This window comes from Malania oleifera, chromosome 4 (genome assembly GCF_029873635.1).
Source record: "Malania oleifera isolate guangnan ecotype guangnan chromosome 4, ASM2987363v1, whole genome shotgun sequence".
Classification (NCBI taxonomy): domain Eukaryota; kingdom Viridiplantae; phylum Streptophyta; class Magnoliopsida; order Santalales; family Ximeniaceae; genus Malania; species Malania oleifera.
Window position 1 is genome coordinate 2,793,154 of NC_080420.1, and position 72,089 is coordinate 2,865,242.

Consider the following 72,089-nt stretch of genomic DNA (forward strand, 5'->3'; position numbering starts at 1 on the left):
ATTAGTCCTAGTGTGCCAGGAGGCTGGGAGTAGTTTTTGTTAGTTTTTTTGTAAGTGTGGCAAGATACTGGATTTTGTTATGTTTGTTTTATTTGGGATGTAATATATATAACATGGAGGTACAAATGTGTAACTAGGATGGTTTAGAACTCTGATAATGTGATTGAGGTTATTTAATTTCCGCTGCATGTTTTAAATAAGCTTATGGACAAGGACGTCTGGGACCGCGTTTGGGTTTGGGTCGTCATGTTTATGGTATCAGAGATGTATGCATAGTAAATAGGAGCACTCTGAGCCCATTGAGTTTGGGGCGCGACAAGGAATCTATTTTACATCCTTATAATTGACATGCATATAAGTAATGAGACTAAAATTATGACTACAATTAAAACATAGTAATCACAGTTTTTTTTTGGAAGTTCATGCCACACTTACATTCAACAAATATGCATGTGTGTATATGTGTGTGTTAGTGTCCATTTTTATAAAGGGTAAAATCGAGCAATGCGCTCTGAGTTTTCATAAAAAGACAGTTCATCCCCTATGTTTTTAAAAACTATCAAAGAACCCCCTAAGTTTAATTTTATTAACAAAATGAACCTTCCATTAGGTGACCTAGTCAACCATTATGTATATATAAAAAAATAATTAATTTTAGCCAAATAATGATAATTTAAAATGATACCTGTTCAAAAAATTAAATTGAAAAAATTTATCAATATAATGTCTAAACTCTAAATAAACGATTCAAAGAGCTAATTATTTTTCAGATTAACTAGTCTATCCGGTCTAATCGCTTTAGATCAACTAATTGGCATCAGCATAACAAAAAATATTTATTACTATTTTAATTTTTTAAACATATAAAATAAAAATTACGAATAATTTTTAAAAAAATATCTAGTAGCTATAATACTATAAAATATTTGTTACATGTAATTTTCCTAGATATTTAATGACTAAACACATCATAAAACAAATAATACATAATTCAATATTTTTAAAATCAAGTAACTTGTCAAACATAGCGTAACAAAAAGATAAAATGAAATTTTAAATTTTATTTTTATAAATAAAAATTATAAAACTAGATGTTAGTTTTTCTGTTTGTAAAATATGAATGCTAAATGAATAAGGAAAACTCAAATTTATATTAATTGGTTAACCATTGTTCATAACAATTTACCAATTTTTCCTGATTTTATTCAAGTTGCGATGTTATGAAATATGATATTCAGCTAGACCTAGAAAATCTCATAGACATTGATTGCAAAATTGTCAATACTAGCCAATTAAAACGCTAAAAAATTGTTGGGCAAATGATACTGATCTCTCCTGAAATTTCACAAAAAGACAATTAACTATTCGAATATTTCAAAATTTTCAGAAATCTCCCCCTAAGGTTTCAACAATTTTAAAGGTCTCTCATAAAGTTTGCCAAGTAGATACAAATCTCCCTTATATTTTTAAAAAAACAAATTTTTCGAAAGGAAATTTATGTCTTTTTAATAAATTTCAGGAAAGATTTGTGACATTTTTGAAATTTCAGGAAAGTCTTTGACTTTTTGCTAATCTTCGAGGGAGTCAACTATCTTTTACTCAAAATTATACTAATACTAAAACATTAGAAACTGTTGAATTTTTGAGTTCGATCTTTGGTTTTGATAATGACAAACCACATGTTACTAATATCTATGCCTAAGTACTTGAACAGGTTAATCATTTAGAACACACAAATGTAAGTGAAGTGGAAGCCAGAAAGGACTCAAAACACATAATCTTGGTTGATTCCATGAAAAGTCAAGAGGAAAAGAAGAAGACATTTGTTTTTAATTGAAAATGCATTTGTTTCATTATTTGGTCTACAATATTGTGGTCTGTAATAACTGCATCTCATGGATGATAGGCTTGTATGCTCAAGACCATAGATTGATCTTAGGGTTCACCTTGGGTCGATCGAAGGTCGACCAATGCTAAGTTTTTTGGCTAAATTAAAAAGCCTTGGCCGTAGAGTGACCCTAAGTCCCTACATAATCACTTGCACAAATTCCTTCTGTCTTACAAATCATACCATATGTATTAGGGGTAACTTCTAGCAAAAATCTGGACCTAAAATTAAATTTGAAAGGGTTCCGGTCGACCGAACCCAACTGTGTATATTCAGCTTAGTCGACTGAATCTCTCAGGGATTAACAGTTTGACTAGAGTTCAACTGACCGAACGATTTTTGAACATACCTTCCTCAGTCAACTGAACAGACTTATGTTTGACACCCAGTTGTTCAGTTGACCAAATCTCTAGTTCATTTTTGATTGGGTCGACCAAATTATATGTTCAGCAGACCGAACTTAAATACAGTTGATCGAACCTCAAAGGGCTCCAAAATCGCCTTGATTCAGCTGACTATATTTATAGTTCAAAAGTGCCTCGGTCGATCGAACTTGGTAATTGGGTCGATCGAACTTAAAATATAGTAGATAGAAACCTCTTGGGTTGAACATTTTTAACCGCAGTGAATCAAGGTTAATTTGCATTAAACATAATTAAACAATTTTCAAAATACCCTCGATGTCTCCAACGATTATACTTTTGCCCAACTCTATATATACCCCCTCATTTGTCATAATTAGTGGATGATTAGCATATAGATTACCAAATTTTCTCTGAAAATTTTATTGAACTAAATCTTTTATACTCCTACCCTTTTCACAAGTATATTGTCAAAAACTCTTTCTTATACTCATTTAATTATATATCTTTAGAAAGAACATATTTTCCTCATCTTCTTCATTTGCATATTGATTGCATTTCGAAACTAGGTTGAGTGTGTTATTTTGTTGTGAGAATATTTCGTACTACTCAAAAGCTTATCTCTCTCCCATACTTACATTTGTTGTGTAAGTGATTTTTTGGAGAGTAGCTTAAAGTTTTTTCCATTATATTTTATTTATAAATATTGAATTGAGAAAAACTCTTCATTTGCTTAAAAACTTGCATCCTTATTGCAAGCTTCATAAGGTTGTTTTGTGTTTTGATAAAATCATTTTTAGTAAACTTAAACCCTAATATTCATTGTGCGAGATACTTGAAAAATATTTTTGAGATATTTGATTAGGGTTCAGGAGATGCTTTGAATATTCATATTGCAAATACATTATCTTGAACTCAAAGGTCTCACTCTCTCATACACATATTGACACACATATTGTTGAGAGTTAACACATTGGTCAACGAAATCTTACTTGAGCATTAATTCCTTATCATTTGTGAGTGCATTGGTTGTATTGTTCACAGTGGTACAAATCTTCTTGTGTAAAAGCATTTGAATTGTACGCAAAAATTCTTATCATCTATTGTATTCCATACGAGGCCTAAGAGGTTGTTGATCTAACCCGTCAGGATCAAGTTGTAGATGTAGTAATCCGGAATATATATATATATATATATATATATATATATATATATATTATTCATCAATTACTTAGTTAGACATTATTAAATTAATGAATGAAATAAACAAATAAAAGGAATAGTAAAAAAAAAAATTAAGATTATTTGTTAATTAATTAAATATTTTTAAATTGAATTAACTAAATAAATAATATGTTAGTTATATATGTATTGATATATACATGATAAGTGATATATATATATATATATATATATATATATATATATATACATATAAGTAATGATATTATAACAGAATATATATAGGAATATATACTCTCAGGAAGTTTCAAAACTTCTTGAGAAAGCAAACTACATAGAGGTGTGGCTACCCCTCCCTTGAGATTTCTCTCGTTGCCTCTCTTCTTCCCTATCTCTCTCTCTCTTCATTTTTCGGGAATATTCGGCCGATCGTAAAATGGAAGGTACCGTTGGGTTCCTAATTCTGCCATTGACATTCCTACTGGAGCGGATTTGTCATAGGAGTGGCATAAGCACCATTCGTGGGGTAAGGTAATTTTTTCTTATTTTTTCAATTTCTCCTTAGATCTTCAATTAAATCAATGATCGAGCACCACCAGGGGGCCCTAATCGCAATCGTTGACATTTTGGTTGGAGTAAATTTTCAATTTGGGTATCCTAGGCACCACTCTAAAGTGAGAATAAGATTTGGGGAATTAAGTAAATTGGTTATATTTGAAAATATAATTATTTATTTTAAATTTAAGGGCCTAGAAAATATTAAAATAGTATTTTTAATATTAATGGATTTAGGATTTTTAATTCCGGGGTCCGGGTGAGCGCCGCAAGTATCGTTTCGGGGTTCTTGTTGGCATAATTTAAGAAACCAGGTAAGGGAAAAAATATATATTAAACCAAAATTTTTATGAATTTAATAAAAAATGAATTGTGTTATATATACGTGTATATGTTTTGGTATGAATTTAAAATGTTAATCGTTTAAATTATGTTTTCTGAGCCTAGGGTTGTTTATTAGATACGTATATGTGCAATTGAACTGATGAAAGTGAAATATATTTTCAAGATAGTTATGTGAAAATGAAAGATATACCAAATACGACTGAAAAGATGTTAACCACGACTGAAAAGATGTCGAGATTAATTAACAACGGCTGAAAAGATGTTGGTTATGAAATGGAAAGAAATAAAAAATGAGTATGAAATGTGAAATGTGAACGATGTAAAATAGGAAAGAGTCACGTAAAGTGAAACGCTACGAAATGTCAAGTTGAGAACATGAACAGATGAGAATTACAGAACAATGATCGACAAAATAATGTATTATGATATTATCAGTATTTATGCCAGTAGAACTTGTTATGTTTGGGTGGGACAAACTCTTTGCCCGAAGGCTTGCTGAGAAAGGCGAGTGCACTGGTAAATATCAGGTGTAGCAATAGGCTGCATAACGTACTAGGGCAGAGGGAAACTATTTATATAAGCGGGTAGATTTTCCTATTCTCGGGGCTTTCGTTAGTAAACTTTTGTATAAACTATGTAAGTACGTGATTAATCTATCACTTGAGGGCTTACTGAATAAGATGAGTGCCCTTGTATGCTTCATTTGTGACCTTTGGGTTGCCTAATGTATCAGAGCAGATGGGTGCTACTTGTATGGATGGGTAATCACCCTTATCCTTAAGTAATCTCGTGGGTAAAATACCTTACATGTGTTTGGTTAGGTTCAGAAAATGATTTTAGAAATTATGTTAATGATTTGCAAATGATAAATAATATATTATTTACAAACCTCATGTTGCCACATGCTACTTTAATATATTGTTTTTTCTCTTATTGAAATGTATCTTACCCGAATACGAATTTGTCTTTTTAGGACTTCCACAAGATCGAGCTTAGAGAGCTCAACGTATTTGTAGCATTTTTGGGATACAGAAAAGAAAAGGTATATACTTAACTGATATTTTGAGTTGTATATAAATTATGTTTTATGTTTTATGTTTTAAGTTTTATGAAATTTGGATGGTTGTGAAACATACTAGTATTTGTGAATACTGAGTGTTTTTGGAGATATGTGTATATATGAGAATACAGGTAATGAATAGTTATTTTGGGTTATAGATGGAAATAGTAAACTTTGGTATTATATTGATTGAGAATTGTAACTATGTTTTCCACCGCGTACATGATATTAGAATGTAGATAATCAGGTAAATGAATGGATTAAAAGCACTCTGGTCCCACTTAGAGGGTCGGGGCGTTACAGTAAAGATTGAGGTCAGTCTTGGTAATTTGACCTAATATTGTAAACGGTGCCGCTCCACTTGTTAAGTGAGCATTAATGGTAATTCTTGGACTTGCGAGCTGAGGCGGGGATCTAAGCATAGTTGGTCGAATCCTTATAACATATCCTATGTCATTCTCTTTCCCTACACTATTTAATTTTTCATATTTATTTGTTTATATTTCATTTTCTATAAATGCTTAGGAAATACTGAGATTGTTGTAATAGCGTGATTGGGATTGCATACATAGACCCTAGATTGTGTAATACTGTTTGTGAAATCTGAATTGACCTAAGAAAATTTTTTTACTCAATTCATCCCCTCTTGAAAGTACACCAATTCCAACATAAACTAAAATGCGAAGTGCAAACATTTAAAAATGAATTTCACCATTTATATTTTTCTACAAAGAAGATGTTGACAATAACATGAAACAAAGAAAAAAGAGACTTTCCATCTAACCTTAAATACCATAAATTCCACAACTTACTTTTCATTATTGACAATCAATTACAAGAATCCCTAAATTCAATCAATTCAACTTTTCACATGAATTACTTCTTTTAAAGCCGACATTAAATAATATATCCAACCAGTTTAAAACCTATTTACTTAGAATTAGTCATAAAATATATATATATATATATATATATATATATATATATATAAATTTCTATCTACATTAATACACTATTTTCAAAAAAAAAAAATAATTCACACAAAAAGTGACTTAATTATCAATTTAACAATTTTAAAAAATAAATTATTTCCAAAAAATAAAATTATTTTGAATTAAACAATTAACAAATATAAATTATTTTTAAAGACTATTTTTTAAATGAAAATAGAGACATTATGAGGAATTTATTAGCTCCAAAGAAATAGTAGAGGAAGCACAAAAGCCAACAAGTCCAAAAGAGATGATAAAGTGGGGGAGGCCGGAGGGGCTCACAAGTCGTAACTGCAAGTCTTTTGCTTCATTGGGTAAAGGAAGTTGCTCGGAAAAGACCTTTAGTTGAGAGACAGAGAGCCCCTCGATTTGCTTACCCACCACTTCATCTTCCCTCTTTTTCTCTCTCTATAGGTTCATCGGAGTTTGGGAGGGAGTGAGCGAGCTTGGATACTGTGGAAATGGCGGGAGCGGTGAAGATCCAGGGGTACTTGATGGGTCTGGTAATGGTGTTAGTGAGCCTGGTGGGTCTGGGAGGGAAGTGGGTAGGAGCGCAGCACTTGCACCATGTCGTCGGAGACGACCGCGGCTGGGATCCCGTTTCCGACGTCGCGTCCTGGGCCTCCCGCAGAACCTTCAGGGTCGGCGACAAAATCTGTAAGCCCACCCTCTCTCTCTCTTTCTCTCTCCCCCCATCTCTCTTTGTTTTTCTGCTCTGCATTCGGCGCTGCACGGTTATCTAGAAAAAAAAAACAAAATCTCAGAGCGATGTTTGGCATTCGAGAAAACAGGGGAAGTCTGGAAAACAGAGGAAATGAAGAGACAGGGGAGGTCTGGAAAACAGAGGAAATGAAGAGTTTGAGCCTTTTAGGGCCGCTAGTTTTTGTTAGTCGGTGCCCAATCAGCGGAAGGTTTTCCTTCACGAATTAAAAGCGGCACGAACCCAATAGGAATTTGGCGCCTTTTGCTATTTTACATATTTTTCTTAATAATACGCCTGGTTGATTGGAGAGAAACCGGTAGAAGAAAAAAAAAATTCAAGAAAAATCTACTTGCTTCTTTTGGTTAGAGAATATTAGAATTTTTTTTTTAAAAAAGCAGAGAAAAATAAAGAAAATAAAATTTCGGATTTTGGGTTCTCTCTCTCGTTTCATTTTTTCCCTCTCTGTTATTTTCTCTTTTCATTTTCTCCGCTTATTTCCACACAAACGCACAGCAAGTTTCTCGGCAATGAAACAGGGGCACAATCCCCATTTATCCTTTCACATCACATAACAAAACATGGCTTCGTGGGATCTATGTGGGTGTGCAGGGTTCGCCTACTCTGCGGCACAGGGCAGCGTCGCAGAGTTGCAGAGCAGGGAGGAATACGAGGCGTGCGATCTAAGCAACCCCATCAGAATGTACACGGACGGCCTGGATAGCGTCTCGCTCGAGGGGGAAGGGCCTCGCTTCTTCGCCAGCAGCAAGCCGGAGAACTGCAGGGGCGGCCTGAAGCTGCACGTCGAGGTGCTTCCTACCTCGCCCAAAAACGAAACCCAGATCCCAGGCGTGGCGTCGTCGGAGGCCGCCGCCGTGGCGAAGTCGGAGGTCCGCGCCACCGCACCCACAACCCCTTCTGGCTCCACACGTCTCGCCGGAATGGCTTATCTCGTCGTCGTTGGGATCGTGCTCTGCTTTGTTTGATTTTTGGAAAAGGCAGAGTGGGATGTCATATCCTGGAATTTAAATTAGACTATTCTGGGATTGATTTTGCTCTTTTTTTTTTTTTTTTGGAAGGCTTTGTTTGTTTGTTTGTTTGAATATATGTTCAGTTGTGTGGGCTTTTCCCCGTTTTGTTTGGTTGTTAGCTTAAATGGTAATTACTAGGAGTTACTATTGCATACTGTTTTTCCCATTTTTCCAAGTTGTTGAACCTTGTAACTTGTTACGGAGTTTGTACTTCTTTAAATAACCAAATGTGTGATATCAAATTTTGCTTCCAAACATGGTTTGACTGCTTTGCGCAAACTCAAATCTTCTTGAATATGCAGGTGTGAGATAGGGTTATCTAAGGTAGGGCAAGGAATTAATTTCTATGTTTGGTGTTTTGGAAGAATGGATTTTAGATTTTAGATTGATGTGTTTTGAGAGTATTTAATTTTGGATCTTGAATTTTAATTTGTAAGTAAATTTGGACAAATTTTAATATAATTTTATATTATATTTTGTCTAATTTTAATACAAATTCAAATTTAAATTCAAGGTGTTTCTAACTATAGAATGAGCTTTTTAAGTTCATGAATCTTTATTCAAGTTTCAAAATTAAACACCACCTTAATTAATTTAAATGGTATTACTGCTTTACCTGATTAGCAAGACCTAGGGGAGAACGCTGATCCGTACGTTTGATGTCGCATCAGGGGGTCTGAAGGGCTTATTGGTGGCTGAAATTCCTATGTAATAATAATAAAAAAATGATATTAGTGCTAAGCAAAACAAAGAAAAAAGAATTGGACATATTTTTTTTTCTTTTTTCATATCCTTTTATTTGAGAATTAGAATCTAAATTTTAGATTTAGAATTGTATGATTTAGACAAAAACATGTATATTGAGTTGTGCTCAAATGGCATTCAAATCTAGGATTTGAAATTTGAGTTCTCAAGATGATATCATGTTGAGTGAGGTGATTAAATTTAATATAAATTTATATTATATTTTATTTAAAATTATTGTTGGAATTTGAATTTCTACAATATAGGTTAAGAGTACTTTGATTTTTGAAATAGTTACCTTTCTTTTTAGATGGAACCTCACATAAGATTTAGACAATTCAATTAAGTATATTTGGAGTTGACAAATCTTACCAACTATTATAAGCACCTAATGCAGTAATTATTATGTGATGTTGGGGGGGGGGGGGGGGGGGGGGGGGGGGGGGGGGGGGAGGAGGAGTATAACATTTCTCTTTCTGATTAAACACAAAACCTAAAACCATTGAATTAAAGCTGCTGGCTGGACTTGGTAAAGAAATATCACTTCGTGATCTTTTCTCATTTTGCCCTCTATTTTCTCGCATGCCAACCAGCCAACAGAACACTTCCTGGTTTCCAATATTCCCATTTGTTGGCCTTTAACAGGTGGGGACATGATCCTCCAATAATTTTGCTGCCTAAAACAAAGTGGCATTTGGGCCTCAAATGAAAAATATATGCAGATTTTGACATAATGTAAAATAAAAAAAAAAGGGTAATTCAGGCTCATATAATTTTTAATTTGAAATTTAAAATTCATACTATCAAAGACAATGAACTTTTTGTAATAAATAAATAAATTAGAACAGCTCCCGTTTCACTGAAAGGCCCATAACACATCTTGTAGGTTAGATCAGGAGTGTAGGATTGAAGATCCACAAAACAGTATTTAAGCACATACTGTTTTTTTTGGATAGTGTGTCAGATGTTTAAAGAGGTCGATGAAAACAAGCTCGGCGATGCCCGTCTTGGTTTTTCCATTCTATTTATAGGAAGGATGAACCATGCCTCCCAGTCAGTTTTCTTCAAAATGCAGCATCGACAGTGTCGTGAAAACTTTCATCACTTCTCTCTCAATACAACATAGTTAGGTCCATTGGTCTTTTGTATCTTAGAGATTCTCCTTAGGATATCAGCAAATGCCTTCTTGTCCTGCATCAGCAAGCATCATGAAGTAAGAACCTAGCAAGCTCCAAAAGCTAATAACAAGAAAATAGAACACAGGCAAGAAATGATGAACTTGAACCCCAACCCCCCCCCCCCCCCCCGGCGGCCCCCGCTACCTTTTCCTCCAAAAAAAATTATTAAAATATTTTTTAATAGAAGGTAATGTTCATCACCCAAGAAAAAAAAAAAATCATCACAAGAAATGTGACATCTTATGATTTGTTGGACAATTTCACACAGTTGGAAGGTCAGAGATTCTAACCTTGAGAGGGGGACTACCTCGTAGTTTAGGGCAGACCATCTCCAATGAACCAAAAAAGGACACAGGACAAAACAGTGCATCATTAATTCCTAGTATCTAATTATTCTCATTCCTAAGACGTGCAAGTAAAAATTGCATGCACAATGGAGGGAGAAAGCATAACTGGTAAAATTAACCACAAGATGCAAAACTGCTTGCCATCCTAAATACTCTACCAATGTGTTTGGGGGCATTGATTTCAGGTCTCATTTGGATCTGTGTGGATTTGGACAAACAATTTTATACTGCAATTCGTTAAATCTATGTAAATCTAAATCCATAGTTGGAATTCCAAACTCTTACAGGGCACAAGTTTTCAGCCCTAAACATGCATATAAAGTACATGATATTCATTTTTCCTTCCAAGATATGTTTTATAGATCTCAAATAATATATGGTAGTTACAGTCACAACTCACGACAATGAGACAAACCACTCTAAATTTGAAAAATGGTTGTAGCAAAATGAAGCAAGCCAATATAAAGACTGACAAAAAATGAAACGGCATACCTCTGGTGACTTCAGCCTTGCTTTGAAGTTAGCAACCAGCTCTTGAGTGGTGACTGGTGCCTTTCGCAACAAAACAGCCCTGATTTCGTCTTCTGTGACAGGTCCAGCAGAGGATGTTGACCCAGATTTCGAAGAAGATGATTGCGTACCTTTTGGGGCCACAGTACTTTTAGTCCTCGCACTTTCATCCTTTGCAGAAGATTTAGATTCCTGATCCAAAAGGGTCGGTAAATTATAAAAATATCTATTTTATTAAAAAGAACATTGTTCGTAGTTGGCTTTGGAACATCAGGGGTGCACATGCACACACTATTTCATCCCAAGATAGTTTTGGGGGTGGCGAATGAAGGAGTTGGATTTCTCATCAGAGTGTGAGATTAAAGAAATAATCTTATTCTATGCCACACCAAACATCCTCTATCAAATAAATAAATAAATAAATCCATATGAATTATGAAGCCAACCAAACTCTTTTACAGAAATTACATACATTTTCTGTCTTCACCTTCTTTGTAGGTGCACCATGAGCCAGTTTTGAATCATCACCATTTAATTTTCTCTTTCCCTTTGTTGATTTAGAGGTGGGTGGAGTTCCTCGAGCAGAAGCAGAAGGAGCAGGTTTTAACGGACTTTTGTCAACAGGCTCTTCTTTAGGAGCATCCTTCTGCTTCGGAGCTAGTGCAGGAGGAAGGCCAATATCATCTTCCATCTGGACAGGCAAAAGAGGCCTATAAATGATGGGGGCAGAAATGCGAGCAATTTTGGAATCAACAATAGCTTATGAGACATTCCTCAACGATTTAAGGCATTGGATCCATAGATGCAAACTTTTCAGAAGAGAAGATACCACAATACTCATTCAATGCACCACAAGGATCACAACAATGGCATAATACACAGCATCTTTCATAGAGCATTCCATCATCCCAACTTTTTCTGTTTTTCAGTAGCTACTCGAGCAATATTAGGAATCAAAGAAACTTACATCATCATCATCATCATCATCATCATCATCATCCTCTAAATCTGAATCATTTAGCCCAGAAGTTCGCCCAAGAAGCTTCTTTAATTCTTTCCCAGATTTGCTCAGTCCCCCCTCCTCTTCATTAACTTCATCCCCATCTTCTTCATCCTAAAACCACATGCAATAAATATTTATCATCACTGCTATCGCACATTGCACAACAGAAAAGTTGTAGGAGTTGCAATATTTGATATCAAAGCAATTGGTGATAAAGAACTAGTACCACACACAGCAGAGACATGATACAAAACCAAAGAAAACCACTGATGTGCCTAGGTGGAATCTTAATAGGCAAAACCAAATATCATCTCGAGCAACATCAATGCCCGTCTTACTTTTAATACCTATTTAACGATCATCACTTTCAAAAAAAAAAAAATTTACTTTCTGTATCTACATGCAAGTCAACTAATAGACCCAAAGGTGGCCTCCCAAGCATGCTGTCAAACATAAATTGCCATACTTCAGGAGAAGCCAAAGCATAAAGATGAAAACAAAAGGTGAGGCAATATAAATCATTGGAAACAAACTTTTAAATTACTAAAACACAAACAAAATAAACCTGCTTGATTTCTGGAGGTGCAGGAACCTCAGGAGCCAAATCTTCCCTTTCCTCAGGATCAATACCAACAGCTTCATCATCATCAGTGAAAATTTCTTCATGCTCCCAATCATCACCTAGCAAAATCCAACATCAAAGAAGTCAGAAATATGTGGCTTAATAAAATGGAAACACAGACACACACAGAGTGGAGCCAGCAGAGTAATATTTATGTACTGAAGCAAAGCATGGCGTTTCAAATGGCAAGACATTGTATTAAAGATTGTGAAATAATATTTTATGAGCAAGGCCTGTCCTCAGGTCACTAGAAACAGCAATGCTATAAAAATAGCATATGTTGCAGTTGCATTTTATACAAATGATTAAAAACATAAAACTTGGATACAACTGTACTGAAAGCAATGCAAACTCACCCTTCTCAATATCATCATCATCGAAATCAAAATCCACTGCCTTTGGACCTTCCTCATCTTCATCACCGCCTTTTTTGTTGAGACCAAGTCTATTCTTCCTCGCAGCTTCTTCTTCTTCATCTTCTTCTCCCTTATCTGAGACATTGCCTTCTTCATCACCATTTGGCTTTTTTCGTCCTCGCCCACCAGCAGCATTACTTTCCTTGTCATCAAACTTCTCCACTTCACCAAATGCAGCAGGTCCAGTGTTTGCCGCTTTCATCATCCACCTTTGATACCCATCTGCAGTTTTCCTCCTGTTCTTCATCTTCTCTTCCGCTTCCTCCAAAGTAAGTTGCTTATATTGTGCAACTTTGTTAAAATTGTACCTAAATTTAAAAAAAAAAAAAATCCAAACAGCAATCACAAGCCACAACCATAAATTAACTGCCAAATATAAATAGATTTAAAAAAAAAATTAACATGTTGTCTCTTCAAAACCCATAAGCCAGAAGGGGAGCCTAGGCACTACAGTAAAGTTGTTGCTGTGTGACCTGAACGTCACAAGAAAAGGTATGGAAAGAGCCTCTTGCAAAAATGCAAGGTAAGGCTGCTTATTATAGAACAATCGTGATCCACCCCTTCCCTGGACCCTACGTAGGAGATTTGTGCACCAGGCTCCCCCACCACCCCCTTTCAAAAAAAAAAAGAACACCCACACAAAAAGAGAAGTTTGTGTGTGCGTGGGGTGAGGAAAAGAAAAGCAATGAGAAGTCAATATTAATATAATATCATGTCGCCGCCAATTGCATAAGTTGTCCATACCAAGAGCCAGCAGGAATAGCAACAAACTCCTTTCCTTGCATCATTAGTAGGTAGTAAGCAGCAGATTGAGATCCCTCAAGTTGACCATGGTACTGAAACTGGCCCGTTTCATCCTCCAAAAGCCAAGGCTTATTCTTGTACTTTTCCTGTGTAATGGAATCACATAGAGGTTACAGCATGAAACAGCTATTCTAACCCAAGTTGAGTCATCAATTTAGCAAATATAACATGAAACCAAACAGGAAATTAATTTTGATGAGCCACAGAATGACAGGCTTCTGCATGCAAGCTCGAAAGGAGCACAAACCAAGATCACACACTTAGCAAATCAACATATTTATGTTTTTTATTTACAGTTCAATGTAGAGTGGGGAAGGCAGCAATTGGATGGATCAATTAGACCACATTAAGGGGCTGATTATAAAGATTCAATCAAGGGCTTGTTGGGTTTTAAACTCAATTGTGTTAGATTTAATTAATTATTTAGGTTTATGCTTGTGTAGATTTGCTTGGTATTTTCTTGATTTAATCTTTTCTATGAATTAAAATGTAGTACTATACAAAAAACAACAATGACAACAACAGGCTTGAAGTCCCACTAGGTGGGATTGGCTACATGAATCCTTTTCCGCCAACTCACCCGATCAAGAGTATTTTCCTCCTCTAGCCTATGAGCTATTAAATCCTTCCTCACTACTTCATTCTAGGTTATCTTAGGTCTACCCCTATCCCTTTTATACTAGAAAAAATAACTAACTCCTCTTCACAAGTGTGTTACTAAGCCTGCTTTTCAACTTCCGAAATCATCTAAGCTGCCCCTCCTTTATCTTGTCTTTGACTGATGCTATGCCTAGTTTATTGTGTTTATGTTCGTTCCTTAATTTATCTTTTAATGTTATACCACTTATCCACCTTAACATTTGTATTTTGACAATTTTTACTTTTTTTACATGTTTCTTAGTTGCCCAACATTCTGATTCATGAAGCATGGCTGGCCTTATAGCCATCTTATAGGACTTTCCTTCTAATTTCAAGGGTATTCTACGATCACACAGCACGCTTGACACTCTCCTACCCAACCTGCTTTAACCCTATATATTACATCTTCTTCAATTTCCCCCTTTGCTTATACAATAGATCCAAGATATCCAAAATTTACTAGTGCTTTAATTTCTTGATTATCAAGTTTAATCTTCTCTCCAATGCTCCCCTTTACATTACTGAAATTATATTTCATGTATTCTATCTTATTCCTAGTTATCTTAAAACCTTCAGACTCTAAAACGGTTCTCCAAAACCTAACTTAGATATGTATCGCTCCTACTTTCATCAATCAAGACAATATCATCTGCAAACACACACCACAAGATCTTGTTGTGGATATTCCTAGTGAGTTCATCAATCACTACAACAAAAAGATAAGGACTTAAAGTAAACCTTGATCTACACATATTGTGATTGAAAATTCTCTAGATTCCCTTCTTACAATCCTAACGCTAGTTATTATTCTATCATATATATCCTTAACGACCTTAGTATATCTACTGTAGACTCTTTTTTTCTAAAACCTACCAAAGAACTTCCCTAGGTACACTATTATAGGCTTTATCTAAGTCAATAAAAACTCTAAATTTTTCCCTTAATCTTCTTAAAAGTAAGTTGTTGTAGATCTCCTAGACATAATACCAAATTTATTCTCTGAAACTCATGTTTCTAGTTTTATTCTTTATTCAATTACCCTTTCTTATAGTTTCATTGGAAGATTCATAATCTTAATTTTGCGATAGTTATTACAATTTTGAACATTGTTTTTGTTTTTCTATAAAGGTATTAACATGTTTTTTCCTCCATTCCTCTGGCATTTTCTTGGTTTTTATAATAGTGTTGAATAGATTACTTAACCATATACTTCCTTTATCCTCTAAGAATTTCTAGACTTCAATTGGTACGTATGGTCCTATAGATTTCTTACTTTTCATCTTTTTTTGAGCCATCTTAACTCCAAGAACTCAAATTTGGCGAATAAATCTCCCATTTTTAGTCTTTTCCTCATTTGTCACTTCCAAGCTCAAGTTTTCAATTCAGACTTCATTAAACAACTTATTAAGGTATCTCCACCACCTCTCTTTTATGCCTTCTTCTTTGATTAAGACATTAACATTTGCATCCTTTATACATTTTATATTACCTAAATCTTTGCATTTTCCTTCTCTAACTCTAACAAGTTTATAAATGTCTCTTTCTCCTTCTTTTGTATCTAGTCTAGTATATTAAGTATTATAAGCTCTATGTTTAACTTCACTAATAGTTTTTTTTTCATATTTTCTTGCCTGCCTTTTTATACATTTTAAGATTTTCTAGATTTATACATTGCCATGTTTTGTATCAGTTTCATTTTGTCTATATGACTTTTTGGACATCTTGGTCTCACCACCAACTTTCTTTACCACCCGAGTTTCTTTCTCTAGATTCACCTAAAACCTCTTTTACTATCTTTACGACAAGAGTTGGCCATTCTATTCCACATAGCGTTTGCGTCTACCTTATCCACTATTGTTCAATCACTCTCTTTAATCATTTTATCTTTGAATTTTACTATTTTTTCTCCCTTCAAGCTCCACCACCTAATCCTCTTGCATTGATTTATGTTGCTCTTTCTCTTCAATTTTTTAGTGTGTGTGTGCATGTGTATAAAAAATACTAGGACTCTGTATTGTGTAGTCAAGCTTTCACCTAGGATAACTTTACAATCTTTACATGAGAGACAATCCCCCTTCCTAGTTAAGAAGAAATCTATTCGGCTTTTATTTTGCCCACTCTTGAAAGCTATTAAATGTTCTTCTCTTTTAATTAAATGTAGTACTATTAAAAATGGATCATTATTTGGAAATAGAATAATGCGTGGTTTTCCCACCATTTATCTTTCAAAACTTTTCTTTCCTCATTCTCTCTCCCCTTTCCTCTTCCCTTGGTTCTACATCACAGTTTCTTCCGCATAAAGTCTCATACGACACATTCAACAAACATATTAATTTGCAACATTGTCTAGTTCATTCTAAGCATAATTTCAATTTGAAAAGCTGCTTCAGCCTTCAAGATTATGGGTAAATCATCTAAAGAGAGCAAAAAAAGTTTATGTCCCTTATGGTCCAACAAACATTTAATAAACATTTCAACCAAGGTTTTAGCACTATTAAAATTGTGCAAGATTCGAAACACTAGAGCATCCACAACCAGGCATGAAAATTTAACAACCATAGCAACTTTGACCAATGAAGAGATAACTAAATTTGTTACACTCCCAATATTATCAAAACTCATCACTTAAAAGTGGAATGGATATTGATTTTATTTATTTACCTATTTTTTTTTTAACCAAATGGATTAAGGAGTCATCCCTAGCAAAACACAACACATTGTATCAATCACAAAACTACCAATAGACATGTACAATTTAGTGAGTCAAGCTTCAAATAACAATAATTACTCTAAACCAACCATTAAAATTTTCTCCCAGCATCCTATTAGGATAATCAATCATCAGTTGGAAAAAGGCAAACACTTAAAAGACAATCAGTTCAATACCCGCAAGGCATCAGTAACTTGGCGTCCTTGTAGTCCTTCTTTATGAAGTGACCATCTGTTCTCAGCATTTTTCTTCTTTGAGAAATTTGGTAAACCAGTCATGAATCTACCAATGAAGTAATTCTTATCATTGCTGGAACTTGCTCGGACATTATACTCCTAAAATGAAGCAAATATATAATAGATAATTTCAGCTTCCAATATAGGAAGGCCAAAGAAGGTAACATAGAAAGCAATTTGGATCAACACACAATCAAAAGTCTATATGTACAATGCTCAGAAAATAGAGTTACTCGCGAACAAAAAGCTAAAAATAGAATCTTATCTGAAAAGCAATACAAATCATAACTGATTGAACATAAAAGGGACTGGTCAAATACCAAAAATTTCCCACTAACCTCCAATGTTCAAGATTTTGAAAACATTATTCCATCATTTTAATTAAAAAAGAAAAAAGAAAAAAAAGGGGGAGGGTTGATAATATTAAGGGCTTAATATTTGGGTGCTTATTTTCCCTTTATAAGACATGGAAAACTTTTTGAAGTTTCATTGGTCTCGGGTTATTTATTTTAAGAAAGTAGGGTTTCCAATTGTGAAGAAGAAAATTATTTTATTGGTCAATTGGTGGCTAATCACCCTAAAAGTGGTAAAGAGGCATATTCCCTTGATGTAATAAAATATATTTTTCTTCTCCATTGTTTTTGTTTTTGTTTTTTGTTTTTTTCTTTTTCTATAGTTCATGAGTTATATGCCCATGTCATGTCAAATTGCTATAAGAGCATCCGTCATTCCTTCAGTCTGATGAACCAATGTAAACAGAAGCCCAATACATTTGATACCATCATAAGGGTGTATCACTTGTCAACCATCCTGCCCATTCAGAAGTGGCCTGGTTCTGGTACTGAATTTTTAAAACCATCTAATAAGTGGATTTGCCAGTATGGAACCAGACTTCGTTCTTTCTTCAACATAAGCAAGCAAATCAGGTGAATGTGTAAAGGCATAATTAGATAGAGGTTTGCTTGCAGTTATTAAGTAGTAAACAAACATTATATAGAAACCCAATAGAGTATATAAGATAAGTCTTGCTTTTCCCCTTGCTGTTATTCTTTAATCTTTATCATGATAATATGATACAATTATGAACATATGAATTTTTCACATTATCTATATACTATATAAAAGTACAAATAGTGTATATCATTTTATGGATAAAAATATCCTTTGATTTTAAAAGTAAGGCAAAACATTCCTAAAGAAAGCAAATTCAACAAAAATTATATTTAGAAAGTATATTTTAAATAAGCTAATATTTGAACCTTAAATAAGAAACTCCATTTCGTTAAAAAACAAAATAATCTAGCATGCTAATATTTGAACCTTAAATAAGAAACTCCATTTCGTTAAAAAACAAAATAATCTAGCATTATATATAAATATTGCACATAAGTAAAAATAACGTACATCATTTGTACAAAATAAATATTATTATTATCTTTTAAAAGAAAGACAAAGAAATTCTAAAATAAATGAAGTTAAATAAAAATTAGTTTAAATTACAATTTAGAGAGCTTAATTTCAATAAATTGAGGTTTTAACATTAAATAAATGCATTTGATTATGTGTATATCGTATCTATACTATATATAAAAGTATGAATAGTGTAAATCATTTTAGTGGAGAATAGTACCATTGTCTTTTAGGAGTAGGAGCAAACATTCATAAAATAAGTAAATTACTATAGTATTTATATAGAAATATAACAGTGTAAATCAGTTTATTGACAAAATACTTTTATCACTTAAAGGTAAGTTAGAACATTCCTAAAACAAGGTAAATTCAACTAAAATTAGATAAAATTCAATTTACATTGTCAAGTTAATGTTTGAGCTTGTTAAGGCTTGATATACATTGCTGGCCTGAAACCAATGGCAGCTTTTAAAACTTTAGGTAAAGTGGCAACTCTAACATAGTATTAGAGCAATGGTTTCTAGGAGGTCCTTGATTCTATTGTTGTTCCCTGCATTTCTAGTTTGTTAAAAGAAATTGATTTATCTCTCCATGTGCAATTCAGCAGCATGTGTGGGGAGAGTTAAAGTTTAATATACATTGTTGGCCAACAACCTAACAACTTAAGCCTTTAGGTAAAGTAGCATAAAAGTCATGGTTTATAAGAGGTCCTGGGATCTAGTCTTATAGCCTGCGTATATAGTTTGTTAAAAAAGGTGTCTTCCCCTGCAATGGGTGTTATTTATTGTTTGTTTTATTGTTTATCTCTTCATGTGCAATTGAGCTACAAATGCAGGGGATTGCTGAAGATTGATACGCATTGTTGGCCCACAACCTAACACCTTAAGATTTTTGGTGAAATGGTAATCTAACATGCCATCAGTGCCATGGTTCAGGAGGTCCTCAGTTATAGTCTTGTTTCTGCGTTTAATGTAAGTTTGTTAACAGAAGGCTGCTAGTGGAGTTGCACGAGAGAAATCAATAAAGCAGTTGGGTAGAGGAGTTCAGACTACAATCCCTTGGAATACTCCAGAGCATTCTGGAACAACTTCTAGCAAGCAATTTAGTGTTTTAAGTGTCACAGTTTTGGGCTTTGAGTTGCACAATGTTCTAACCAGGTAATGTCAATTGCAATAGAAGAAGTGTAATGGCAATTGCGATAAAAGAACATGATGATACCACTAAGTCGGTGAAGTTGAGATAGATGTTCCAGATGACTTGGATGAAGATGGCAATAAAGAAATTGTTTGGTACTTCAACTTATCCTTTTCTTCCCACAAGGATGGAGGAAATAACAACTGGAGCCCAGAATTTTTCAGACCTTTTGACAAACACCTTTGTACTTTGGTTATAGAAGTTGGTAGTTGTACCATTGTAGTTTCTGAAAAAACACTGAGGAACTTGAATTTGAAGGTTGAACCACATCCTAATCCATACAAGATTGCTTGGGTAAACAATACCAACTTGAAGGTCCATAATTGTTGCTTGGTTAACTTCACAATTGCTTTAATTATGGAAAGAGTGCAATGTGATATCTTTCTCTCAAGATTTGTATCCTTTTAAGGCACCCATGTTTGTCTTATAAGAGGTTTAAACATGATGTTTATGAAAAGTCACATACATTCTTCATCGACAAGAAGAGGTATAAGTCGATGTCATCTTAAGGTTTTTCCACTAACCAAATCAAAGACGTCACTGGTTCCTTTTCTAGGAAGCTCAATGATTCCTTTCATGGTGATGGACACCTTGGTGCTTTCCCCACCTTGTTGGAGTCAACTTCTTTTCAGGAGGAGGGAATTGAAGTAAGAAGGGAAGCAGGTAATTGGATGGACCAATTTGACCCAATCCGAAGGCAAGTTTAAAGAATAGGAACAAAAGATTGTTGGGTCTTAAACCAAAAATTTTGAGTTTAATTGGTAGTTAGGCTTATGTACATGTGTGGTTTATTTTTAATTTCTTGCATCTTTACGGGTTTCTTTGCAATTTTCATGCAATTTAGGCTTCTTATAAAATAGGGTGTGAAAGGCATGACAGTTTTCTTGTGAATTTGAATTGAGAAGTCAACACCATTTCTCCCTCCACTTGCATCTTCTTCCTCCTCTCTACTTCCTTCTTCTTCCTTCTCTCTTCTTGTAAGAACCCAAAATATGAAAAATGAGTTTAAATATTAAGAGAGGGGCAAAATTGGAAATTCTAGGTCAAAGGGCTATAAAAGGAAATTTCCTTTGCTTCCTTATTAAGAAATCTCAAATATCTCTCTCTCTCTCTCTCTCTAAACCTCTCCCTACTCCTCTCTAGAATTCTTCGCCGATCGTTGACGGAATCGGGAAACGGAAGCTACCACGAGGATTGTGGAAGGATTCTCTACAACTTTTACGGATTGGAATCTCGTTTCGGAAATTTTTGGGTTTCGGCTTAAAATCAAGGTAAGGCTCAATTTTCAATTCTGATCCGGTAGATTTGTAGGTAACTGTCTTGTGAACATATTCTGTACTGTGATTTGTAGGTTTTGGAACTCGATTCGCTATTTAGGGACCTTGGAGTTCAGTATTTGCTTACGGGGTTAAGGTAAGGGGAACTATATTTATATTGGTTATTTTTGAAATCGGACTAGGTGGAACTGTGATCCACGGTCCTATGTATGTTTTGGCTACTCATTTGGGGGGATCTAACAGGGAAAACTATGGGTTTTTCATTATTACAGTTTTGGAAAAAAGGGGGCAACGGGCTGAATCCCGGGTTTTGTTGAAAACCTAGTATATGTGTGATTTATATTGTGATATTGGGATGACCGTGCCTTGACTTGTTTAAACTGTATTTGTTTGGAAAATCATGATTTAGATTACCAAATGAGTGTGGTTTGTTTGGTTATATAAGCATGCATGTATGTGTGATATGTTGAAATGCTAGTAGGAATGCGGTTTTGAAATTGTTCCAGGTACTGAGAGTGTCCGGCTCTATATCTGAGGGCGTGAGCCTATTCCGGCAGATCAGACCGAAGGGTGTGGATCTACTAGTTTAGCGCCGGTACGATGCCATGGGAGTCAGGGACTAGCCATGTGCCGGTGGCGCCGTGTTCACGGGTTGGCTACAGGCCAACGCCGTATGTCGCGGGCCGGCTTCGGACCGAAGAGTGTGACGACATTGAGGATTACTGATCATGTGTATGTATTGTGACGGGGCTGCGTATAAATGGCCGCCGTATGTGTGCGTGTATGCACTGTGTAAATTAGTACTGGAATGCATTTAACTGCGTGTATGTTGTATCATGATAACACTCAAATGCCACACACCGATATAACCTGTGTTCTTCCTTACTCAGAGGTGTCTCACCCCTACTGTACGTACATTTTTACAGGTCCTTCGAGTAACCAGAACTAGCGTCCTAGTGTAGGGAGCGTAGTGGCCAGTGTACTGCATTAGCCCTTGGGTAAGTGTTAGGACTGTAGTTTTGTTGGGTTGCCATTTTGGGTTGTATTTGGGCACCCATTGTACGTTTTGATAGAACTGTGTTTGGCTCATGTATAGACTCTGGTATGGTACTGCATATGTTGATATAGAAATACTTTTTCCGCTGCGTATATGATTATGATTGGATGTGTTTAGGGTGCTTGGGAACCCCAAGGGATCGGACCCTCATCCAGTGTACTGTATCTTTTGATGATTTGTATGATATAGGGATAGGTTAGATTATATTTTCACCCTCGGGTCCCATTTTCGGGGTCGGGGCGTGACACTTCTTCTTCTTCTTTTCTGCATCACTTCTCAATATGCAACCAAGCTTACCTGTAGATATCTGATATCTCTAGTAGTCTAATACATGTTATCTTATTACAAAAGAAGGCAATAAAATTAGTGTCCCATAAGTTGCCAATTCACCGAAGTTTATTTTCCTAGGAAATTATTTAATTTTGTCCAAAATTGGTAACCACCATAATAACAACAGATCGAATATATAAATTCCCAGGCTACGAAATAAATTTTCCCTGATTTCCTAAATCAGTCCCCTAACCAGCGAAGAAATTCTTATAAAAATATTCCAGTCTTAACTTATCCAAGAGTGCCTTCAGGTGGTAATCCTAGGTTAGTTGGGTTATGGGATTCTGCATGGAGAAGGTATCTTAAGAGGTTACATGGTTCGAAGGGTGCTTTATTCTCTCTGGGTGGGAGATCATGCTTATTCAGGCTTTCTAGCATCCCACTCTATTTCTTGTCTATTTTTTTAAATTTGTGTGGGGGTTGCTAGAAATATTGAGAGAGTGGCTAGAGATTTTCTTTGGTCCGGGTTGGGGGGGAAGATGGATCATTTGGTTGGGAGATTGTTTGTAGGTGTTAAAAAGGAGGGTGATTGACTTGGGAATTTGGTGTCTGAAAACATTGCATCAATGGGTAAATGGATTTGGTGTTTTCCCTTATGAGGAAAATTCCCTTTCAAAAAAAGTTGTTAAAAGTAATTTTGGCATGTGGGAAATGGGTGGATCGGGATACTAATACTAGGCTTAGATGTTCTTTTGAAAGCCTGTGGAAGTGTATTTCACAAATTTATCCTACTTTTATCCCATACACCAAATTTAATGTAGGTAACACAGTTATTGCATTTGGTTTTGGGAATACACTTGGAGGGATGATTCTGCTCTTTGCACTTCTTTTTCTCGTTATAGGCTTTCTTCTTTGCATAATGGACCTATCTCCCCCCTTTTTAAAAGAAAGGGGATGGCTTCTCAAGGAATTTTCATTTTTGCAGGCCTCTTAGCAACAGGGAGGTGTTGGAGATACCTTCTAGGTATTCGTCCTTCCATCAGGACAGAAGAATTTTCAGAGGAGTACTTGTGCAAAATCTTTTTTTTTGAGTTTTGGATCCTCGAAAATCTGCATTTCCCACCTCATTGTATCATTTGGAAGGACAATTTGCTCTCTAAGATTTCAAATTTTACTTGGTTGTTCTGAAAAGAGTTAGCAGAGAAGGAGGCCTTTTAAGGCTTTACCTCCATTGTTTGTTCACTATGCTTTTTAAGCTCAGAATCAGCATTTCACTTGTTCCTTCATTGTTCATTGTTCGTTGTTCATTGTTCATTGTTTTCAGAGAGTTTAGAACAATCTATTTGGATTATTTGGAGAAAGTTAGGCTCCCCAAGAGTCAGTGGAGAATTTGTTAACTATCTCTTTTAGAGGTTTTGGAAGGAGAAGAGACATAACAGATTTGTCGAGGTGCAGAATGTTTCCTGCCTTGTGGGTACTTGGTTGGAGAGGAATGCTCATATTTTCACACGGAAAAATATATCTTGCTTTATGCTCTGGGACAGGACACAGTATATGGCATCTTAGTAGTCTTCTGCAGCTGGTTGTTTTGAAGGGCTGCAGTTTTATAAAAAAAATGTTTTTTTATATTTATTCTTGTTAGATCTTATCTCGTATAAAAATCTTATGCTCTTTTTTTGTTTTTTCTCTCTTCTGCAATAAAATTTCTTCTTTTCTATCAAATAATAATCGTAATAAAGTTAAACAAGAAGGAAGCTATTTTGTTGAGGCTGATAACCATTGAGCAACTTGGCTGATCCTAACAAAAAAGCACCATCTCCATTCTTTCTCTCTGCTCTCTGTTCCTAATTCAACATCATCGCAACATGTAATAAGGTCAAATTAATTTAACGAATCAATGCCGCAACCAACTGTTACAAAAACATATTTCAACAACAAAACAGGGCAAGAAAAGAAAAGAAAAGAATAGAAAGGAAAATCGATCAAGAAAACAAACCCGAATCAAGCGAGTAATAGTAGTGCCACAGTCGTAGCAAGAGGCTTTGTTCTCGGCCATGGTTTTGCCACAGGACAAGCAGAGAGTCATGTGCTTGCAATTGCTTCCATACAGATCTGTTGTCGATCCACATCCGCTGCACGATGGCTTTAGAAGCAAATCGAACGACATTTGTTTCTCTTCTCCTGCTAACTCTTTGTGCATTAAAAAAAAAAAAGTCAGAAGAAGGATTTCTAACAGGGGTTTGAATGAATATAGGGCTGCAATTGCTGCAGGACAAGCAGATAATAATTGCTATGAAGGTGGGTTTTTGTTTTGTGTGCTGAAAGGGAGGGGCATGACCATGGGGAGATTTCCATCTCTACATAAATGTTTTGGGGCTAAATTCCATAATTTAATATATATCATGCCCTAAATTTTTCAAAAACTAGTTTGACTCTACATTTGACAACTTTGACAACCTAGAGTTAGGACTTAAAATTTGTCAACCTAATAATAATGAAATCACAGATATTTAACTATGAATAATTAGAAATAAGAAAAAGATATAGAACAATGAACCACAATCTCTCAAATAATAGATATTTAAAAAATTAAGTAAATAATGGTATTAGGAAAAAAAATATTTATCCTCAAAGAATGATCATCTAACTATTAGAAAGGATTGTTACAAGGCATTGTGAGTTTAAATGTGCATAAAACCTATAAGGCAATAGTTTTTTATGGGGTTCATATTTGGCCACTTCAAGAGCTTTGAAGCCTCTGGCTATAAATTAGTGTCATCTTTATTTGGTCGATTCTGGAGCAATTATTTTCTTGGTAGACAAAATCTCATTGTATACAACAAAACACATCAAACTGAGGAAATAAATATTGAAGAACAACTTTTTCTTACACACACACAACCCAAAAGACATCGGCATCCTTCATGGTTTCACAAAAAGATTTGACCACCCCTGAGGTTTCAAAAATCCACTAGTGCCATGGACAGTTAATTGTTATGACACTTATATATCCCTACATAAATTTATCATCAAGTAGAAAAATAAAAAATCAAAAAATAAAGACTATTTGCACTTGATATGCATGAAAACATAAAATGTAATGTCATTTAAGCAAAGATAAAAAAGGATTTATTGGTAAGTGAAAAAGTGAAATGCTGCCTGGCAAATTAATCCTCAAATCTATCACAATGATATCCTTTGTTTTAGTTTTGAAATTTGTGTCAAATTAGAAGGGAAAACTCACAACCAAAAAAAAAATTAATATTATAAACATTGAATACCGAAAAATTAACAAAACAAAATATATAGATATGGAAATTAAAAATAAAGGGGATCACATTCACTGCCTATTAAGAAAATTAGTTGTTTAGAACAGAAAAATTAATTAAATATACGAACAAAACCAACAAGTTAATTAAACCAATACTTTTAGCTTGTAAAAAAATAATAATAGAGAAATGAAATTCAATCTATAAAGGAGAAGAAATCAATGATTTTAGGCTTGAGCATTTTAACAAAGACATAGTTCAATGTAAGAGCTAAAAAATATAGAAGGAATTAATCCTTCATTCGTATTTTTTAAAAGGAAATCAGTGAGAAATTTTACTGTTTCTAAATAAAAACTATAAATTTAAATGGTAGAAGACGCTTGTAAATTTAATATTTAGAAAAATAAATGTTATTAACCCTGTATTTAGGAGCGTGAATTTTGAATCTTGCATTTAGATTTATAAAGGTTTGGACAAAATCTAATATAAAATTATATTAAGTTTCTCCCAAATCAACACAAATCCAAATCCAAATCCAAACCTGAAATCCATGCTCCAATCGGGAGAATACTAGCTCTGGAATTCCAAAACTATCGCAAATCACAAAAACTAATGCAAAAAATTAAATAATGAAGATCAAGATTTGAGGGAACGGAGCGGAGAACCTAATCAAGGAGATCAGCCGCACTACGCGAATGTACAATATGTTGTCGAAGGGAGAGAAGAAGAGGAGACGTAGTGGAGCAGCGTGGTCAACAAAGAGCCATCATGGCAAAACAAGGTTGCAGCTTGCAGGAGAAGGTGAGAAGGGGACCCGCAACCATGGAAGGTGACAGCGTCGAGGAGGAAGAAGTTCAGAGGTTTGATCAGGGGGGAGGGGGCATCATGGACGAAGAGGGAGCAGAAAACAAAAGAAAAGAGAAAAATAAATAAATAATAAATAATCACACCACAATATACTTCTAAAAAAAAATCCGAATTTAATGGGAGCTCAATATTAATCAAATCAAAATTTTGATTTTAACAATATTAATATTTAGTTTTTTTAATTTTTAATTATATTAAAACAAACTTTCATTTTTTAATAAAACATTATATATATATATATATATATATATATGCAAGGAAAATACAATTAAAAAAGAGTTTCTTATTTATTTTCCTTTCCTTTCATCAAGTAAAATTCTTGATCCAAAAGCACCTTAAGTGAAATGATCTTGACCCAACTACAGTTAGGCACTGTTTATATGGGTCGATATGAAAATTTTATCTTATGAAACACGTTTAATATAATTAGAACTCGAATTATCTTTCTTAGTCCAGATCTCCCTAGTATACATATGAAATGAGATCATAAATATATGACACAAAATAAAAGGCATGAACTAGACATTAATTTTAATTTAAAAAAAAAATACATTTGTATTTTGTGCAATGTACGTGTGGAAATAATTTTAGATAATTGATATTTTATATTGTATTTTATCAAATCACACAATGACATACAATTTGAATCCTAAGTCTAAATTAAGCATAAAGAATTCTCTATCAAATCTTAAATAGCTAGAGATTAATTAGTTGTTGTGTTAGGCACCTTACTTATATCAAACACTAATACTACAACCATTACTATTGAATATATAATCAAAACTAAAGCAATGCATAAACTAATAAAAAAAGACAAAAACAAAGAACAATATAAGAATTTACGAGGTTCGGTATAGAATTACCAATTCATTACTTTCGGAAAAATTACAACTTGGGCAAATTTCAAATTATCAATAATAATTTAAAATGCCCTATAGTACAAATACTATTTGTAACTTTACAAAATTGAGATGTGATAACAAATGGCGAGAGAAGCTCTTTATATGGCTTCAACCTAAAGTTCAATAAACATTTCCCACAAATGTGAAACAAAAACCAACTAATCTTCACTTTGATGATAAATTCAACAAAATTTTCAATCAGCAACACTCTTTAGAGTTCTACATCATCAGTGTCTTCCAAAAATATTTAGACTTATGAGATATTGATTAAATCCAAATAATATTTGAACTTGATTGTTGTCACAATATTGATCAACATTTTAGACACCCCAATTTTAATTAGGTATTTTCGAGAGGACCCGACGTAATAAGATTTGACTTTGAATTTTGAATGGACCCCTTTTTCAAAAAATAAGTTCCTGAAGTCCTTTTTCAAAAAAATCAAGTCCTTTGAGCCCTAAGTTTTAAATTTAATATCATTTAATTGAGTCTTGTATTTTCGAAAAATTGAGTCCTTTTAAACTAAGGCTCTTTAACTTTAGTTAATTTCAAAATTTGTTTCTTTTATTAGGTTTTCAAAAAAATTGAGTCCTTGTAATTGAGTTTTTCAAACTTTTAGTTGAATTCTTTAAATCTCAAAATTTAGTCCTTTTTATTTCGTCAAATTGAAAATCAAGTTTTTCATTTCTTTAGTTTGAGTCTAGGAATTTTTTTAATTAAGTCATTCAAACTTTTGAATTGAATTTTTAGATTTTAAATTGAGTTTTTCAAAATTTTCGAATTAAGATTTTAAATGGAAAATTTCAATATCTTTGGATTGAGGCTTTAATTTTGGGTCTTTCAATTTCCAAACCTGAGCCTTAAGGTCATATTTTATCACTAGGTGTTTTTTGAGTAAAACTGGTCAATCTTGATATTGGAGTTTTAGTCCAAATTAAATAAAACATGCATGAGTTTTTGTCCAGGGGTAGCTTGTATATAAAGGGGACTTCAGTTTATTTTGAGAGAAATTAAAACCGTTTCTCTCTCTCTCTCACTAGCTGCGGGATTCCTCTCTCTCTCTCTCTCTCTCTCTCTCTCTCTCTCTCTCTCTCTCTCTCTCTTCATTTTCTCCCTCAAAACTCGCCCAAATCGACGATCAAACACAACTATGGGGTTCTAGGGTCGATCCACGTCAATTTAATCGGAGCAAAATTATGTTTTGAGGATCTTGGGCATCACTCCAAAGTTGGGGTAAGGGAGTTGATCATGTTGTTATAAGATTTAATGGGTTAATGAAATGTGTGGGCCTTGGAATGTTAGATAATTATAATTTTGGGGTTGAGTTGATTAAATTTAGGCATGTAAATATAGGGATTTGTATGAACGCCCCAAGGGTCGGTTTAGCGTACTTGCAGGAACATTCCTAGTAAACAGGTAAGAGAAATAGACTATGATAGGAATTTTTAGAAATATTATATAAATATTTTTTTGATTATATATACATGTGGAAAATCAAAAGAAATGGTCTATGATCACATAAATTGGCAATAGTAATTAGAAATACCATAGAGTACAAATACTATTTGTAACTCTACAAATTTGAGGTGTGATTACAAATCGTGAGAGAAGCTCTTAGAATCCTACTATGCCATGTAAATTGTTTCAAATCCTAGGGAAAAAAAATTATAGTAGTGAAGAACAAATGATTTATGGTTTCCAGCTTAACACCACATAGCCTGCAGACTGAATCAAAATAATTCCCATGAATTCAACGTGTCAATAGTAATTAACTTGTCTAATAAAGCAAGCTAGGCAATGGACTCATATGCTTATGTTGTCCCTTCAAGATTTTACAATTGAGAAGGTCTTTGCTAATTTTAGAATATATGTTTGATTTGTAGAATGAAATGAAAAACGAATAGCATGAAATGTTGAATGTTTATTTTGAATCATCATTGAAGTGAAATTTGTATTTTTATCTCTCAAGTGAAGTCAATCAATGACTCTAACTTATCTTCCTCAATCTTCGTCACTTTCTGAAACTCTTGCATATACAATGGTTGCACTTGATAGTAAGTGAATAATCTTGTAAGATATTTTTATAATTTTCAATAAAATTTAAATATTTTAAAAATAAATTAACAATATACATTTATAATTCAATTTATAAATATTAAAATATGTCACTTAAAGTTATTTATAAGAGTTCATATTTTGTTTAAAATTTTAAAGTTTTAATTATCACACATAGTAGAACTCATGATGTCAATCCAATCATAACACTCGAGCATTTAGGGATTACAAATTGGTGCATTAATTAAGAAGTTGTAGCGCCATGAGATGAAGATAAAATTGAATATGGGTAAAGGAATTTTCTTTTAAATTTTTTTGTCCACTGGGAAGCTTACTAAACTAAGAATATACACAGAGTAGTCCGTTTGCCTTTCTAAAACTTTTTTTACCTTTTCCTAAAACTTGAACATAAAATGTTAAATACAAAGTTATCATGATCAAATCATTGAATTGTCTTTTATATAGTGTTTGGTTTGTGGATTCAACTAACAATTCTAGAGATTCTTTGCTATTTTTTGGATATTCTTGTTATGGTTTATATTTTATATTCAGGAATTTCATTTTCAAGAACGGTGTACATATTTTCACAAAGTCACCAACATCCTTGTTTTTCATTTTAGAAGATTGTTTTGGGACTCCCAACTTGGAGAAATTAGCTAAAATTATGAAGTGACATATATAAAACAACGTAAGTTGAAGTGACATTTGAATTATGAGTAATTTATAATCTTATTTTAATTTTTTAAATTATATTTAATTAGTTGGGCAATTTTTTATTTAGTATTTTATTTTATACATTAACTTTTGTGCGAGAATGCTATATACAAAAACTATTAGACCAAGCATCCCTCATCCAACTTGAAGATATTTTGATAATAGAAAGTTATTTATCACTATTCCTATGAAAATATATGGGAATCTATCATTAGTATACTTCTAAATCAAATTTCGGAATCGAGATTCCAAGTCCCAAGATTTTTTGAACTCATAGGCTTCCATTTAAATAAGAATTTTGCTGAAGGAAAAGCAAGAAAAAGAAAATAAGAAGTAAATAGATTTTTTTAAATTTTTTCTCTTTATATCAAATAATATTAAAAATAAAGTTTATTTTATTATAATTAAAATTTTTTTACAATCAAATGTTAATTATGTATAAAATTAAATTTTTATTTATTAATGTTCTGTATATTTTATTTTTTCCTTATTTTTTCAATAACCAAACATAAAAAAGTATATTTCTTTATATTTTCCTTTCTTTTCTCTTATTTTTTTCCCAATTCCAAACATGCCGATAATGTCAGAAGATGTCTAAGATATTGCAAACTAAATATCAAATTAGGAAATGAAAAATCTAATATTTGTGTCTATTATTTTTAATTTTTTTTTATTAAAATTCCATAATATCTAATAAAAAATAATATTATGTTGTGTTTCCACTATTTAAAATTTAAGTGGAATTAATTTGAAAAAAAGTTATAAAGTTCCCTCATATACCTATATAAGCACAAATTTTAAGTAACGATTTTAAAAATTTTAATAGATACACAAATTTTATGTCTGTCTATTTTTTAACATGCATACTATTAACAACATAAAAAAAAAAAAATGCAAAACATGTTTATTATCATCCAAAATGAGTAAAACATTATGTTCATAAACATTACTATAATAGAAATAAAATAAAAAACAAAAAAATTAAAATATTTCAAAATACATGTATCTATCTTATGCATTACTTCATAAGTCTTTAGTAGACATATATATTTAGAGACGGTTCGTGTTGGGTTAGGTGGATTTGATGTTAAATTTATGAATCGAATAATATGATCAGATTATGCAAAATGGGTAATCATTAATTGACTCATAACCTATTTCAAACTGATTTTTTGGATTGGTTCGGTTTGAATTGATCGAGTTGGACAAATTGATTGGATTGTTGAATATTCCTAATAAAAATAATTGATAAGACGAGAATATGTAATTTAAATATTATAAAATATTAAATTTTCACATATGTACTAAGGGGAAAATGAGGAAAGGGAAGAGGAGGAGATGAGATGAGCATTGAAAGGAAGGTGGCCATCAACCTTGTGAGCCGGTAGAACCTTAAATTCCACCAACTACCCCTCATGATTAAAAAACAATAGAGAAAAATGAGTGTTTATTATTTATTTATTTTAATTTAACTGCAAGTAATAAAATATTATTTAACAAAAAGAAAATGAGCTATGCTCTGTTCTGCTTGCTTACTCCGCCTGCTACTATAAATACCCCTATCTTTCTCCGACTTTCGATCTCACACTCCCTGCGTCACTCTGCGTCACCCGGTTCACCGGCGGACTCTCGGCCATGGCTCTGACGTCGTTCCTCGATGTCCACCCGGACTCTCACTTCCCTATCCAGAACCTCCCGTTCGGCGTGTTCAGGCCCGAGCCCGGCTCGGATGCTCGACCCGGCGTCGCCATCGGAGAATACGTCTTGGATCTCTCCGTGATCGCGTTGGCCGGTCTCTTCGACGGTCCGGTGATAGGAGGCTCCGATTGCTTCCTCCAGGTCTGCTAGTGTGATAATTCATGCATTTCCTTCTGCAGATATGTCGAGTTATGTGGATTTGTTTGGTAATTTGAAGCTCAAGTTTGTCTTTTATTTTTTAAATAATATTTTCACTTGTTGTCATTGGAAGTGAAGTGCACTCTTTGATTCCCGAGAAAATTGAGGAAAATGAATTGAAATTTTTGTGCATATTTTTTAATAAGTGAACTGAATAACAATTGTAGAACACTTGATCCTTGAACTGGAAACATGTAGGATATAATGATTCGATTGTCAGTTATCGCCGCTTAGTGTGTCAATTCATGGATGTTCAACCTAATGATGTTTTGTGTGGATTTTGTTTGATAATTTGGAGCTTATATTTGTTGTTGTTTTATTTTATTTTTTTAAAAAACTTGCAGTGTCGGAAATAAAGTGGACTTCCTCTGGTTTCCGAGAAAACAGAGGAAAATGAATTATGACTTCTTAATACATTTTAGTCAACTGAAGAATAATTGCAGCGAACTTGAACCGTGAACTCAAAAAACAAAAAAAAAACAAAAAAAAAAAGTTTTGGATGGTGTGTTTGGTAATTTGGAGCTTGTATTTTTATTTTTTTTGCACTTGTTATCCAAAATGCAGCGGGCTCCATCTGGTTGCGGATAAAATTGAAGAAAATGAGCTCACTCCCCCCATCCCACCCCACTGAGAAACATTAGGAGAGCATGAACCGGAAACAAACCAAATCTAGCATGTAATGATTCAATCATCATCTTTCATTTATTTTCATCTCATTTTCCTTGCCCCTCTCTGGCTGGATGTAATGCTTTTGTCCTGTTTTTCGATCATTGTGTTTTTGCTATGCTTCAACTGCAGGATCATTTGTGTTCCTATAATTTTGTGGGAGTATATGTCTAAATCATGCCCTGTTTTCTTGAGGAAAGCTAATATTAATGAATGCATTTTGCTTTATTTTTTGGTGTCAGCCTAATCTTAACAAATTTTTGGGAATGGGACGGCCTGCATGGAAGGAAGCTCGTGCTACGATTCAAAAGTTATTGTCATGTATGGTTATTATCATATTCATTGACTATCATATATTATTCCTGTATTCTTTTAAGCATATATAGGAAGCAGTGTGTGAGATTCAGGGTCTTTAGCAATGACAATGCCAAAAGTTATGTAACATACATACAGTACCCATGTCATTTGTAATGATAAAGTAATTACGTCATTTTAGTCTATTGCTTTATAATAACTCATTTTTGATAAACTAAAATGAATTAATAATACTGTTAATTTTCACTGAAGCTAATGAACCACTATTGCGCGACAATGCTAATTTGAGGCAAAAAGCACTTGTAGCAATGGTAAGACACAAGTGTATTCCTGTATAAAAACACACACACACACATATATATATATATATGTGTGTGTGTGTGTGTAATTACTGGTATAAAGATTGTTGACTCTTCATGTTATATTTATGTCTTCTCCTTTAGAACAAGGTACAAATGCTTGTTCCTATTGCAATAGGAGATTACACGGATTTCTTTTCTTCCATGCATCATGCGAAGAACTGTGGGACTATATTTCGTGGCCCAGAAAACCCAATTCCTACAAACTGGTATGTCAATTTTGGAATTATGCCAAATGAAATGTTGGTCTAGCACAAAAAATTTGGGAACATGAGTACCACTTAAATAATGTGGTTTTTATCATTTTCAAGTTCAAAAGTTCAATTGCTTTTCAGGTTCCACCTACCTATTGCATATCATGGACGAGCATCATCTATTGTTATCTCTGGAACTAATATTATTCGACCACGGTGAGGAATCCAAATTCCTTGTTTATTTATTTGTTTTTATTTTTTATTTTTTTGTTTTTAAATTGTATTTAGCTATGCATCATCATCTATATTACTCAGGAATCAACACATTGGTTGTGATACCCTTTCTTAGTGCTAGATCCAAGACCTGCAGTCAGTAGGGACTGAGGCTATCATGCATTAACATATTTTTAATTTGTTTTATTTTATAAGATTATAATTTTTTATAATTTTTACCTTAAACTGTAAATTATTATATTGTCGATTTAGACATTGCTAGCATTAGAGTACCAATCAGCACAAAAATCAACTTGTCACTACATTGGATTTCCTCTTCAATTGGATCTCTCTCTCTCTCTCTCACTCACACACACACACACACACACACATTTTGAAACAGTTCTAAATTTTGTTTATTTAGATTTAGACCCCATGTGGCATAAGTTGAGTATGTGCCATCCAGCCCGTCCCAGAAAAAAACATGCTATGTTAAGCCAACTTACAGAAATAACATAGGAGTTTTTTGTCAATTAACTGTAGCCCGCACTCGGACATATGTTGATCTGCTTATGCTCTTTTGTATTTGGGTCCTTGGTTATCAAGATTTCAGTTAAAGCATTTCATTGTCAGCCCACAACTTAACAGGTTAAGCTTTTAGGTAACATGGTAATCTAACATGATATGAAACTATGGTTTTTCGGAGGTCTTAGATTCTAGTCTTGTTGCTCGCATTTATTTTGTAGTTCTTAAAAATTATCTTACTCCCTGTAATGGGTGTTATTATCGTTTGTTTATTTCCCCACTTTACTTGGAATTGGGCTGCACTCGCAAGAGTGTGTCAAGGCTTGATAGGCATTGTCGGCTTACAACTTAACAGCGTAAGCTTTTAGGTGAAGTTGTAATCTTACAACTTTGGATGGTTTATTGAGCTGATTTTTAACTGCAAATAGAAACATCTTAGAGTTTGGGCTTGTGGTCAATTTGTAGTTTAAGCAAGAGACTATTAACTTTTTATCCCATTTTGCATGCGTGCTAGCCCATGATGAAAAGGCAATAATATAAGTGCAAATTGCATGTGAATAGGATCTGTTGTGCCTCAACTGTGTATAGGTTAGTGCTGTATATGAAGCGGTTTTTTATGTGCACAGACAAGTCAGGGCAGGTTGCATTAGGTGCATGCTGAATTTGACCATCCAGCTAGTTGTAGTGGTATGCATACTACTAAGGAGTAGGTGAATACAATAATGCTATTCATCACACGTCCATCATGGGAGTGATGTGGAGACAGAAGAGAGAGAAGGGGACGGCTGCATAAGAAGAGGGGAGGGGCAGCAGGGCAGGATCCACGATCTTCCCATGAAGCATTCACCCATGAGAAACAGTATTATTCAGCTGAATATGTACGTTACTAATCTTGATTAGAAAAACGGAAGGGGGTTTATGTAGTTAACCCCTAGTATTTGGGATTTAGACTCTTTTTGAGTAAAATAGATACTTAAAACTTTCCACATATTTTCCTTTTATATGCATGCATGTATTTTTGTACACTCCATTTATGTATATATTGTGTTGTATATGTATAACTGTAAAAGTGAGTGTTTCCTTCTTAAGAAACTCAAGTAACCAGCATGTCCTGGTGCCACAGGTTGCTTTTGCCTCAAGTGCACCTTTTTCTTTTAGTCATACTACCTTAGATTGTTTATCTTGATTTATCCATCAAAATTTTGGGGAACTTAGACCATGGATGGTCATTATGGTAACTTCTTATTAAAATGATGGTTTGGGCACTTGGAATCCTCATTTTTGATGGTTTGTACCTCTATTCTTGCACATCTTAGGAGTCAGGATTTATGTCATAATTTCTACTACTTTTGTTTATTCTCAGAGGGCAAGGTTATCCAACTGGCAATTCTCCACCATATTTTGGACCTTCAACAAAGCTAGATTTTGAGCTAGAAATGGTTAGCTCTTCATCTTTTACATTCTCGCCTGTTTGATAATTTCCCATATTCAAGTTTGCATGCTAATAAAAAATTCATTATAACTATGGCACTTAAAGTACTTGGCTCCTAATACTGTAGCCTCAGACGGCTTCCTTATCTTTTAAAGTCATTTAATATGGGTTCTTATTTTGCTCTAGGCTGCTGTAGTTGGCCCTGGAAATGAATTGGGGGAACCTGTGGATGTTAATAAAGCAGCAGATCATATCTTTGGGCTTGTGTTGATGAATGACTGGAGTGGTACGCATAATGTTATTTCTTTTCTTCACAATTCCTTGCCAAATTTAATTTCTTTGGTTTTTGCCTTGATAAGAAGTTGGTTTTGACAGCTAGAGATATTCAGGCATGGGAATATGTGCCTCTTGGGCCTTTTCTTGGGAAGAGTTTTGGTGAGAAATCTAAATTCTTATGTGTCTTAGTTGAATTGCATTGACTGAAGCAGGACTTCCAGGAATAGTCACTTTGTCCTTTATTCAATGATTGCCTGTCTCATAATTTTTCCGTGATGCTTTAGCCTCGAGGCTGATTGGGGTCATATTTTTTATTGTGGGTTATTTCAGGGACAACCATATCCCCTTGGATTGTGACCCTTGATGCACTAGAACCCTTTTCTTGCGATGCTCCTAAACAGGTGAAAATCGTAATTCAATTTTTTATGAACGTGACATTTATTTTGCTTCATATTTTGTTGCATTAATTTTCTTCTTGCCCAGTATCATGGCATGTTATGTGTGTAAATTGCAGGATCCTCATCCACTACCATATTTGGCTGAAAAGGTGTCCAGGAACTATGACATTTCTCTAGAGGTAATGTGTGATTGCATCATGGAAACACATAAGTAATTGGTTAACTGTGTATTTGTTTATTTTAAAATGTTCTCCTATATCCATTGGTTTATTTTTTGTAAGGATATCTTTTTAGCCTTGTGCATTGGGTATATTTTGAGGGTGAGCCTCGACTCGATGGTAGGGTGGTTACATCCAGACCTGAAGGTCAGAGGTTCAAATAATGGAAACAGTCTCTCCATGATTGGAGGTAACGCTGCATACATCATGCCTTTCGCTGACTCCCCACTGGTGTGGGAACCTTTTGCACTGTGTTACTTTTACATGTATTTATTTTTATCTTTGTTAGCCTGAATAGGATGTTAGAATGTTTCCTTTAGCCTGTAAATTGTTAAATTTACCATGAAGACACTGCTATAAATAATACATTGCAATGAGAAAACTGCTTTTGTGCTGCAAGGTTCAAATTAAACCTGCTGGAGAAGAACATTCTAGCGTCATCACAAGGAGTAACTTCAAGCACTTGTAAGGAGCTTTAATTTAATAATGTCCATTATTTTCTCTGTGACACCAAATTAACCTGGTTTCATGCAAATTATAACTACTTGGACTAATGACCCCCTTTTAAAAAGTTTTAATTGGTCAAACGCCACGTACTTGGCAATTAAAAAGGACAATAGGTATGCCCATGGGTGGGGTGAGTAGTAGCATTACTTGAATCCTGTACAACAAAAGCAACAACAGCAACAATGCTTAAGTCCCACTAGGTGGAGTTGACTACATGAATCCTTTTCTGCCAGTTCATCCGATCAAGAGCATTTTCCTCTATTACATTAGGGGCTATTAAATTCTTCCTCACTACCTCATACCAAGTTATTTAGGCTTACTCCTACCCCTTTTCATACCATATACAATAACTAATTCACTTTTCCTTACAGATGCTCTACTAGGCTTGCGTTTCAAATGCCCAAACCATCTAAGCAGCCCCTCCCTTATCTTGTTTTCAACTGGTGTTATGCCTAAATTACGTATATGTTCATTTCTTACTTTATCTTTTAATGTTAAATCACTCATCCATCTTAACATTTGCATCTCAACAACTTTTATTTTTTGAGCATGTTGTTTCTTAGTTGCCTAAATTTTGAACCATATGGTATAGCTGGCCTTATAGCTGTCTTATAAAACTTTCCTTTTAATTTTAAGGGTAATCTACGATCACACGACACACGACACACTTGACGCACTCTTCCATTTTACCCAGCTTGTTTTAATTCTATGTACTATATCTTCTTCAATTTCCCTTTTAGCTTGCATAATAGATCCAAGAGATCTAAATCTATCAGTGTTATTAATCTTTTGATTATCAAGTTTAATGTTCTCTCTATTGCTACTCCTTACATTACTGAAATTACATTTTATATATTCTGTCTTATTCCTACTTATCATGAACCCTTTAGACTCTAATGTGGCTCTCCAAAGTTCTAGTTTCCAAAGTTCTGCTCCTACTATCATCAATCAACATGATATCATTTGCAAATAACATACATCAAAAGATCTCATTTTGGATATTCTTAATTAGTTCATAAGTATTAAAGTATAAAGATAAAGACCATGTAGAACCTTGATGTATGCCAATTGTGATTGAATCCTGTAGTAGGGTAAAAATTATCTGTGCACCATTTATATATTTGTTTTAGTGTTACATTATCCTGTAAGCCTCATTAGCCAACTCCTGTTGTTATTGAACATAAACAAATTGCTAAAAAAAGTTAAATGACACCTTCAAATATATATATATTTTGACTGGGATCCAAGGAAATAAAATAATATATTGTTTTCTGCTGTAGTAAGTGATGAGTAAATTACCTATGCTTTGTGGAACAGATATTGGACATTGACTCAACAACTTGCGCATCATACTGTCAATGGTTGCAACTTAAGACCTGGCGATCTTCTTGGAACTGGGACCATAAGTGGACCCGTATGGTTTATTTATTTATTTAAGATCTATGGTGTTTTAAGTGTTTAAATTTTGCTATTGCACCAAATTTTTTGTCTTAGCCCCAAATATTTCTTGTATTGTTTGATGAAGGTGTGCTACTACTTGAATTTCCCGCAGGATCCAGAATCTTTTGGTTGCTTGCTAGAGCTGACGTGGAATGGACAAAAACCGCTGTCCTTAAATGGAGCTTCCCGCAAATTTCTAGAAGATGGGGATGAAGTAATTTTCACCGGGTGGACCAAGGTTCTTTGTCTTAAAACTCTCACTGCTTTCCATTTCTCAAAACGAGCTTCATTATTGTTTGCAGTATAATTCTTCTTGAGAAACATCATCTTTTGAATCTCCTTCACTCTTTGACAATATAACATCAATCATGTTAAATTTAAGTTCTATCCATCTATCTGTTTACCTAGCTCTCAAGACCTACTAAGAGACTAAGGTGAAAAAACTTTGCATCTGTCGAGCCTTCTTTTGTTTGAGGCTTTAGTTAAAGGCATATGCGCACTTGCTCAACGTTTAAAGGCAATTTTGTCCTTAACATGGCTTTATTTGATTTTGAGTTCATTCTCCTCCATGTTATACTGCACAAGTGGAGTATTACTTATGCACCCAATTAACATTTGCCCAAGTGGCCTTCTCAAGTTGAAACTAATTTAGATCGTTTAATGCATTTTGGGAAACTAAAAGCCATTTGTAATCCATACAGCTACTAAAAAATCTCTTGAAAATATGGTGCCAAACTCATTTCCTGCTCTGCTAAATGAGTTTGAAATAACTTCAGTCTTTTATTGCCCATAGCACAACTTTAAAATTTTGAGATCGATGGTCATCTTCTTCTTGTGTGAGGATCTCACACCATGTGGATAGTTTTCTCCTTTTGCTACCAATGTCTCTGAAAGTTCAATTTGTAACGTATAACTAATTCATAAATCTCATATTTCAGATGTATTTCTCTGCTTCTGCATTTCCCACTTTTAAACTAGTCTGATACATAATCAACTAATTACTTTGAATTCGAATTCGTCTTTCAGGGAAATGGTTACTGTGTAGGGTTCAGCACGTGTTCCGGTAAGATTGTTCCATCGCCCCCTTGAGGGAAATGCTGTTCTTAGTAATAGAAAGAAAATAACAAAAGCTGGACTAGCAGGAAATTGCATGTTTCATTTTGTCTATCCGTGTGTCCCCTTATGTTAATTTTTCCCAAACCTAAACCATGTTACCCAATCTCCCCAAATGCTGTTGTAAAATTAACATTGCAATGTTAGCTGGGCTTTGTAAATGGGAAGTTTGTTGTAATGATGTGAATGACTGACAGATTGGTTTTCTTCTTATTTCATGTTTGGCTGTTTTTTCTTCTCATTGATTGAAAATTAATTGACCCACTCCACTTTCGCTAAAGAAGTTCATTTGAGTTCGTGTCAACATTTTAGGTACAGGGGGCGATAAAGTCAATGAAGTGCCAATACCATATGATAATTATGATAATAGTGTTGTTGAATGTTGGCGCATAATATTTTTTCATGTCAATGTGCTGAACATGCCATGTGAATTTAGCTTTTTAACACTACTGAATAAATTTAAACAGTTAACAATAAACACCAAGCTCAACTATTCAACCTTTTAACAACAAATAATTGTCTTACTCCGGGCATGGAGCAATGGTAAGCTCTGATAAGCATACTCTTGGGGGGTGAGGGCGTTACTTTGGGAGTTGGTGCCCGAATGAGTTTAAATTATTAAAATATTAATTAGTCAATTGATTAAAGAAAATTTTAAAAATCTTAGAAAATAGTAGAAGTGACTTTTAAATTTTTACGTGTTTTGTCATATAATTTTGTATTTTATTTTACTCTCAATTTATTCTATTCTAACATACCAAATTATTATTATATGACAAATATTTAAAATTTCAAGTCTATCATACTCACAAAGTATTTTTATTTATTTATAATAAATTAAAGAAAAAGACATTCACTTTTCTTTGGTAAAAATATCGAGTCATCGTATGATTATTCAAAAATACAATAAAGTTTTCTTGAGGTTTGTTAAAAAAGGTCAAATATCTACTTAAAAAATTTGTCTTTTTGGTAAATCTTAAGGTGATATAAATTTATGGGAGATTCTTAAAATCTTTGAAATTTAAGAAAATATCCCTAAATTTTTTGAAATCTCGGAGGACGGGATTATCTTTTTTCTAAAGGTTGATGTCTTTTGCAAAAATAATCTTACCCGTAAGTAAAATTTTTAATATATAATGGAAAGATGAATTTAGAGAATTAAATATAAATTTAATAAAAAATTAACATAATAAATTTTTTTCGGAGTTTACCTAAATTGAAATTCAAATTATTGGAAACATATCAACTTGGTGTCAATTAGATTTGGCGCACAGTAAAAGCGTGCGTAATTAAGCGCCAGGATCATTCAAGATCCTTCAAACACGATTTATAGTCATCACTCTGCCTTTCTGCTCAAAATAGAAAACCCACTTGCAGACTCTCTCTCTCTCCCTCTCCCTCTCCCTCTCCCTCCCTCTCCCTCTCCAATGAAACCCTGTCGCAGAGCTGGCTTCTTCTCTTCATCGTCCACCACCGTCACCTACTCTTACCAAAATGGCCCATGTCTCCCTCAATCCGAACCCCAAATCACCGAAATTCCCATCGACTCCCCCTCCGGCGACGCTCCCGTGACCGTCGCCGTCCACCTCCCCACCTCCCTCTGCCATTCCGCCGCCGCAAAGATACAGTCCGCCTACCGCTCCCACGTCGTTCGCGCCCTCGTCAGGAAGATCGCCGCCGCCGATTCCGAAGCCACGCGGCTGGAGCGCCTGATCCAGCGCCAGGAGACCGTCGACGCTATCCGCGGCGACGATCGCGAGAGACTGAGGATCAACGAGTCGCTGATGGCCCTGCTCCTGAGGCTCGACTCGGTGCCGGGGGTCGATCCGGCGGTGCGGGACCTCCGGCGGTCCGTGAGCCGCCGGATTGTGGGGCTGCAGGAAATCGTGGACGCGATCTGCGACGCGAGAGCGCTGGACTGGTATGGGTTTCTGAGTGAGTGGGACTGGAATGTGGCGGAGATAGAAGATCGCGCGTGCAGAGAGAGGGGTGGAGGCGACGAATTGGAGAGGTACTGTGCTGAGAATTTAGGGTTCCGGTGTTTACAGAGATTTCTACGGCAGCCGTGAAATCAAGGCGACTTGTATAAGTAGTTTTCAGTCTGTACTCTGTCCTCACTATTTGTAATTACAAAATTATCAATGTAACTGTTTATACAAAAAAATAATAATAACAAGCCATCTTTTATTAGTGAAATCAGTTATATGAATTATTTTTTAGTTTTTTTATTGAATGGATTCATTTTTTCTTATATTTTTTTTCTCTATTAAATATTATAAAAAATAAAAATTTATTTTTAATGATGTATAAATCAAATTTTTATTTATAAATTTAGTTTGTTTTTTATTTTATTTTTTATTTTTTTTTGAAATCAAACATGAAAATAAGAATTCTTTTATACTCTTTTCTTTTATTTTCTTTAATATTTTTTAAGCCCCAAATGAGGCCTAAAAGGAGAAAAGAAAAATGGAATGGCGGTTAAATATTTCCTCAATCTCGATTACATAATCTAAATTCAATGAATCTAGAAAAAAGATATTTGAACCTATAAGTTATTAATAATTCCATTGCAGTCAATATTAAAATTAAAGTTAAAAATGTTATACCTCTTAAAGTTTGGTAAAAAGATATAATCTAATGAGATTTTAAAAATTCGGTGTGTGTCTTACGAATATACGAGAAGAAACTATATTAAATTGGTCATGAGCGTGTGTTCCATGACTATTTTTTCAAGGTTTTAAAAAAATTATAAAAAAAAGTTAAAAGTTATAAGGGCATTTTGGGATTGTTATGAATAGTTATAAGGAAATTGTGTGACAATTAAAGGTAATCATAGTGATATATTTGACATCATTATAAGAGTATCTTATAATAATTATGAACAATTATAAGAATATTTTAGAATAATTACATATAGTTATAAGGGTTAATTTGATATATATTTTTTTTTTAAAAGACACTAAAAGAATTCTCCTTTATACTTTTAGAAAATAATCTAGATATAGTTAATTAATTTACAAACGGCGACTCCACTGCCTCCTCAATGGCTTCACCTTCATCCATGCACCTATTTTTAAAAATCACATCGCCCCATGGAATGGAAAAAAAAAAAAGGGGCACTTTTTATTATTGCATTATTTTCTTGTTTTCTATTTTCGTTGTAGTATAGTGAATAATAAAATTTGAGAAAAATAATAAAATGCATTCAAAAATTATTTTTTTATTTGAGAAAAGATCAAGACTTTTCCTGAGATTTCAAAAAATTTAGGAACTTCCCTTGAAGTTTAAAGAATTACAGAGGCCATCCCTCAGATTTGTAAAAAAGATATAAATTTTTCCTTATATTTTTGCAAAAAGACAAGTCTTTTGAAGTTGGCTTATATATTTTTAGCGAATCTTAGGGTCGGGTTTGAGACATTTTTGGAATCTCAGGGGAGATTAATCAGATTTTTGAAACCGTGGGAAATGTCCATGTTTTTTTACTAAGCCTCAAAGGATGTCACTGTCTTATTCCCTTCTCATTTTCTAATTTTCTATTTCCATACCAGCTAAAAGTAGTATAATTATAAATAATTTTTACTTTCATTATAATATTTTTCAATTTATTTTTTAGTATTTTATTCTTTTTAACATATTTTTAATTGTTGTTGATCGAAATTTTCCCCATCTAGACATGCATTTTTCTTAAATTTAAAGGGGATGTTATACTTGTTTAAATTCCTACATTAATTCATGAACTCCTTTTGCAATTTGAAAGGGGTTTTGAAATTTTATTAGTCCTAAACGTCCCTACCATAAGTGTGATATTTGAAATAATTAGGATTTTATTTGTTGTGTTTTTATTAGAAATTAAATAAATAAAAAAAATTCTTGACCAAGTTATTAAATTATTAAATCTTTACATATATTCAATAAAAAATAAAAATAAAAAATTCTCCCAAACAAGGCAGGAAAAAAAAATCTAAAGTCAACCACGTATACATCAAAATCAACATAATTTGCCATATATGCTAGGCTTTAGGTTCACATGTCAATTCTAAACACTACAAATAATAGTTAATTAATAACATATGGGTTTAGAGATTCGAATCGGATCTTTTCCCCTTTCTTCTGTTCCATCTCTCGATACCTTTTTATTTATTTGACACATGGATGATTTTTATACAATTAATAGTTCCAACTCCCATCTAATCCTTAGTCAATTTATACAAATTAAAAGAAATTCACGGTCAATTTTTTGGGGGCAGTATGAGGATTCTCTCAAATGCGGACGACTATTATTTGTGAACCATCGGAGAATGTTCTCGATATCGCTATAGTTTGCTAATGGTGCTAAAGGAGTCGGAAGTCGTGACCATGCCTATGGTGGCCTCGGTGTTGACTAGCTCGGGAAGATGTTCTTCATCCTCTTTGGTGGGCAAGAGCTAGTCTCAACTTAGGACATTTATTAATATTTAGTGATGTGGGATACAACTTTAGGTACAAATAAAAAAAATTACGAATGTTAAACAAGATTCATAAACAGGCTGAGACATGGATATCTTGTTCTCTTTAAGGAGATTGAAGCCCTCTGTGGTTATATGATTTAGCACACGAAATGGTGCAGCAAAATTTCTCAAGACGTATCTCCCCCATGATAGAACAACCTGATTTGAATCGTATGACTCACTCTAATTCTGCACAAACTGAGGAGTCCAAAGCTCCACTAAAAAACACATTTCTTTGCTTACCAAACTCTCTAGATTCGAGATAAGAAATATATGATGAGAATGAAGAGAAGAAATTAGTCTATTATGCTAATACTTCAAGGGTATATTTATAGGCACCAAATGACCATTTGTTCTCCATGTACTTAATAAATATGATATGTATATATATTAAGTAAATACATACTTAGATCCAAGATAAATTTATGTAATTAATTATGCATTTATCAAATACATGAATGAAAGACAATGATTAAATGTGGATGCATCACCCAATCCAAGGTACATGCTTCTTTTCTAAGACAACAATAAAATAATACAATAATATTACAATACACCAACAATTCTCCCCTCATTTTAATATTATGTATGTACTATGCATGTAGAGAGTTTAACAATCAAAGATGAATAATTATGCATAATATAGGTGTGCTCTGCATTGAACCTTCACTTAGTGAACAATAATCTTTACTCCAGAGTCAGTAGTGGTCTCAAACTTGAACTATGACTGTTTAAGGGAAATAATGTATTACTGCTCACACATAATCATTCAGGTGTTGACATGAGCTTTAATAGCCAGCACGTTTCGGCCTTGTGCTCATCCCGGTTTCATGAGCATATTTGAGAATAAGCCAATTCTCATAGAGAGCGGTCCCACTCTTATGCTCACATAGGTGTAATCTGTCAAGGGTACTCTTGTAACTCTAACACCCCACTCATAAGAGATACAGATTATCATTTAGAGTTTTAAAACTCAATCTCCTCCGTTATAGGATAAATGCACTTACACCATAGTGATAAGTCAAAAATAATAGTGCATTTCTTACAACCACCATATGATTCGTTCTTCCCATTGAACCCAATTACAGGATCTCTGGTCCTTATGTTGGGTAACCTCATATGTGGTTTATGATTTTATAGGCTTTAACCCCATCCCCCTCGATGTATTCCAGAACATTTCTCTTGCTAAGGCTTTAGTTAATGGATTCGCAAGATTTTCAAAAGATTTTTTATAACTCACATTAATTATACCACTACTCAAATATGATTTCACAGTACTGTGTTTTCTTCTTATGGGTCTAGATTTACCATTATAATAACGGTTGTTCACTCTACCAATTGTAGCAATACTATCACAATTAATTAGAATAGGTGGTATTGGTTTTTCCCAAAAAGGGATTTCATACAACATATCTCTTAATCAACTTGCTTCTTCACTAGCTGATGCTAAAGCAATAAGCTCAGCTTCCAAAGTTGACTTAGCAATTATTGTTTGTTTTTTAAATTTCCAACAAATAACATCACCACCTAAAATAAAAATATAACCTATGGTAGAGAGAGAATCACCTGACAAAATTTTCCAATCAACATCACAAAAACCTTCAAGTACAGCAGGATACTTAGTAAAAAATAAACCATAATTTTTTGTACCAATTAAATATTTCATTACACGTTCAAGAGCATTCCAATGTTCTTCACCCGACTTGCTCGAAAATCTACTAAGAATACCTACTGCATATGCAATGTCAAGTCTAGTTAAATCAGTTGCATATCTCAGGCTACCAATAATGGTATTATATTCCTTTTGATTAACTACTTCATTTCCATTCTTAACAGGAAATGACAGATTACTTGAATCAAAGGGAGTAGTAACATGCTTGCAATTATTATAGTCATATTTATTCAAAAATATTTCAATGTAATGCGACTGATCAAGAAATATACCATCAGACGATCTTGTAATTTTCATGCCTAAAATAATATTCGCCTCATTTAAATCTTTCATCTCAAAATGTTCTTTGAACATTGTTTTTGTTTTATTTATGACATGCAAATTTGAACAAAAAATGAGTAAGTCATCCACATAGAGGCTAATAACAACATGTGAATCTTCCCAAAATTTATAGTAGATACACTTGTCAGACTCATTTGATTTATAACCATTCTCAATCATGCAGGAATCAAATTTTTCATGCCACTGTTTTGCTACTTGTTTTAAGCCATAAAGAGACTTAATTAACTTGCATACTTTGTTTTCTTGGCTAGGCTCTATAAAGCCTTATGGTTGATCCATATAAATTTCTTTATTTAGGGTCCCATGTAAAAAAGCAGTTTTCACATTTGTTTGATGATTTTGTAGATCAATTAACGATCTAATGGACGTACTTTTAGAAACCGGAGAAAAGGTATGAAAAACATCAAGATCTTTTTATTGTTTATAGCCTTTGGCTACAAGACGAGCCTTATACTTGTCTATTGACCCATTCGGTTTGAGTTTCTTCTTAAGGACCCATTTGCACCCCATGGTTTTACAACCCGATGGTAATTCTACTAATTTCCAAGTATTATTGGAAATTAGAGATTCCATCTCATCATTCACAGCCTCTTTCCAAAAAACCGCATCAGGTGACGTCAATGCATCTTGCAAGGTAATTTGATTTTCCTCTAAAATATTGACATAATAATTAGGACCAAAATCCTTCACGACTCTTGCTCTTTTACTCCTTCTTGGTTCAATCTCAAAATTTGTTTTATTCTTTAAGTTAGGAGTAGATGAGCTAGACTCTGAAACAACATTATTACTAACACTTTTACTATCTCTAGTTTTAAATGGAAACTTCTCTTCATGAAAGATTGCATCCCCTCATTCAAAGATAACATTATTCTCAATGTCTGAAAATCTATAGGTTGTACTATGAATAGAATATCCAAGAAAAACACAAGTAGAAGCTTTAGCACCTAATTTAGGTCTTTTAGTGTAATAACTCGAAAAAAAAATAATAATTAAAAAAAATTAATTAAAATTATTAATTAATTAATTGGTTACACAATATTAAATTAATGTATTAAATAAACAAATAAAAATAAATTATATGAAGAAAAATTATTAATTAATTAATGAATTAATTAAATGTTATTAAATTAAATAAATAAATAGTAAAAAAAAATGGAATAAAGATATATATGTAATATTTATGTAAACTTAAAATATATATATATATATATATATATATATAAGTAATGTTAAGTTAAAGTAAAGTTAAAAAAAAAAAAAAAAGAAACAAAACAAAAGCAAGAAGCCAGAGAGGCTTCCTGCGTGCTTCTTCTTCTCCCAGTTCCCTTTTCTCACCCTCTCTCACTCCTTCGTCTCCGTTTCTCTTTTTTCTTTTATTTCTCGACGAGTTTATGGCGGATTAGAAAACGAAAGGTGCCGTTGGATTCGTAATTCCGTCACCGACATTTCTACTGGAGCAGATTTGTCGTGGGAACGGCTTAGGCACTGCTCTTGGGGAAATGTAATTTTTCCCTAATTTCTCAACTTCTGATTAAATCTGCTGTTGAATCGACGATCAGGCACCACCACGAGGTCCTAATCGTCGTTGTCGTCATTTTGACGTAGATAATTTTTTAATTGGGGTTTTCTAGACCCTACTCCAAAGCGAGAGTGGAATTTAGGAAATTTGGCAATTTGGCTAAATTTAAGGGTATATTTATTTATTTAGGAATTATGACCCTAGAAAATATTTAAATAATATTTTATTCAAGAATAATTTATTGAAATTAGGAATTTAATTTCAGGGTCCGGGTGAGCGCCGCAGGTATTTTTTGGAATCCCTGTTGGCGTGATTCAAGAAATCAGGTAAGGGAAAAAATATATATATTAAATCAGAATTTTTATGAATTTAATGAAAAAAATAAATAAATTGTGTTATATGTACGTGTATATGTTTCGGTATGGGTAAAATGCCAACTGTTTAAATTATATTTCTTTCGAATTTAAGGTTGTTTATTAGATATGTATATGCGAAAATGAACTGATGAAAGTGGAAAAATATTTTCAGGATAATTAAGTAAGAAATGAAAGGTATTTTCAGTATATAAACACTAAATGTTGGTTGGCTTATTTTACAGGCAGTGTATGAATTTTTATTACTAAATTGTGTAGCATGAGATTCTGTGCAAATATATGTTAAATGTATGAGATGCAGGCTAAGTAAGTAAAGCAATGAAAATAAAATATGATATGGACAATGTTGCCTGTGTATGTTAAATGCAACCATGTAAATGTATGACAACTGAAAGAGAGCCATGTTAGCAGATCTAGCACACTTCTGTGTAGACTAACTGATGACAGTTAAAAGGAGCTGTGTTAGTAGATTTAGCACATTTCTACGTAGACTAACTGATGATGGCTAAAGACCGGCTAACCAATTAATTAATTAATAATTTTAATTAATTTTTTTTTAATTATTATTATTTTTTTTCGGGTTATTACATTTAGGGTCTGTAAGCCTTACAAAAGCTAAACCACCCCAAACTCTGAGATAACTTAAAATAGGCTTATGCCCTTTCCAAAGTTCAAACGGAGTAACTTTGGTCTTTTTATGTGGCACTTATTCAACACATGACAAGCAGTTAAAACTGCTTCTCCCCAAAGATTAGAAGGTGCACTTGATTCTATTAGCATGACATTAGTCAAACCTATTAAAGTTCTATTCTTTCTCAGTTATGCCATTTGATTCAGGTGAATAAGGTGGAGCAACTTCATGGATAATTCACAAGGATTCTACAAATGAGTTGAATTCAAAAGATTCATACTCACGACCTCTATCACTTCTAATTCTCTTAAATTTCCTACTAAACTGATTTTCAACTTCGAGGAGGAAATTCTTAAATTTTACAAAAGCGTCACTTTTATTTTTCAATAAATGCACATGTGTAAACTTTGAAAAGTCATCAATAAAAGTGATAAAATATCTATTTCTTCCACGAGTTAAAATTCCTTCAAATTCACACAAATCTATGTGAATTAAGTCTAATAATTCGGTATTTCTTTCAATGCTTTTATGAAGCCTTATTGTTATTTTAGCTTTACTACATGACTCACATTTTTCAAAATCCCTATCTACATTTAGAATTAATCTCAAACCACTCATGATTCCTACATATCTACTATTAATATGACATAAACGAGCATGCCAAAAACTTAACGAAGAGAACATATAGACAGAACTTGAAGATGCTATATTGTTATTCTCAATGCTGAATTTAAACATCCCATCACAAGCATAACCTTTGCCCACAAATATCACATTTTTAGTAACTACATATTGGTCAGATTCCATGGTTTGTTTAAACCCAGTCTTGTTAAGGAGAAAACCTGACACCAAATTCTTTCTCATGGAAGGAGTAAAGTATACATCTTTTAATACTAATACTCTTCCAGAAGTAAACTTCAATTCAACCTCACCACTTCCAAGTACTTGAGTGGTATGTGAATCACCAAATATAATAGTTTTGGGTTCCTTAAAAGAAGTATACACCTTAAACCAAGATTTATCATAATAGACAAGCTTATTAGCACCTGAGTCTGCCCACCACCCCTCAATACTATAAACCATATTTAAATCTGTAAGCATTGCCATAAATGGTTCCTTAACTATATTAGATTGAGAAAAAGGCCCACGTTTTCAAAATTTGCAAATTCGAGCAATATGCCCACTTTTGCTACAAACATAACAAACATTGTTGTTTTGCTTATATGGGGGTCCTTGGTTTAAATTCTTTTGATTATAGTTGCCCCTATTCATTTTTTGAGGTCTACTGTTATTTTTCATATCTCTCATCTTAGGCTTTAATTGAGGGTTTTTAGGAAAAAACCTTTGGGTAAAGTATTATGTTCGGAAGCAATTAAATTTACCTTCATGATATTACTGTTATTGGTATTACCACTTTCTTGCATAATTGCATCTTGCCTTCTTGCCTCCTTCTCTATGCAAATTCGAGTGATCAAGGCTTCAAGAGATATATCTTTCTGTTTGTGCTCTTCTGGAATTCTCTCCAAGATGGGTGTAACTTGTCAATAACTCCAGCTACAGATTGTCTCAAATCTTTATCCCTTCTGATGTAACCTCTGCCACTATCATTTGAAAGTCTTGTGCTTGCTCCACTACTGATTTTCCATCCACCATTTGATAGCGGAAGAATCGACTAGCTGCATATTTTTTCGCTCCTGCCTCCTCAGTATCATACTTATTCTGCAAAGCTTTCCAGATTTTCTTTGCGGAAGAGTAAGTAGTATCATAATAATCATAAAAATGATCGGCTAAACAATTTAAAATGTAGTACTAACATTTATACTCATCTTTTTCGTATTGTTCCAATTTCTCGTGGTAATCAACCAACTCATCTTCATTCATTTTCTCGGTATCGATTTTTTTTGGATTCTTCTTGGTGAGAACATAAGCAACTTTGAGGAGACTAAGGTAAAAGAGTACCTTGTCTTTCCACCTCTTAAAGTGGGCTCCTTTAAACCGGAAAGGTTTGTTGAGATCTCCAACATTTTCACTCGGATTCTCAATAGTAGGCTCCATATTGAATCTCCTTAAAATTGTTAGAAAACTAATAACATACAACGATACAACTTTAGGTACAAAAAAAAAAAATTATGAATGTTAAACAAGATTCATAAATAGGTTGAGGCACGGATATCTCGTTCTCTTTAAGAAGATTCAAGCCCTCTGCGGTTATATGGTTTAGCCCACGAACCGGTGTAGCAAAAATTCTCAAGACTTGTCTCCTCCAGGATACAACAGCCCGATTTGAATCGTACGGCTCACTCTAATTCATATATGATGAGAATAAAGAGAAAAAATTAGTCTATTGTGCTAATACTTCAAGTGTCTATTTATAAGCATAAAATGACCATTCGTTCTCCATGTACTTAATAAATATGATATGTATATATTAAGTAAATATATACTTAGATCAAAGATAAATTTATATAATTAATTATGCATTTATCAAATACATGAATGAAAGACTCATAATATTAAAATACACCATCAATAATGTTACGGGTCCATATATATATATATATATCAAATTAAAATATGAGTTTCTTTTAATTAACAAAATTTAAAATTACAAAGAACTCCTTGTGAAATTTGAAACCAAACAATTAATATCGTGGAAAATTAAATGATGTAAAGTTCAAGCAATACATATCTGTTCGATTCAAATGCCATATATTTTATTTCATAGAATAAGATCATGCTTTATGGAGGTCGTCGCACGTTTCCCGACGATCAACCGACTACCGACGCTGGCGACATCCCTAACGAATGCGCTGGCCGCCGCGTACTCCTCAAGTGCCCGCACGTCGGCCTTACACCGGAGCAGCTGGGGGAAGAACAGCCAGAACCCTGTCACCATCACGAACCCCACGGTAAGCGCCGCCGCCGCCACGCGCGGCACCTGCCACTGGGCGGCGAACGACTTCTTCGCGGCGATCTCCGCCGCCAGACACGCACCGTGGAGGAGGAAGAACCATGTGATCTCCCAGGTCGGCTGGATCCGGCCCAAGTAGAAGAAGATCAGCTCGTGCATCAGGCCGGAGACTAAGAAGGTAGAGATGACCGCGATGAGCCGGGCCGACCTGCGACTGGTGAACCGGGTCGACCCGCGGAGGACCGGATCGTGTACGGCGGGGCGGAGGATGGAGGGGACCATGAGGTTCCACCGGCGGCCCCAGAAGTCCTGGAGGGAGGAGGAGAGGTAGGGCTTGTTGAACTGCGGTTCGAGCTCGACTCCTAGCATGGCTCGAGCCAGAGTGGCCGCCATGGCCAGCATGATCTCCAAGCACAAGTAGATGTGGAAGCAGTAGAGGCAGAGAAGCAGATTTGGGTGGAAATGGTCGCTGTAATCGTACAATCGGAGGAGAAGAACCATGAGCAGACCCTTCGTGCCGTAGTTCAGAATCCCTCTGTGAGCATTCTTGGGATTTTGGTGAGATGGGTCTGATTTGTAATCTCCATTTTGGGCTTTTGTGGGGTTTTGGGAAGATGGATTTGGCTTAAAATCCCCAATTTGAGATTGGTGCCTGTCGAGTTGAGGTTTTTGTGGGGTTTCGGGAGGTGGATCGTGGCGGATCTTGATGGGGAGGCAGGCGACGGCGGCAAAGCGACCGAAGGAGAGTGGTGGGTTGTCGTCGGCGGCGAGAGGGCCGCGACCGAAAGCGAAGAGGAGGAGCTTGAAGTTGGCGAGCCAGGCAATGAAGAAGCCTGTAGTACCGGCGAGATTGATGGAGGAGAGATTAAGAGGGAGGAGAAGAAAGAGGCAGACTATGGGGAGAAGCAGAAGGAGTCTGAGACTACCTTTCGGGACAATCTTGCCCAAAATGTAACAGTAGCTGAGAGACGCCATTACTGCCCCACATACCTTGAAAAAATTCTCCATCTCCGTGCCCTCCATTTCTGATTTTTCGATCCTGAGATATCGTCTTTGATGTTTGATCTTGAGCTTAAATTCTCCTCCCCTTCTATTGCTGTTGCTCTGTGGTCTGGACTGCTCTGTCTTCCATGTCAAGTTGAGGAAAACAGAGAAAATCTGCTCGGTAGCTTGAGGATTACATCAATTTCAAATTTCCATGCTTGAACCTAAAATAGCTTAGACCACATTTCTCCAATGGTCATATTTATGGTGTGTAAAATATCATCGTCATTAACTTAAAATAGTACTATTATCGTTGTTCGTTGATTTGTTCCATGCTTTTCTGCATTCTACTGACAAAGGAGCTTTACTTTAAAAAGGGCCAAAAAAAAAGAAAGGGGGAGAGCATATGAATATGTAATATTCAACAGTTGAATATTGATTTGAGATGGAGAGATTCCGTGGAGAAGAATGGTGGTGGACTGATGGGATAGGTTTTTTTTTTTTTTTTTAAATATATTTGTCAGCTGAAGTATCATGCAACGTCTCTATAATTAATTAAATAGGTTAATTAATTAATATAGTTTTTGATAATATTAAAAATAAATATTTGTCCAATTCTACCTTATCTTTTTATAAGCCCCAACTCTATTTAAGTTGTCATCGGGTGTTGGAGATACAACCACGTCTCCATCTCAGCACACCAGCATGCAACTTTCAGTGCACAACAAGGAAACCACCCATCTGCCCCATGTTCCATTGGAATCTCAAACTAACAGAATGACTGAACTGGCAGGATAAATTTGTAATTTTCAGTCAAGTTGTTGTTCGTCATTGCCTATATATTTGGGCCTTTTCACTGTGTACAGACCTCGAATATAATGAATTGCAAAGATGAATTTATTCTTTTGTATTTCTCTTTAGCCTTTTATCATATACCCTTCATGCATTTCTTTTCACTTTAACATGGTATCAGAGCTCTTCTTTGGACTCACGTCCCGATCCAATATTCAGTAAACTTCATGGCCTTCGACTCCGATTCAGATTCCTCCTCTGCTCCACCTTCTCCTCCTCCACCCCCTCCACCTCCATCCCCTAACCTCTCACCTTTCCCTACTTCCTCTCACTTCATCACAACTAAACTTACCATCGACAACTACCTTCTCTGGAAGACTCAAATGGTTCCCTTCTTGAAGGGTCATCAACCCTTTGGCTTTCTTGATGGCTCCTTCCTGCCGCCTCCTTCACAGCTTCACAACAAACCGAATGCTGACTATCAGAGATGGGTTCAGCAAGATCAGCTACTGATGTCCACTCTTACTGCGTCTCTCTTTGACTCTGTTCTAGCTCAGGTGATTAACTGTACCTCTTCCTGTGATATGTGGAAGACTCTGCAACATTTGTTTGCCGCCAAGTCCTCGACTCATGTTGTTCACACTCGGTACCAATTAGCAACGCTCAAGAAGGGCCCTGAATTTGTCTCTGATTACTTCGATCATGCTAAAAACTTGGCTTCGACCCTGTTTGCGGCTAGCCATCCACTCACCAACTCTGAGTTCTCTATATACCTCCTCGTCGGACTTGGTACTGAGTATAAGTCACTTGTCACCTCCTTGACTACCCGTTTAGAGTCTCTTTCTCCCCATCAGATCTACAGTTATCTCTTAAACCATGAGTCTCGCTTAAATCATCAAACTCAAGCTCTCTTATCTTCCACACCTTTGGCTGCCAACTCCACTTTTGTTCGACCTCCCTCCCCAAGGCATTCCCATGGCTGTCACTTCAATTCATATCGTGCGGGTCGACAAGGTCGTGGCTCCGGTCGAGGTTTTCGTCCCTCTCACAATTCCTCAGATTCCTCTCATCCTCAATATCAGGTGTGTAACAAGTACGGACATACAGCCCGAACCTGCTATTACCTTTTTGATCAAGCATAGTAGTCACCACCTCCACCTTCCCTTGTGGCCAACAATACCACCTTCTTTGCGCCTTAGCCTTTGGCAAATACCCTGTTTCCTGATACGGTTGCCACACACCATTTCACTTCAGACTTTGGGAATCTCAATCTAGATTTGGTTTTGTATCAGGGGTCCGATCAAGTCAGCATTGGCGATGGATCCTCTTTACCTATTCAACATACTGGCTCTGCTCACTTGAACACCTCCTTTGGCAATTTTCTTCTAACCAATTTATTTCATGTTCTTACTATTACTCGCAATCTTCTCTCTGTTCCTCAATTTTGTCGTGGCAATAATGTTTTCTTTGAATTTCATCCATCTTGTTTTGTTGTGAAGGATTCACGTTCCCGGGAGGTGCTCCTCAAGGGTCCCGTTAAAGATGGCTTGTACGCCTTGCTGGTTGATGCAACACCTTCAACCTCTTCGCCTCAAGCATTTCTTGTTTTCTGATCCACTGCTCATCTATGACACTCACGCCTCGGTCATCCCTCCCCTCGCACTACATCCCTAGTTCTTTGTCGATTTAATCTCTTGTTCTCTTCCAGCATCAATTTTGGGCACTGTCTAACGTGCTCCTTCGCCAAAGCTCATGCGCTTCCACACCCAGCCTTGCCATCCCGATCACAGCAACCGTTTCAGCTCCTATTCATGGATGTCTGGGGTCCTGCACCAACACCTTCCACAAATAACTCTCGCTATTATCTGTCCATTGTTGATGATTTTTTCCAAATTTCTTTGGCTTTTTCCTATGCAATCAAAATCTAATGCATCTCCCATAGTGGTAGCTTTCCTTCAGTTTGTTCGTAACACCTTCAATGCTAATATTATTGCAATTCAAACTGATTGGGGTGGTGAATTTCTCCCTTTAAAATCTATTTTCCAATCTTGTGGCATTTCACATCGAATCAGATGTCGTGGCTCTTATAAAAAAAATGGAAGTGTCGAATGTCATCACCGTCACATTGTCGAAATTGGCTTATCATTATTGTCCCATTCATCCGTTCCGTAATCATACTGGGTTGATGCCTTTCAAACTTCAACTCTTCTCATAAATTGCATGCCCACACCCCTCCTAAAGAATAGATCTCCCTACAAAATTCTATTGCACAAGGTATTATATTACGCATTCCTTCGTGTCTTTGGCTCAACCTGTTGGCCCAATCTTCAGCCCTACAATAAACACAAAATGGATTACCGTTCAACTTGCTGTGTCTTCCTGGGATATGGCCCAGATCATAAAGCTTACATATGCCTACATATTCCATCAAGTCAGCTGTATTTGTCACAGGATGTTATCTTCAATGAACAAGAATTTCCTTTTTCCAAGCCCACAATCTTACCTTCACCTTCTGTTCACTCTCAGCCCAATATCCCAATTCCAATTCTCGCCCTTGTGTTCAGCCCAGCTACTCCAGTTGCCTCTCCTGACCCATTAATCTTTTCTGCGCCCACTCTGCCTAGCCCACCTTACCCTAACCCTACTTCCATATCTCCCCTTCTCACATCATCACCCACCGCAAACCAAATCCCATTGCCCCCTTCCTCTCGTACTTCCACTTTTCCTTCCCATTCCATGGTGACCAGATCTAAGTCTCAGTCCCTTTGGCCACTTTGTCGTACCGATGGTACCATTCCATGGCCATCTATGTAGTGACCCGAAGAATAATATTATTTTAATAATAAAGAGGGAGGAAAATGGAAACAGGAACAGAAGGAGGCAGTAGACTTCGTTGACGACATCGCATTTTGGAGATAATAATAATAATAATAATTTCAAGGAATTTTCAGGACTTATTGACGAATACAGGGGTTCGTTGACAAGTGCATAAAGAAATTCGTCGACGAATACAGGGTTTCGTCAACGAAGGTCTTAGGACCTCGTTGACGAAGGCAAGATTTCGTCAACGAGAAAATACCGAGAGACGGATTCGGGCTACTATGAATTTCGTCGACGAAGGATAGGGTTCGTCGACGAATTTACTAAAGGACTCGTAGACGAGGTGACGTGTCTCATCGACGAATTTGGCCCTATAAATAGCTAAAAATCATATTTTTATCCATTTTCAAAGCCGCTTTCTCTCTCTCTCCTCTCTCTCTCTCTCTACGTCCCTCTCTCACTTCTCTCTTCGTTTCCGGGCCTATTCCTCTCCAGATCGAAGATCTGAAGCCACCACGACGTTCCTGGCGGAGTTCTCTTCAAGTTTGCTAGGGCGGATCGTCGGTGGGATCGCGTTGGAATTCATCACAAATTCAGGGTAAGACCTTTTAGTCCATTTTTTGCCTTATGACAGTTATAGGAAATGATGTAAGCGAAGAAATACTGATATTTTGTTCTGACATATGTTGGTTTCAGGGTGTTGTGTAGGAGGCACTGCGAGTGTTAGGCCAGTATACCATAGGGGCTTTTCAGTAAACATGTAAGGAAAATATGCTATGCTAGGTAATTTTAAAATATTATACAGCTTATTAAATTATGAATATTACGTATTAAATTATGGTGTGGCTTGAGATTATGAATATAATACGGAGGTATGTTTTATGAATTTCAGTACCATGATTTTATGAATTCCAGTACCATGATTATACGAATTTCAGTATTATGATTATACAATTTCAGTGTTATGATTATACAGTTCTCAGTATTATGACGTATGAATTACAGTACAGTTCATGCAGTATCATGGTTATTACGGTTATTTCAGAATCATGGTAAATCAGATAGTTGTATATGGAGATATATTATATAGTATCAGACCCTATTGGACTATGCAGTTATAGAGCATGGTACCGTTGCTACAGATATTATGTTATGTTATGAGTGCAACCACCTATTTAGATAATACGTGGTAGTAGGTTGATCATCTGGACCCTTGACGTGGACAGGCTCCCCATTAGATATAGGTTGAGGTGGGCAGATCAGACCGATGGAGTATAGTGATTTACCCTAGTCGGCCAGCCAGTGTAGATCCCGCCTACGGGCCCGATAAGCCGTATGAGGTGAAAATCTCATGTACGAACAATGTGATATCTCACACAAGGTAAATCCTTAACCCTTCCCCTTCTTACTAAGACTATAGAATGCTCTTGTGAATTATGGCCAATACCAGGTATATAAGCAGTGATTTCAAATCCAGAGGTTAATCGTACTCTGGCAACTTTACGTAAGGCAGAGTTTGGTTAAATCATGAGGGGTTAAATCATGACACACAGTTATCCACAGGGAAAGTTTTTAGTCACTATTACATATGTACATTTACAGAAACAGGGAACATATTTATGTATATTAGAAGTATTTTGAATAGTAACCTACAATACTGTTATGTTAAGCAACATGGAAATGGTGGTGTATTTTATCACTTGTACTATACTTACATATCCAGTTATACATGATTATATGAAAACAGATTTACATAATATTGTAGCTCATTTGCCACACACTAGTAATAGTATATTTCGTCTTACTGAGCTTTGGCTCATCCCAGTGTTGAATAATTTTTCAGGTGATTCAAGTAGGCGAGCAGACCAGGCTCACAAATAGAGGGGCTTCAGTAGTGCCCTATCAGTGAAGTGAGTATTGTGGAGGATTTTTGTATATCCCAGTATTGTTGAGGGTATTTTGGGAAACAGATATATGTGTATATATTGGGGAAACATGTTAGTGCTCTAGTATTGGTATTGTATATATATTTACATATGGTTATGTTTATTTGATTTCTACTTCCTGCTGCTTAGGCTAATGATTGGATTTACCCCCAGTATGGTATCAGAGCATGTAGATTATCATAGTATAAAAAAAAAACCCCCAAATTAATTAAGCTGGTCGTTACAATCTAAACCCTCTGTCTCCTTTACTATGACGGTTGCCTCCTCTTCAATTCCCAAAGAACCCCAATCCTTCACCGAGGCGTCTAAACACTTTGGCTTGGTGTGTTGCTATGTCCACTGAAATTGCTGCACTTCTTCACAATCAATCCTGGGATTTTGTTCCAGTTTCTTCACATTTCAATCTGCTTGGCTCAAAGTGGATTTTCAAAACTAAACGCAAAGTTGATGGCTCCCTTGAAAGGCGCAAGGCTCGCCTTGTAGCTCAAGGATTTCATTAGCGGCCAGGTTTTGATTACAACGAAACCTTTAGTCTGGTAGTTAAGCCAGCTACAATTTGCCTTCTTCTCTCCTTTGCGGTCTCTTCACATTGGGAGTTGCATCAACTTGACATTCAGAATGCCTTTTTGCATGGGGGATCTTGAGGAAGCTATCTACATGAAACAACCCCCTGGGTTTGTGAATTCCGAATTCCCCTCATATGTCCATAAGTTAAAAAAATTTCTCTATGGCCTTAAACAAGCTCCTCGGGCCTAGTTTGCAAAGCTATGTGATAAACTCCTTTCTTTTGGTTTCACATGCTCTCGCTCTGACTCTTCTCTTTTTATCATGTGTACTGCTCCGGCTAGTTTATTTGTTTTGGTCTATGTCGATGATTTGGTGATTATGAGCTCCAATTCTTCCCTCATTTCCAAACTAATTCAAATTTTACAATCTCAATTTCCCGTTATAGATCTCAGCTCACTAAGTTACTTCCTCGACGTTGAAGTCCACCGCACCTGTAAAGGGCTGTTTATGTCTTAACAGAAATATATCACTGATTTGCTTTTATGTACCAATATGCACCTATCAAAACCTGTGTCCACACCAATGTCCACCTCTAACAAACTCACTGCAATGGATGGTTGCTCGTTTGATGATCCTATTTGGTATAGAAGTGTTGTCGGAAGCCTTCAATATTTAGCTTTCACTAGACCAGACATTTCTTTTGCTGTTAATCGTGTCTGTCAGTACTTGCACTCTCCTCGCATTCCCCACTGGATTGTTTTTAAGAGGATCCTTCTCTATCTCAATCACACTCGTTGTAGTGACCCAAAAAATAATAGTATTTAAATAATAAGAGAGAGAGAGAGAGAGAGAGAAATAGATACAGAAACAGAAGGGGGTCATAGACTTCGTCAATGACATTGCATTTTGAGGGAAATAAAAATTTCAGAAATTTCCAGGGCTTCATCGATGAACACAGGGTTTCGTCGACGAAGGTATAAAGGATTTCGTCGACGAACACAGGGCTTCGTCGACGAGAAAATGCCAAGAGATGGTTTGGGCTGCTCTGAATTTCATCAACGAATATAGGGTCTCGTCGACAAATTTTATGAAGGGCTCATCAACGAGGTGACGTGTATCGTCGACGAACCTGATCCTATAAATAGAGGAAACCCGAGATTTTTATCATTTTCACCGCACCTCTCTCTCTCTCTCTCTCTCTCTCTCTCTCTCTCTCTACGTCTCCCTCTCCCTTCTCTCTTCTATTCCGGCCCCACTAGCCGCCGGATCGACGATCCGAAGCTACCACGACGCTCCTGGCGGAGTTCTCTGTAAATCTGCCTGAGCGGATCGTTGGGAAAACAGAGTTGAAATTCATCCCAAATTTAGGGTAAGACCTTTTAGTCTCCTTTTGGCCTTATGACAGTTATAGGAAATGATTTAGGTGGAGAAATACTGATATTATGTTCTGGCATATATTATTTTCAGGGTGTTTTGTAGGAGGCCCTGCGGGTGTTAGGTTGGTATTCCATAGGGGCTTTCTAGTAGTCAGGTAAGGGAAATATGCTATGCTAGGCATTTCTTAAAATATGATACAATTTATTTAATTACGAAAATTATGTTTTTAGTATGGTGTGGCTTGTGAATATGTATATGGTATGAGGATATGTTTTACGAATTTAGTTTCATGATTTTATGAATTTCAGTATTATGATTACGCGAATTTCAGTACCATGATTTTATGGATTTTAGTACCATGATTATACGGATCTCAGTACCATGATTACATGAATATCAGTATTATGATTATGTAGTTTTAGTGTTATGAATATTCAGTTCTCAGTATTACGACATATGAATTACAGTACAATTTATACAGCCTTATGGTTATTACGATTATTTCAGAATCATGGTAAATCATATATATATATATATATATATATATATATTATATGATATCAGACCCTACTGGACTTGCAGCTCCAGAGCTCGGTATCGTTGCTACAGATACTATGTTACTTTATGAGTGCAACCACCTAATTAGATAATACGTGGTAAGGTCGATCACCTAGACCCTTGAAGAGGTCAGGCTCCCCATCCAGATATGGGTTGAGGTGGGCAGATCGACTGACGGAGTTAAGTGATTTATTCCTGATTGGCCAGCTAGGGTAAATCCCACCTACGGGCCGCACAACCCTGTCATGAGGGGGCAAGTCATGACACACAGATAGCCACAGGGAACAATTTCCGTTACTATTACATACGTACGGATTTACAGAAACAGGGACCATACTTATGTACACTAGAAGTACTTTAAAATATAATCTATAATACTGCTATGTTAAGCAACATGGAAAAGGGGTGGTGTATTTTATTATTGGTACTGTACTTTGTATTCAGTTATTCATGTTTATATGAAAACAGATTTCATGATATATATAATAGCTCATTTGCCACACACTAGTAATAGCATATTTCTTCTTACTAAGCGTTGGCTCATCCCAGTGTTGAAACATTTTTCAGGTGATCCAGGTAGGCGGGCATATCAGACTCGCAAATAGAGGGGCGTCTGTAGTGCCCTGTCAGTAAAGTGAGTATAGTGGAGGATTTTTGTATTGCCCTAGCTAGCTGAGGGTATTTTGGGAAAACAGTGATATGTGTATATTTTGGGGAACACGGTAGTACTCTGGTATTGGTTTTGTATTGTATATAATGGTTTATGGTTATGTTTATTCAGTTTATGCTTCTCGCTGCTTAGGTTAATGATGTGGTATCAGAGTATGTTCATTGTTACAGTATATATACAAAAAAAAAAAAAAAACAGTTAATTAAGCAGGTCATTACACCTGTCACCATGGCTTATTCTTCTCTGTTTCCTCCTCTCCTTCCCTATCTGCCTTTTCTGATGCTGACTGGGTTGGGTGTCCTGATGATCGTCGATCCACGAGTGGTTTCTATGTCTACTTTGGATCTTATCTCCTCTCTTGGGGCTCTAAGAAACAACCAACTGTTGCTCGGTCATCCACAGAAGCTGAATATAAATCTGTTGCTAACACCACCTGTGAGCTCCTTTGGTTGCAGTCTCTCTTGTCTGAACTTGATATCTCACTCACTCACCCACCAACTCTTTAGTGTGATAACATTGGCGCCACCTATCTTTCTTTAAAGCCAGTAATGCATTCAAGAACAAAGCATGTAGACTTGGATTATCACTTTGTTCGAGAGCACGTTGCTGCCAAGTCTCTCCAAGTGTCCTTCATTTCCACTAAAGACCAGATTGCCGACATTCTGACCTAGCCTCTCACTGCTGCTCGCTTTGCCTTGCTCTGATCCAGTCTTACTGTGACACCAGTACCTTCTGGATCGTGGCTGGATGATGGAGATACAGCCACGTCTCCATATCAGCACACCAGCATGCAACTCTCAGTGCACAGCAAGGAAACCACCCAACTGCCCCATATTCCATTGGAATCTCAAGCTAACAGAATGGCTGAGCTGGAAGGATAAAGTTGTAATTTTCAGTCAAGTTGTTGTCCGCCATTGCCTATATATTTGGGCCTTTTCACTGCGTACAGACCTCAAATATAATGAATTGCAAAGATGAATTTATTCTTCTGTATTTCTCTTTAGCCTTTGATCATATACCCTTCATGCATTTCTTTTTACTTTAACACCAGGTGACATGAAAATCATGAATTTATCATTGGCCTGGGTTTGAAATTAATGATAACCCTCCCAAGGCAATTAGTTAAATTTTTGGATTTACTTTGATAAAATATCATTTTCTATCTTTTTTAATCACACTCAAATTCGCAATTTCCATGTCACACAGTGACAACTTATCTAATTTAGAAACAGAGTAGGAGCTTATAAAAAGATAAGGTAGAATTAAACAAATATTTAATTTTAATATTATAAAAAGAATTAATTAATTAACCTATATAATTAATTATAGAGAAATTGCATGATACTTCACCTAACAAATATATATATTTTTTAAAAAATAAATAAAAAAATAAAGAAGAAAAAAAGGATTGTAGAAAAAAAAAAGGATTCTAAATATTCGATTGAATAACTATCTTATTTTCAATTGAGAGTGTTTTCCTCTATTGGTTAAGGGCTATTAAATATTTTTTTATTATCTCATTTTCAAGTTACTTTACACGTATTTCTAACCTTTTTCCTGTTAGAAACAATAACTAACTCACCCCCCTCGCTGGTACTATATTAAGCATGTGTTTCGGGTGTTCAAATTATCTATGTCATCCCTCATGTGGGCCTTATAAGGCTTAAAATCTTGTTTTGAAGATAACAAATCAGAGGAACTTAACATATTTGGTTAAGTGATGATATTTCAGGACTCAAATATGTGAATACAAGGTCAAGTACTCACAAGGATCATTGAAAGTTTTTACTCCAAAGAAAGATGATCAAATGAGGCTTAAAGAATATTGAGGCATGGATTCAAAGATGATCTAATAAAACTTGAAGATCATGTGAGCATGAATATTAAAGAGAACTTGCTAAAAGCTTAAAGTATATTGAAGCATTGAAGACAAGATGGAGTCACAGAAAGACAAATATGAAGATTTAAGTGCTTAGAATGTCAAAGTCTTAAGAAGTCTTTATGTAAGTACTTCAAACAATTTCAATATGGATGCATGAAATTCTTAAGTTAATCTCTTGGACCTAGATATCTTTTAAAATACTTGGAAGATATTTTTATAAGGTCAAAAGTTATTTCAAAAAGGTTAAAATTATTTTTGGAATAAAAAACACTAAAATGGGATTTTCCAAATTTTGTTATTTTTTCTATATCCGCATTAATGTACATTTTTCTCTATTAAAAACTCCTTATCTTAAAAAGTGTTCAACATGAAAGTTGTGAAATTTTATCTTACCTTTCTGTTGATACTAAGAACGTCTAATTTGGAGTTATATTGAAAACATTATGACTAAAATATTGAATAGGGGTCGAAGTTGTCAAACGACTGAAGATTAAGTCCAGTCTCCTAAAGAATTTCCTGATGAATTCTTGAAGAGGTAGTATAGAGTCTCAGACGACTGAACCTTGTCACTTTAGTCGACTGACCCTATTTTCAGTTAAAATTTTAGTATTTTAAAAAACTTCAGAAGACTGAACTCGACTCCTTAATCGACTGAACACTGTTAACGATTATATTTTTTAAAAGTTTTTAAATTCAAATTCGTATTTCTTGTGTTCCAAACTTTCTATAAACTTAGGAACCAGTCCAAGTCATTTGGAGAACATGAAATAGACTTGATTTCTCATCTATAAATAACCCCCCAAGGTTAAAGATTAATTACACGAAGAAAATACAACAATCAAGCTTTCTTACTCTCAAATCTCCCAATTCTCTCAAAGCTCTCTTGTGCTTCTAAATTTCACTACTAAGATTTTTCTGATTTAAAGGCCACGATTCTTGTGTTCTTAACTAAGTTTTACAACTAAGAAGGAACCCCGGTGATATCTTCTTGAGCTTCATCTTTCCATATTGTGATTTTGATTGAAGTATATAGATTTCAATTGTACTAATCTACTCTTTTGGAGAGTGTCTTTGTACACCAATATTTGTTTCTTATTTTGTAGACTGTTCAGGTTCTTGAATTGTTGTTAGACCGAGCGTGGGGTATCACTTGGAGAGGGGGCTCCACCTTGAAGGAGGAATTGTAACGGTTTGCTCCGCCCAGAAAGCAGTGGTATAGTGGAAACCTTAGGTGGTATTGGCCTAAGGCAAGGACGTAGGCTGGGTATAAGCCGAACCTCATAAAAAATCTCGGTCTCACTCTCTTCCCTACTCTCATTTAATTTCTTGTTTATATTAACTGCATGGTTGGATTTTAATTCTTGATCATATATACTACATGGATTGAAAATTAAATAAACCAAGGTTTAATTTATTTTTGGGATTGGGAAACCGTAAGGGAGTACATTGACTGGTTAACACCCAAGACAAATTAACTAAATTTTATTTAAAGTTTGAGTTGTGGTTTGTATTAAGAAAACACAATCCATTCATACAGGGCTTGAATCAAATTTCATATATACAGGGTGACAAACAAACTCTACTTTGAGATCTTGTAAAAGCTGAAAATTACGACATATCATATCTTGATTGAGATATTGTGGTTTAATGGTTTAATGTTTGTTTAATTGATATTGTTGAGAATTATTAGGTTGTGTTGATATTTAAGTTGTGGTTAATCTAACTACGCATTAGATGTTAAAACAAACTTGTGTGTTCACTAAATTAACAAAAGGTTGCAAATTTTTAATAAGAGTTAAAAGAAAATTTTAATAACCCAATTCATCCCCCCTCTTGGGACTACATCTTAACTTTCAATTGGTATCAGAGTCGTATTATAACAAATCTTAAAAAGTAGTTATATAAAGATCTATATGGCACATATAGGAGTAGCTCCCTTTGAAGAGGGTCAATCCTCAACTAGACCACCTATTTTTTATGGACTTAATTATACTTTTTGGAAACAACGAATAAAGATTTATCTTCAAACCATGGATTGGAAAGCTTGGAAGGTTGTCACAAATGGTGACTTAATTCCTACCAAACAAGTAGATGGAAAAGATGTTCCAAAGGAATAAAGAGATAAGACTGAAATCGATTATAAAATGCTGCAAGTCAACTCTAGTGCTATAAACGCCTTATATTGTGCACTTGACATTAATGAATTCAATAGAGTCATGATTTGTAAAACAACAAAGGAAATTTGGGATAAACTTTAGGTAACCTACGAAAGTACCATAGATGTCAGAGACAATAGAATTGATATGTTGACTAGTGAATACGAAACTTTTAGGATGAATTCCGACGAATCAATTACAAACATGTACACTAGATTTACATATATCATAAACTCATTAAACGCTTTGGGGAAAACATATTCTACCTATGATATGATACGTATTATCCTTAGAGGACTTCCACCCGTATGGGAACAAAAAGCTACAGCCATAACGAAAGGTAGAAACCTTAAGACTACCTCACTAGATGAACTCATAGGATCCCTTCTCACGTATGAGATGACTATGAATGAAAGAAGTGGAAAATCTAAAGCTTAGGAATCCATTGCTTTTAAAGCATCTAACGAAAACTCTAGTGATGAAGATGAAGAAGAGATTGATGAAAATGAAATAGCCTTCATATCCAAGAAACTTGCAAAAATTCTTAGAAGGAAGAATAAATTTACAAGAAAAATCTGGAACTCAAAATCAGATGAAGAAGAAGAAGAAAAGGAAATCAGTAAAAAGAAAACAAAGGCTAAACCTCCAACATGCTATAATTGTAAGAAAGTTGGACATATAAAATCGGATTGTCCACAACTTAAGAAAGATTTCAAAAAGAAAAGGAAAAAGGCAATGAAAGCAAGTACTTGGGATAATATGAGTACAAGTGGTTTAGATAATGAATCAAGTGACCAAGAGGTTGATTGTTTTATGGCATGAGATAATGATGAAGAACAGAGTTCCTCATCCAAATATTTTAATAATTCTTGTGATGACTCAGTAGAAGAATCCAATGATGAAAGTATGTCTTCTTATGAAGAACTTCAAAATGAACTATTCAAGGTGCATGAGATTCTACTTAATATGACTAAAATATACATCATTGAAAAATAAGAATGAAGGTGTAATGAAAGAATTGAAATCTTTAAAACGTGATTAAAAAGAAAAAGATTTAAAAATCAATAGACTAGAAAGTAAGAATGAGAAGGGGATAAAAGAACTAGAAGATCTAAAGTTCAAAACTTCTATAGATAATGAAAAAGACTTATATATTTCTGAACTAGAAAATAAAATTACCAAAATGTCTCAAAACCAAGAAAAGGTGCAAGAAAAGGGTAAAAATACTCTAGACTCAAGAATCGGTGATCTTAAAAGGAAAAATAAGGATCAAGCTAAAATAATTTACAATTTCACTATAGGTGTAGTGACCCAAAGAATAATAGTATTTTAATAATAAAGAGGGAGGAAAATGGAAACAAGAACAGAAGGAGGCAGTAGACTTCATCGACGAATGCTCTGCGTTCATCGACGACATCGCACTCTGGAGGTAATAATAATTTTAAGAAATTTTCAGGCCTCGTTGATGAATACAGGGGTTTCGTCGATGAGGGTTCTTTAGGACCTTGTCGACAAGGTTCCGTCTCGTCGACGAGAAAATACCGAGAGAAGAATTTGGGCTACTTTGAATTTCGTTGACGAAGGGTAAGGTTCGTCGACGAAATTCCTTAAGGACTCGTCGACGAGATGACGTGGCTCGTCAACGAATCCCGCAGTATAAATAACCCTAAACTGATTTTAATCGCAGAAATTCGGCCACAAACCCTCTCCTCTCTCTCTCATATGGCCCTTCTCCCCTTCTCTCTTCGATTTCGGCCCCGTCAATTGCCAGATCGACAATCTGAAGCCACCACGACGCTCCTGGCGGAGTTCTCTTCAAGTCTGCCGGAGCAGATCGTCGGTGGGGCAAAGTTGGAATTCATCCCAAATCCAAGGTAAGGTATTTTATTCGGAATTTGGCTTTCTAAAAGTTGTAAGAAATGTAATAGACGTAGAAATAGTTTGTTATGGGATTTATGGTTTTCAGGGTGTTGAGTGGAGAACCTTGCGATTGTAGGACCCGTCTTAGTAGGGGATTTTAGTAGGAGTCAGGTAAGGGAAATATTACTATGCTAGGCAATTTTACTATGTTTCAATATAAACCATAAGTTTTTATTAGATGATTATTCACGATAGAAATTTATACAGTTTATCATTTATGTATAATGTGTTTAAAATTACTGTGTGACTTGAGAATAGGAGTATAGTAAAGAAACATGTTTTACAGTATTTTCAGGATATGTTTTACAGAATACACAACGAGTGGTTATGTTTTATAGTAATTACAGAATACCATGATTATACCGTTTTCAGTACCATGATTATACAGTTTCCAGTACCATGACTTACAGATTATAGTTCAGTTTTGAAATACAGTTGACACAGTTACAGTTTATTTTAGTATCATGGTTATTACAGTTATTTCAGAATCATGGTAAATCAGATAGTTGTATATAGAGATGTATTATATAGTATCAGACCCTATTGGACCATACAGTTACACAGTCTGATACTCCCCGAGGGAGTATAGTGGTTTACCCTGGTCGGTTAGTTAGGGTAGATCCCGTCTACGGGCCGCACAACCCTGTCATGAGGGGTTAAATCATGACACACAGTTATCTATAGGAAAATTTTTAGTTATTATTATGTATATACGAATTTGCAGAGATAGAGAATATACTTATGTACGTTAGAAGTATTTTGACTAGTAACCTAAAATTACAAATATGTTAAGCAATATGGAATTGGTGGTGGTTTCTGTTATTTGTATATTATTCATAGATCTGGTTATACATGATTATATAAAAATAGATTTTCATAGTATTATAACTCATTTGCCACATACTAGCAATAATATATTTTGTCTTACTGAACGTTGGCTCATCCCAATTACTTTAACATTTTTCAGGTGATCCAGGTAAGCAAGCAGATCAGGCTCGCAGATAGAGGGGCCTCAATATTGCCCTGATATTAGAGTGAGTATTTTTGTATAACCCTAGCCAGTTGAGGATATTTCCGGGAAACAATTTAACACTCTGGTATTGTAAATAATTACATATGGTTATGTTTATTTGATTTCTACTTCTCGCTGCTTAAGTTAATGATTGGGTTTAATCTAGTGTGGTATCAGAGCATTTTAAAAGTTATAGTATAAAAAAAAAAAAAAAAAAACCAGTTAAATGGCAGGTTGTTACAAGAGGAAAAGAGAACTTTGATAGAATGATTGGTGCACAAAGAATTTCTTTGAATAAAGAAGGCATAGGGTTCAATGGAGTTGAAAATACAAGGAAAAAGAACCTCTATATGAGGTATTTTACGAAATCCTCCAAAGACTATGCTAGCACCTCCTCTAATGCTTATACTCACACTACATGTTTTCTATGTAAAAAGAAAGGACGCATTAAGTTAGAATGTCCATTAAAGAGGAAAGATGTGAAAATTAGACAAGTTTGGAGAATAAAAGAATCAACTTCTTCTAAACCATCCAGATCCAAGAAAGTATGAGTACCTAAATGAAAAGCCTAGTTCACAAACTAAGGACTCAAAAGATATTAGGATTAGTCATTCCCTTTTAGAAATTAAGAAAGCTAGTTAATCCAATTCAATACAAGGATATTGAACTAGTTGAAATGGAAAATCTCAAAGAAGAGTTTAAGAGCATATTGACGACTATAACATTGAAACAAATAAAAACAAAAATGACAACATTGTTGGCCAAAATCATAGGATGATTCGTACAAGGCTTAACTTAGAAAGTATTAAGATTTGGAAAGTAATATGAATTTTGGGAATTCATATGAAATCAAAAGAAAGAAAATCTGAAACAAATTGAGCTTATTGCATGAATATTTTGATTGGGAAAAGATATTTGAGCAAAATGAGAGATATTTGACAATGAGAGATACTTGAGCAATATGAGAACAATTTGAGCAAACTTGTAGCACAATGCACAAATGATAATAATATGTTCCATGCTTATATGATATGCTAACATGCTACATACTTACATGCTAAATGTTGATATTCTGATATTCATATGTGGTGAGATACTAATGATATGATAATATAAACAAAATACTGAGCTACAACTACGCTAAAATATTGACATGTATGATATCTTGATATTGCCAAAGACATGATAATGACTTGACTTATATTGATGATTTATGGCTCACTATACATTGCAAATTTGAGCATGAAATTATTGAGCATGATTATGAAGCATGAATCTTGTTATGATATTGATGATATTGATATGATATTGTTATTATTCTTGATATTGGTATCCATGAGCACTTACATGAAATTATTTGATATTTGAGCATGACATGATAAATTTAAAAGTATGATTGGTAATCTTAACACCTTCATCAATACATAGTTTATACTTCAAAAATGAAATTATAAACCTATTGAATATGAAATACATTTCATTCAGGAGGAGTTAGACTTGATAAATAATGATATCATGATTCATGTTCATTACTGAAACTTATTGAAAGTTATGATATACAATCTTTTGTATTTTCTCATACTACTTTGGGAACTTATTATCTATTTTTTATGCATGTTGAATGCAAAGTTTTTGTTTTGAGCCTTCACTAGATCTATACTTTTGCTTATGGTTGCTCATTACCTTAGTATTTATACGTTTTTTTTGGTATTTTACTCTTTTTGATTGATTTCAAAAGGGGGGAAAGTTTTGTGCAAAAATTGAGTATGATACTGCATACCTAAACATGTATATTGGCTCAACTATGAATGTATTTGATATTGAATGATGTGATTTTGATATATGAGCATGATATTGAAATTAATATTAAAATTAATCTTGATATTGCAAATATTGTTAAGTTGATGCTTATTGTAAGGGGGAGTCTTTTTAAGGCTTACTCAATTTTTAGCTCCTTGCCTTAAGTTTTTAGATCTTTTAAGCCTTTGCAAACACCTTGTAATTTTATGAATTCTTTGGTCATCGTGTTTGCTTTATACTCAAGTTCAGATATTTGAAAATCCTTTTCATTTTCAATAGAAACTTGGGATCTTAAATCTTTTAACTCTTTTTCCAACATTGCATTCTTGTTATCTAATCTTATGATTTTCTAATCCTTTTCTTTTACAACAAGAATTTTAAATAGATCTTTCAATAATGCCTCATTTTTGTTTTTCAAAGCAGTATATCTTTTATTTATCTTAACAAGAAACTTATGAGTTCTAATATATTCCTTTTTAAGTTCCTCATAAGTTGGCATGCAATCATCATCTGATTCACTACAAGATTCATTACTAGAGGTATCACAAGATTTATCGTAAGAATCATTGCATGAGTCATTTAAGGAAGTAGAAGGAGAGGAATTTACCTCTTTGTCGGTTAAGGCTATAAAGCACCAATTTTCTCCTTCATGATCTTTTAAGCTTGAATCATTTGGAATGATAGCCTTTTCTTTCTTGATTTCTCCATACCTCTTTTCAAGTTCTTCCCATGTTTCCTTAACACTTTGACATGCTATGATTTCATGAAGAACATTAGTATCTAAAGCATGAAATAGAATATACATGGCATCGGAATTTATTTGCATTAAATTCACCTCGTTCTCATTCAACTCATTTTCTAATTTGGGAATTTCAACATTATTAACAATTTTCATAGGCACAACATTCCCTTGAGCAATTACTCTCCAAGTCCTCCAATTCAATGATTTGATAAAAATAGTCATTCTAAGTTTCCAATCGGTGAAATTTTCACCATAAAACATTGGAGGGCTTGTAGAGAATTTTCCCTCACAAAACGGGGATACACTAACGTGAGCTATTGCGATCTTTAACACAAGCGGTTAAACTTTTTGCAACGAGATTGATACCAATTGAGAGGAATGGTGCAATCCAAAGAGGGGGGGTGAATTAGGTATTTAAAAATTCTAGTTAGGTCGCTTTTTCCCTAATTTCAAAAGCAAAATCAGTATATCATAACCTAGGGTTTTTTAAGCAATTACAAATCCCAACAATATTTAACCAAGCAAATATTTAAAACAAATATAGCAGTCTTGGTGCTTCCCAATCAAACACAAAACAGTATATCTCAAGAATTCACAATAATCACAATAATTTAAATGCAAGCATATAAGTGCGGAAAAGATAAGTAGTGTAGGGAAAGAGACGAAAGACACAATATTTTTATCGAGGTTTGGCCAATACTGCCTACGTCCCCCCCTCAAGCCAACCCACTTGAGGATTCACTATCATGCTCACTTAGCCAGGCGGAGCGGCACCGTTTACAATACTCCTTGTGGGGCGGAGTCTCCCTAGCTCACTTATCAAGTGGAGCCAAATCGTTTCTCCTTACAGGGCGGAGTCTCCCTAGCTCATTTACCGGGCAGAGCCAAATTGGTTCTCCTCACAGGGCGGAGTCTCCTTAGCTTATTTACCGGGTTAAGCCAAATCGTTTTTCCTTACAAGGCGGAGTCTCCCTAGTTCACTTACCAGGTGGAGCCAAACCAGTTCTCCTTACAAGGCGGAGTCTCCCTCTTCAGGCCACGCTTGGAATACTAAGATATAAAAATTTGCGTACAAGAAATGCTTTTCAAAATAAGC

General features: G+C 34.8%; 5 protein-coding genes and 1 long non-coding RNA gene across 8 annotated transcripts; 4 read left to right on the forward strand and 2 right to left on the reverse strand.

The window, feature by feature from the left end:
• The first annotated feature begins 6,605 nt into the window (after window positions 1-6,605).
• LOC131152840 (mavicyanin-like) lies at window positions 6,606-8,370 on the forward strand. The gene is made up of 2 exons (XM_058104740.1): window positions 6,606-7,041; window positions 7,697-8,370. The coding sequence occupies exons 1-2, from the start codon at window positions 6,846-6,848 to the stop codon at window positions 8,068-8,070; spliced, it is 570 nt and encodes a 189-aa protein (XP_057960723.1). The 5' UTR covers window positions 6,606-6,845; the 3' UTR covers window positions 8,071-8,370.
• Window positions 8,371-9,617: 1,247 nt separating this feature from the next.
• LOC131152841 (transcription initiation factor IIF subunit alpha) lies at window positions 9,618-26,764 on the reverse strand. Of its 2 annotated transcripts, none has more exons than XM_058104741.1 (10): window positions 26,467-26,764; window positions 24,529-24,722; window positions 17,265-17,423; window positions 13,680-13,825; window positions 12,876-13,243; window positions 12,463-12,578; window positions 11,862-12,008; window positions 11,367-11,585; window positions 10,877-11,086; window positions 9,618-10,050 (listed from the first exon to the last, which is right to left on the reverse strand). In XM_058104741.1, the coding sequence occupies exons 2-10, from the start codon at window positions 24,697-24,699 to the stop codon at window positions 9,961-9,963; spliced, it is 1,626 nt and encodes a 541-aa protein (XP_057960724.1). In that variant the 5' UTR covers window positions 24,700-24,722; window positions 26,467-26,764; the 3' UTR covers window positions 9,618-9,960. The 2 variants fall into 2 exon arrangements, with proteins under 2 accessions (XP_057960724.1, XP_057960725.1); XM_058104742.1 differs by having other exon boundaries at window positions 11,382-11,585; window positions 26,467-26,735.
• Window positions 26,765-31,828: 5,064 nt separating this feature from the next.
• Window positions 31,829-40,104, forward strand: LOC131152842 (fumarylacetoacetase). Of its 2 annotated transcripts, XM_058104744.1 has the most exons (14): window positions 31,829-32,178; window positions 33,144-33,222; window positions 33,469-33,527; window positions 33,660-33,784; window positions 33,911-33,985; window positions 35,871-35,946; window positions 36,126-36,225; window positions 36,315-36,374; window positions 36,546-36,616; window positions 36,730-36,792; window positions 37,232-37,296; window positions 38,656-38,752; window positions 38,891-39,016; window positions 39,805-40,104. In XM_058104744.1, the coding sequence occupies exons 1-14, from the start codon at window positions 31,975-31,977 to the stop codon at window positions 39,865-39,867; spliced, it is 1,263 nt and encodes a 420-aa protein (XP_057960727.1). In that variant the 5' UTR covers window positions 31,829-31,974; the 3' UTR covers window positions 39,868-40,104. The 2 variants fall into 2 exon arrangements, with proteins under 2 accessions (XP_057960727.1, XP_057960726.1); XM_058104743.1 differs by having other exon boundaries at window positions 31,866-32,178; window positions 38,891-40,104.
• A 545-nt stretch (window positions 40,105-40,649) lies between these two features.
• LOC131152843 (BAG family molecular chaperone regulator 5, mitochondrial) lies at window positions 40,650-42,087 on the forward strand. The gene has a single exon (XM_058104745.1). It carries the CDS (start codon window positions 41,319-41,321, stop codon window positions 41,958-41,960), a length of 642 nt encoding a protein of 213 aa, XP_057960728.1. The 5' UTR covers window positions 40,650-41,318; the 3' UTR covers window positions 41,961-42,087.
• A 9,359-nt stretch (window positions 42,088-51,446) lies between these two features.
• On the reverse strand, window positions 51,447-53,270 carry LOC131152844 (acyl-CoA--sterol O-acyltransferase 1-like). The gene has a single exon (XM_058104747.1). It carries the CDS (start codon window positions 52,848-52,850, stop codon window positions 51,636-51,638), a length of 1,215 nt encoding a protein of 404 aa, XP_057960730.1. The 5' UTR covers window positions 52,851-53,270; the 3' UTR covers window positions 51,447-51,635.
• A 3,620-nt stretch (window positions 53,271-56,890) lies between these two features.
• LOC131152845 (uncharacterized) lies at window positions 56,891-58,293 on the forward strand. The gene is made up of 3 exons (XR_009136114.1): window positions 56,891-57,021; window positions 57,120-57,183; window positions 58,267-58,293. It is a non-coding gene; the product is annotated as an uncharacterized LOC131152845 (long non-coding RNA).
• The last annotated feature ends 13,796 nt before the right edge of the window (window positions 58,294-72,089 follow it).

Coding starts and splice junctions, on each gene's coding strand:
- LOC131152840 (XM_058104740.1), top strand. CDS start 6,846: ATGGCGGGAGCGGTGAAGATCCAGGGGTACTTGATGGGTCTGGTAATG. Junction 7,042..7,696: donor CAGGGTCGGCGACAAAATCT/GTAAGCCCACCC, acceptor GTGGGTGTGCAG/GGTTCGCCTACTCTGCGGCA.
- LOC131152841 (XM_058104741.1), bottom strand. CDS start 24,699: ATGTCGTTCGATTTGCTTCTAAAGCCATCGTGCAGCGGATGTGGATCG. Junction 11,586..11,861: donor ATGATGATGATGATGATGAT/GTAAGTTTCTTT, acceptor TTGCCTGTCCAG/ATGGAAGATGATATTGGCCT. Junction 10,051..10,876: donor CAAGGCTGAAGTCACCAGAG/GTATGCCGTTTC, acceptor TTGCTGATGCAG/GACAAGAAGGCATTTGCTGA.
- LOC131152843 (XM_058104745.1), top strand. CDS start 41,319: ATGAAACCCTGTCGCAGAGCTGGCTTCTTCTCTTCATCGTCCACCACC.
- LOC131152842 (XM_058104743.1), top strand. CDS start 31,975: ATGGCTCTGACGTCGTTCCTCGATGTCCACCCGGACTCTCACTTCCCT. Junction 33,528..33,659: donor AAAAAGCACTTGTAGCAATG/GTAAGACACAAG, acceptor CTTCTCCTTTAG/AACAAGGTACAAATGCTTGT. Junction 37,297..38,655: donor AGGAGTAACTTCAAGCACTT/GTAAGGAGCTTT, acceptor TTTGTGGAACAG/ATATTGGACATTGACTCAAC.
- LOC131152844 (XM_058104747.1), bottom strand. CDS start 52,850: ATGGAGGGCACGGAGATGGAGAATTTTTTCAAGGTATGTGGGGCAGTA.